The sequence below is a fragment of the Hippopotamus amphibius genome, chromosome 5 (assembly GCF_030028045.1).
Source record: "Hippopotamus amphibius kiboko isolate mHipAmp2 chromosome 5, mHipAmp2.hap2, whole genome shotgun sequence".
Classification (NCBI taxonomy): Eukaryota; Metazoa; Chordata; class Mammalia; order Artiodactyla; family Hippopotamidae; genus Hippopotamus; species Hippopotamus amphibius.
This window is the reverse complement of record NC_080190.1, coordinates 102,082,436-102,154,524: the sequence shown is the minus strand read 5'-3', so window position 1 is coordinate 102,154,524 and position 72,089 is coordinate 102,082,436. Positions and strand designations below refer to the sequence as shown.

The 72,089-nt window shown below is 36.7% G+C and overlaps 2 protein-coding genes across 2 annotated transcripts; both read left to right on the top strand.

Moving 5' to 3' along the window:
* The first annotated feature begins 32,162 nt into the window (after positions 1–32,162).
* LOC130854270 (solute carrier family 7 member 13-like) lies at positions 32,163–48,857 on the top strand. The gene is given in 5 exon segments (XM_057736985.1): positions 32,163–32,841; positions 34,633–34,764; positions 44,300–44,326; positions 44,329–44,660; positions 48,366–48,857. Coding segments are annotated over 5 exon segments (1,464 nt in total). The 3' UTR covers positions 48,660–48,857.
* A 6,453-nt stretch (positions 48,858–55,310) lies between these two features.
* LOC130854023 (solute carrier family 7 member 13-like) lies at positions 55,311–69,225 on the top strand. Its single transcript, XM_057736596.1, has 4 exons — positions 55,311–56,110; positions 62,947–63,078; positions 65,725–66,086; positions 68,906–69,225. Exons 1-4 carry the CDS (start codon positions 55,444–55,446, stop codon positions 69,179–69,181), a joined length of 1,437 nt encoding a protein of 478 aa, XP_057592579.1. The 5' UTR covers positions 55,311–55,443; the 3' UTR covers positions 69,182–69,225.
* Positions 69,226–72,089: the final 2,864 nt, after the last annotated feature.

Below are 72,089 nucleotides of genomic sequence, written 5' to 3'. Positions count from 1 at the left end.
AAAAAAAAAGGAAGGAGGAGGAGAAGATGAAGAAAAGGAGGAGAAAGAAAGAAAGAGAGAGAGGGAGGGAGAAAGAGGAAAGAAGGAAGGGAGGAAGGGAGGAAGGAAGGAAGGAAGGAAGGAAGGAAGGAAGGGAAAGAAACTATACGACTATCTTATACCATACACAAAAATCAATTCAAAATGGATTGAAGACTTGAATATAAGGCGTGAAACCATAAAACCTCTAGAAAAAACATAGGCAATAGACTCTCTGACATCAGTTTTAGCAATATCTTTCTGGATCTGTCTCCTCAGGTAAGGGAAACAAAGGCAAAAATAAACATATGACACTGCATCTAACTAAAAAGTTCCTGCACAGCACAGGAAACCATGAACAAAATAAAATAATCTACCAAAAGGTAGAAAATATTTGCAAATCGTATCCAATAAGAGGTTAATACCCAAAATACATAAAGAGCTCACGCACTCAACAACAATAAAAAAAAAACAAACAACCATTTAAAAAATGGGCAGAAGTTTTGAATAGACATTTTTCCAAAGAAGACATACAGATGGCCAACACACACATGAAAAAATATTCAGCATCACTAATTATTAGGGAAATGAAAAAGCCACAATGAGTTGTCACCTCACAACCATTAGAATAGCTACTATCAAAAAGGCAAGATATAACGTGTTGAAGAAGAGATAAAAGGGAACACTTGTGCACTGTTGGTGGGAAGGCAAATTGATGTAACTACTATAGAAAATAGTATGAAGATTCCTCAAAAAATTACGAATGGAATTACCATGTGATCCAACTATTCCATTTTTGGGTATTTATCCAAAAGTTACAAAAACACTAATTTGGATATAGATATAGATGATATAGATATAAATGATATAGATATACACACCCCGATGTTCACTGAAGCATTATTTACAATAGCCAAGATATGGAAACAACCTAAGTGCCCATCAATGGATGAATGGATAAAGATGATGTGTGATATGTTTATCACTAATCACCTTGCCATTTGCAACAACATGGATGGAACTTGAGGTTATTACACTAAGTGAAATAAGTCAGATGGAGAAAGGCAAATGCCATATGATTTTGCTCATATGTGGAATATAAAAACAAACAAACAAAAAATTAAAGAAAAAGAAACACATAGATACAGAGAACAAGGGAGGGGAAAGGCTAAATGGGTGAAGGGGGACAACTGTATGGTGATAGGTGGGAAACTAAACTTTCAGTGGTGAGCCAAATGTAGTAGGTACAGAAGTCAAAATACAGTGTTGTACACATGAAATTTATCTAATGCTGTAAACCAATTTTACCTCCAAAAATTTTTTAAGAAAATGGAAATAACAACACATGCACATTTGTGACATTTAAAATACACTATGCAGATAAAATTTCTTGTGACTCCTGGCTTTCAGACCCTCCCTACTTAAGACCATTCCCAAAATGATCTCTCTAATATAAATCCAATCAAGTTATTACTCTGCCTAAGAGAGAGAAAGCTAAACATCTAAACATAGTATACAAAGCTCTTTACAACCTTGACTTAATCTTCTTTGTAATCTCATCTCCAATCACTCCCCATAATATTCTATGCCCCACGGACGTTGAACTACTAACTCATATTCCCCAAATATCCCATGCTGTCTACATCTCTGTTTTGCATGTGCATTTCCACTCCCTGGTAAATCCTATTCCTTGTAGATTCACCTCCTATTCATGGATTTGTCTACCCACCCCCAATTCATCCTCAAAAACCTTGCTTCAATGTTTGACATTTTTACAACTATAATGCTTTTATGTACTACTTTTGTAATTAAGATTAAATATGCTATTCCAGAGAAAAAATTATGATCATATTTAAATATCAAATTTTCTGTTATAATAAAAGACTAAGCAACATGGAATCACAGTTGCATCAGTTACTCTTGGGAAAGTCAGATCAAAGCACATATTAGAGCTTTTCCTTCCAGAGCAGGAAACGGAGGCAAATGTCAGAGGCCCCACTTCAGATATCATACAGTAACTTAACAGTAATCCTCCTGTTCTGAAAATTGTCATGCCCCTGGTTGTCCAATATAGTGGAGAAAATCACCAGACTAGCCTTGCCCCAAGAAACTATTTATTCAATTCTTAAAATTTGTAATACTCAACATGATTTTAAAAGGCAAGCTCTAGGGTAGTTGATTAATTTCAAATATACTCTCTGGGTACATGATAACTGTGGAAAAGCAATATTTAAAACACTGATGGCTTGGTTCTTGTTCTTCTCAGGGGGATAAAAAGATGTGGATAGCATACTGCTCATTGATAATTTTTAAAAGAGGGTATAATTATGAGTGTCATATAGATATTACATGAACATACCTCAAAGATACTATTTGACTCTTTACTTGTTACAACCCTTTTGAATGACAATCCAGAGAATAGAGATGTTAGATAGTTGAGTGATAGATTGATTGACAGATAATAGATAGATGATGATGATGATGAGAGATAGATAGATAGATAGATAGATAGATAGATAGATAGATGATAGATAATAGAGACAGACAGATATGTTGAAATAATAGCTTGCTTAAAATATGAAAAATTAGCCAATATCAATAGGAAAATAACCTCTCATGGGGCACAATTTGCCTTTCTAATAGAGAAGAATCATTTACAGCATTACAAGTATTCTACTACTTATAAAGTTGTAGGCAGACACTGGGAAGGGCACCTATATGAGCAGGCTTGCCTGGCCCTCAAGCCAAGATCTTTTCTGCCTATGTAGGCTCCAGGGTCCTGAACACCACCCATCTCAAAGCCTCCTTGGGAATCAGCCCGGGTCAACCCTTCCTGAGATGGGAATCTGCTGATGAGGACAGTGGCTGAGTACTAAAGCTTGGGGTTAAGAGAGCAGATTCAGGAAGAGGACCACTGTTGGCTGTGCAGATACAACAAAAGGAGCAGAAGTAAGGAACTTTGTGGCGGGGAATGCCCCAAGAGGAAGCACAGTCTACCAAGGAAATGAGACGCCATTGTTGAGTGGTACTCAAGGTCATTGAAAACATAATGACCCAAAACCTATGGGAAGTAAGCAAAAGCATTTCTAAGAGGGAAGATTATAGCAATACAATCCTAACTAAAGAAACAAGAAAAATCTCAAATAAACAACCTAACCTTACACCTAAAGCAACTGGAGAAAGAAGAACAAAACAAAATAGAAAAAAATCATAATAATCAGAGCAAAAATAAATGAAATAGAAATGAAGGAAATAATAGTAGAGATCAATGAAACTAAATCTAGTTCTTTGAGATGATAAGCAAAATTGATAAACCTTTAGCCAGACTCATTAAGAAAAAAAGAGGGAGAACTTAAATCAATAAAATGAAAAAGGAGAAGGAGAAGTTACAACTGACACCACAGAAATACAAAGGATTGTAAAAGACTACCATAAGCAAATATGAGGGTAAGTCAAAAATTATCTGCACTCTGGCTGTAGAATTTATTTTAATGAACTTTTAGAAAAGACAAATACATCATTTTTCAACACAATCTTCTTGCTTTTCAATACACTTTGTCCATCTGTCAACAAGCTTTCATATTCCCTCATTAAAAAATGTTTTAGGCTGAGCTTCGAGCCATGAGTGCATCACTGTCTTCATTTCTTCATCAGAAGTGAAACTTTGTCCTTGTAGGGCTGCTTTTAGGGGACCAAACAGGTGAAAGTCTGATGAAGCAAGATCAGGACTATAGGGAGGATGCTTTAACACATAAAAAGGAAGTTTTTGCAGAGTGTCAGCAGTTTGAGCAGAAGTGTGTTGATGTGCATTGTCATGCACGATCACAACGCCCTTGGACAGTAGTCCTCTGTGTTTAATCAAAGTTTAGGCTTCAGCTCTTTAATAAGCATCTCACTGCAATGAGCACTGTTGATTGTAGAACATTTTTCCTGATACTGTTCCAATACCAGCCCTTGAGGATCCCAGAAAACTATAATCATCAATTTTCCAGCTGATGATTGAATTTGAACTTTTTCTTGGTCAGCGATTGAGGATGTTTCCATTCCATACCCTGCCATTTACTTTCAGGCTCATAGTGATGAATCCATGTCTCATCACCAGCAATGATTCTCTTTAAGAAACTCACCTTCCTTAGAGTATCAGTCCAAATATTGTTTGCGGATATCTAAAAGCTTCTGTTTATGTTCTTCCATGAGTTGTTTCAGTACCCACCTCACACAAGCTTTTCAAAACCTAAGTCTGTCATGGATTACTTTGTTTTGAGATATTAAAACAGCGTAAAACATTTTTTAATGAGGGAATATGAAAGCTTGTTGACAAGTGGACAAAGTGTTTTGAAAAGCAAGGAGACTGTGTGAAAAAATGATGTATTTGTCTTTTCTAAAAAATAATTAAAATAAATTCTACAGCCAGAGTGCAGATAATTTTTGACTCACCCTTGTATATGCCAATAAAATGCACAACATGGAAGAAATGGACAAATCCTTAGAAAAGTACAACCTTCCAAGACTGAACCAGGAAGAAATAGAAAATATGAACAGATCAATCACAAGTAATGAAATTGAAACTGTGATTTAAAAATCTTCCAACAAAGTCCAGGACCAGATGGCTTCACAAGCAAATTCTATCAAATATTCAGAGAAGAATGTTTGATATAAAGAACCTATCATTCTGAAACTCTTCCAAAAAAATTGCAGAGGGAGGAGCACTCCCAAACTCATCCTACAAGCAAAGATATCACAAAAAAAGAAAATTACAGACAAATATCACTGATAAATATATACACAAAAATACCAAACAAAATGCTAGCAAACCAAATCAAAAACACATTAAAAGGATCATATTCAAAGATCAAGTGGGATTTATCCCAGGGATACAAAGGTTCCTCAATATATGCAAATCAATCAATGGGAAACATCATATTAACAAATTAAAGAATGAAAAACTATATGATCATCTCAATAGATGCAGAAAAAGATTTTGACAAAATTCTACACCGATTTATATTTAAAAACTCCAGAACGTGGACATGGAGGGAACCTACCTCAACACAATAAACACCATGCATGACAAACTCACAGCAAACATCATTCTCAATGGTGAAAAACTGAAAGCATTTCCTCTAAGATCAGGAACAAGACAAGGGTGGCCACTCTTACCACTATTATTCAACATAGTTTTGGAAGTTTTAGCCACAGAAATCAGAAAAGAAAAAGAAATAAAAGGAATCCAAATAGGAAAAGAAATAAAACTGTCACTGTTTGCAGGTGACAAGATACTAGACATAGAAAATCCTGAAGATGCCACCAGAAAATTACTAGAGCTAATCAATAAATTTGGTAAAGCTGGAGGATACAAAATTAATGCACAGAAATCTCTTGTATTTCTATATACTAACAATGAAAGATCAGAAAGAGAAATTAAGGAAACAATCCCATATACCATTGTAACAAAAAGAATAAAATACCTAGGAATAAACCTACCTAAGGAAGCAAAAGACCTATATGTAGAAAATTATAAGACACCAATGAAAGAAATCAAAAATGACACAAGCAGATGGAAAGATATACCATGTTCTTGGATTGGAGGAATCAACATTCTGAAAATGACTATACTACCCAAAGCAATTTACAGATTCAGTGCAATCCCTATCAAATTAACAATGGCATTTTTCAAAGAATATGAGCAAAAAATTTTACAATTTTCATGGAAGCACAAAAGAACCCAAATAACCAAAGCAAACTTGAGAAAGAATAACAAAGCTGCAGGAATCAGACTCCCTGCCTTCCGACTATATGACAAAGCTACATTAATCAAGACAGTATGGGAGGATTTGGAGAAAGATGGCAGAGGAGTAGGATGTGGCAATCACCTTCCTCCACACAAATACATCAAAAACACAGCCACTTGGGGGAGTGGCTCCTGGAGGACACCTCCCGGACACCAGCAGGAGACCTCAGACCACCAAAAAGGCAAGAGAAATTCCACGTAATAGGCGAATGCAAAGGAAAGAAGGGGAAAAAAAAGAGACAAAGAATTCTGAGAAGACTGGCCCCTCTGGGAGGGAACTGTGGTGGGGAAGGCTCCCACACATGGGGGAGCCCTCTCACTGGCGGGGAAGGAGAGAAGGAGCCATGGAGCACCCAGAAGAGAGAGCAATGGCAGGTCTGCTGAGGGCATAGTGGAGAGATCCCCTCACGGAGGAGTCAGTTAGCTCTCCCCAGCCAGAGAAGCTAATCTGCTCACCCAGAGAGGAGGTGAGGGTTGGGCACTGAGGCTTTGGCTTCAGAGAACAGTCCCCAGGGAAAGAGCAGGGGCTGGCTGCATGAGAAAAGCCTGGCAGGCTGGTGCACCAGCAAGACAGGGAGTTTGTGGAAAAACCTGGGACAGATGGAGAGGCAGGGGACTTTTGTTTCAGAGTGTTTGGGAGGAAAATCCCTCTTTGCAAATCCACAGGTGGCAGTGAAGTGATGCAACTCTTGGCTGCTGGCTCGAAAAGCCCACAGTCTTGTGCCCCCACCAGACCCACATGCTGCTGGGTGCCGCCAAACAGCCGCTCACCTGTCTTCCATCCCTCTCCCCCATCCCCACTGCTGCATTGCCGCATGTGGCCCATCCACCCACAGCCACCACAGGTCCTGTGTGTAAGGCAAGTTATTGGCCACACACTCCCAGCAGCAGGGGAAGTCTGCCAACACCAAGGGTCCTGCAATCAAATCCAGCTTCACTGGGAGAATGCACAGCAAATCTCAGGCTCACACTGGACTCTGCTGCTGCAAGCAGTCCTGGAGATTTCAGTTAGGTTGTCCTCCCTACCTCCAACCTAAAGTTGCAAGTGAGCCCCAATCATCCTCTTTCACCCCCTCTTGCCTGGGTGGGAAACTGATTCCTGAGATCAACCCACATGCAAAGTAGGGACCAAAACTAAAACTGATACCCGAGGTCTGCAGAACCAAAGAAGAGAAAGAGAAACAGCCACAGGAGGAGCAGATTAAATGCCCACAATAGGCTTGAAAGAACCTGCATCTGTGGATCACCTGATTAGACGAGTGTTTCTACAATAGAGGATGCAGATATAGGGAACTACTGGGGACTGTGGGGGCAAATACACACAAGACTAATACCAGATCACAGTCTGAACTCTCCACAGTCCTCTCCACAGCAGGGCCAGAGCCATACCCAGAAGTATAGTAGGACTTTTTGGTATGTTTATCTTGTTTCTGGTTATAGGTATGTGTCAGTTAAACTTTTAATGTATGTATGTGTATGTAAATTTCTTACAGTTGGTATGAGTACTTTCTTCTTCCTTTTCTTTGCTCTCCCCTTTTCTCTTCTCATTGGTTTCTTTTCCTCCTCCCTTTCTGCAAGTGCAAGTGTGCACGTCTCCTTGAGTGATTTTGACTGATTAAGGTTGCCTTTAGCACCAATCTTGGGGATCTGTCTGCCCTTTCCCTTTCTTCCCTTTTTTTTTTTTTTCCTTTTTTTCTTTGCTCTCCTTCTACCTCCATTTTCTCCATGCCATGCAGCTTCCAAGGTCTTGGTGCCCCAGCCAGGGGCCAAACCTGGACCTCTGAGACAGCAGAGCAGAGTCTAGGACATTGGACCACCAGAGAACTCCTGATTCCATGAAATATTAATCAGCAAGTGCTCCCCCAGAGTTCTCATTCTAAAAAAAGATCCAAACCCAATCAAAGGCCAGCAAGCTAGAGTGCTTGACACCTCAAGCCAAACAGAACAAAGACAAGAGGAATTTCTACTAAGCAGAATAGGGAAAGAAGACAGCAAATACAATAAATTAGACAAAATGAGAAAACAAAGAAATATATTGCAGGGAAAGGAGCAAGATAAAAATCCACAAGACCAAAAAAATCCCCCCTGAATAAATTGGAAAATTGCCTGAAAAAAAAAATTTAGAGTAATGATAGTAAAAATGATTCAAAATCTCAAAAACAAAATAGAGAAAATACAAGAAACATTTAAGACCTAGAAAAACTAAAGAGCAAACAAACAGTAATAAACAACACAACTGAAATTAAAAATACTCTAGATGGTATAAACAGCAGAATAACTGAGGCAGAAGAACGAGTAAGTGATTTGGAAGATAGAATGGAGAAATAACTGCCACAGAGCAGGAAAGAGAAAAGAGAATAAAAAGAATGGAAAACAGTCTCAGAGACCTCGGGGACAATATTAAGCATACCAATATTCGAATCATAGGTGACCCAGAAGAAGAAGAAAAAAAGAAAGATTCTAAGAAAATATTTGAGGAGATTATGGTGGAAAACTTCCCCCACATGGGAAAGCAAATAGTAAACCAAGTCCAAGAAGTGCAAAAAGTCCCATACAGAATAAACCCAAGGAGAAATACACTGAGGCACATATTAATCAAATTAACAAAAATTAAACACAAAGAAAAAATATTAAAAGCAGCAAGAGAAAAGCAACAAAAATAACATATAAGGGAAAACCCATAATGATAACAGCTGATCTTTCTGCAGAAACTCTGCAGGCCAGAAGGGAGTGGCAGGATATACTGAAAGTCTTGCAAGAGAAAAACCTACAGCCAAAAATACTCTAACCAGCAAGAATCTCTTCAGATTTGATGGAGAAATCAAAAGCTTTACAGGCAAGCAGAAGTTAAGAGAATTCAGCACCACAAAACCAGCCCTAAAACAACTGCTAAAGGAACGCCTCTAGGCAGTAACACAAGACAAGAAAAAGATCTACAAAAACACAGCCAAAACAATTAAGAAAATGGTAATAGGAACATACATGTCAATACTTACATTAAATTTTAATTGATTAAACGCTCCAACCAAAAGACACAGACTGGTTGAATGGATACAAAAACAAGAACCTTATATATGCTGTCTATAAGAAACCCACTTCAGACCTAGGGACACATACAGACTAAAAGAAAGGGGATGGAAAAAGATATTCCCTGCAAATGGAAGTCAAAAGAGAGCTGCAGTAGCAATACTCCTATCAGACAGATTAGACCTTAAAGTAAAGACTATTACAAGAGACAAAGAAGGACACTACATAATGATCAAGGGATCCATCCAAGAAGAAGATATACCAAATGTAAATATCTATGCACCCAACATAGGAATACCTCAATACATAAAGCAAATGCTAACAGCAATAAAAAGGGAAATTGATAGTAACACAATAATAGTAGGAGACTTTAACACCCCACTTTCACCAATGGACAGATCATCCAAACAGAAAATAAAGAAACACAAGCTCTAAATGAGACATTAGACCATCTTGACTTAATTGATATTTTTAAGACATTCCATCCAAAAACTGCAGAATACACTTTCTTTTCAAGTGCAAATGGAACATTCTCCATGATAGAGCACATCTTGGGGCATAAATCAAGCTGCAGTACATTCAAGAAAATTGAAATCATATCAAGCATCTTCTCTGGCAACAATGCCATGAGACTAGACATCAATTACAGGTAAAAAAAAAAAAATGTAAAAAATACAAACACATGGAGGCTAAATAATATGCTATTAAGCAACTAGAAGTCACTGCAGAAATCAAAGAGGAAATCAAAAAATACCTAGGAAAAAATGACAATGAAAACACAATGACCCAAAATGTATGGGACACAGCAAAGGCAGTTCTAAGAGGGAAGTTTATAGAAATATAATCCTACCTCAAGGAACAAGAAAAATATCAAATAAACAACCTAATCTCACACTTAAACCAATTAGAGAAAGAAGAACAAAAAAAAAAACCCCAAAGTGAGCAGAAGGCAGGAAATCATAAAGATCAGATCAGAAATAAATGAAAAAGAAATGAGGAAAACAAGAGCAAAGATCAATAAAACAAAAAACTGGTTCTTTGATAAGATAAATAAAATTGATAAACCATTAGTCAGACTCATCAGGAAAAAAAGGGAGAAGATGCAAATCAACATAATTAGAAAGGAAAAATGAGAAGTAACAAGGGACACTGCAGAAATACAAAAGATCATGAGAGACTACTAAAAGCAACTATTTGCCAATAAATTGGATAACCTGGAAGAAATGGATAAATTCTTAGAAAGATACAATCTTTCAAGACTGAACCAGGAAGAAATAGAAATTTTGAACAGACCAATCACAAGCACTGAAATTCAGACTGTGTTTAAAAATCACCAAACACGCAAAAGCCCAGGGCCAGATGGCTTCACAGGCAAATTCTATCAAACATTTAGAGAAGAGCTAACACCTATCCTTCTCAAACTCTTCCAAAGTATAGCAGAAGGAGGAACACTCCCAAACTCATTCTATGAGGCCACCATCACCCTGGTACCAAAACCAGGCAACAATGTCACAAGAAAAGAAAATTACAGGCCGATATCACTGATGAATATAGATGCAAAAATCCTCAATAAAATATTAGCAAACAGAATCCAACAGCATGTTAAAAAGATCATACACCATGATCAGGTGGGGTTTCTCCCTGGAATGCAAGGATTCTTCAACATACACAAATCAATCAATGTGACACATCATATTAACAAATTGAAGGATAAAAACCATATGATCATTTCAATAGATGCAGAAAAAGCATTTGATAAAATTCAGCATCGATTTATGATAAAAACTCTCCAGAAAGTGGGCATAGAGGAAGTTACCTCAACATAATAAAAGCCATATATGACAGACCAAAAGCCAACATCACTCTAAATGGTGAAAAACTGAAAGAATTCTCTCTAAGGACAGGGACAAGACAAGGGTGCCCACTCTCATCACTATTATTCAACATAGTTTGGGAAGTTTTAGCCACATCAATCAGAGAAGAAAATGAAATAAAATGAATCCAAATTGGAAAAGAAGAAGTAAAATTTTCACTCTTTGCAGATGACATGATATTATACATAGAAAACCCTAAAGTTCCTACCAGAAAACTGCTAGCACTAATCGATGAATTTAGTAAAGTAGCAGGATACAATATTAGTGCAGAGAAATCTCTCACATTCCTATATGCTGACAATGAAAGAGCAGAAAGAGAAGTTAAGGAAAACCTCCCATTCACCATTGCAACAAAAAGAATAAAATACCTAGGAATAAACCTGCCTAAGGAGGCAAAAGACATGTATACAGAAAACTATAAGACACTGATGCAAGAAATCAAAGATGACACAAACAGATGGAGGGACATACCATGTTCTTGGATGGGAAGAATTAACAATGTGAAAATGACTATCCTACCCAAAGCAATTTACAGATTCAACACAATTCTTATCAAATTACCAATGGCATTTTTCACAGAACTAGAACAAGAAATTTTACAATCTGTATGGAAACACAAAAGACCCCAAATAGCCAAAGCAATCTTGAGAAGGAAAGACGGAATTGGTGGAATTAGTCTTCCTGACTTCAAACTATACTACAAGGCTACAGTGATCAAGACAGTATGGTGCTAGCACAAAAGTATAAAGGAAGATCAATGGAACAGAATAGAGAACCCAGAGGTAAACCCATGCACATATAGGCACCTTATCTTTGACAAAGGAGGTAAGAATATACAATGGAGATAAGACAGCCTCTTCAATAAGTGGTGCTGGGAAAATTGGACACTACATGTCAAAGAATGAAATTAGAACACTTCCTAACACCATACACAAAAATAAACTCCAAATGGATTAAAGACCTAAATGCAAGGCCAGACACTGTAAACTCCTAGAGGAAAACATAGGCAGAACACTCTGTGATATACATCAAAGCAAGATCCTTTTTGACCCACCTCCTAGAATCATGGAAATAAAATCAAAAATAAACAAATGGGACCTAATGAAACTTGAAAGCTTTTGCACAGCAAAAGAAACCATAAACAAGACAAGAAGACAGCCCTCAGAGAAACTTGGGGACAACTCTTGGAGAAAATATTTTTCAATGAAGCAACAGACAAAGGATTAATCTCCAAAATATACAAGCAGTGCATGCAGCTTAATACCAAAAAATCAAATAACCCAATCCACAAATAGGCAAAAGACCTAAGTAGACATTTCTCCAAAGAAGACATGCAGATGGCTAACAAACACATGAAAAGATGCTCAACATCACTCATCATTAGAGAAATGCATGTCAAAGCCACAATGAGATATCACCTCACACCGGTCAGAATGGCCACCATCAAAAAATCTAGAAACAATAAATGCTGGAGAGGGTATGGAGAAAGGGGAACCTTCCTGCACTGTTGGTGAGAATGCAAGTTGGTACAGCCACTATGGAAAACAGTTTGGAGGTTCCCTAAAAAACTAAAAATGGAACTACCACATGATGCAGCAATCCCACTGCTGGACATATACCCTGAGAAAACCATAATCCAAAAAGAAACATGTACCACAATGTTCATTGCAGCACTCTTTACAATAGCCAGGACATGGAAGCAACCTAAATGCCCATCAACAGATGAATGGATAAAGAAGATGTGGCACATATATACAATGGAATATTACTCAGCCATAAAAAAGAATGAAATTGAGTTATTTGTAATGAGGTGGATAGACCTGGAGTCTGTCATACAGAGCAAAGTAAGCCAGAAAGAGAAAAATGAATACCATATGCTAACTCATATATATGGAATCTAAAAAAAAAAAAAATGGTACTGATGAAGCCAGTGACAAGGCAAGAATAAAAATGCAAATGTAGAGAACGGACTTGAGGAAGGGGATGAGGGGCAGAGGGAAAGCTGGGACGAAGTGAGAGAGTAACACTGACATATGTACATCACCAAATGTAAAATAGGTAGCTCGTGGGAAGTTCCTGCATAACATAAGGAGATAAAGTAGATGATGGGTGATGACTTAGAGGGCCAGGATAGGAAGAGTGAGAGGGAGTTGCAGGAGTGTGGGGATATGTGCATAAATACAGCTGATTCACTTTGGTGTATCTCAAAAATTGGCACAGCAGTGTAAAGCAATTATATTCCAATAAAGAGCTTTAAAAAAAAAAAAAAGACAGTATGGTACTGGCACAAAACCAGAAATATAGATCAGTGGAACAGGATAGAAAGCCCAGAGATAAACCCATGCACCTATGCTCACCTAATCTATGACAAAGTAGGCAAGAATATACAATGGAGAAATGACAGCCTCTTCAATAAGTGTTGCTGGGAAAATTGGATAGCTACGTGTAAAAGAAAGAAATTAGAACACTTCCTAACCCCATACACAAAAATAAACTCAAAATGGATTAAAGACCTAAATGTAAGGCCAGACACTATAAAACTCTTAGAAGAAAACAGGCAAAACACTATTTGATATAAATTACAGCAAGATCTTTTTTACCCACCTTCTAGAGCAGCAAAAATAAAAAAATAAAAAATAAACAAATGAGACCTAATTAAACTTAAAAGCTTTTGTGCAGCAAAGGAAACCATAAACAAGACAAAAAGAAAACACTCAGAATGGGAGAAAATATTTGCAAACAAAGCAACTGACAAAGGAATAATCGCCAGTATATATAAACAGCTCATGTAGCTCAATATCAAAAAAACAAATAACCCAATCCAAAAATGGGCAGAAAACCTAAATAGGCATGTTTCCAAAGAAGACATGCAGATGGCTAACAAACACATGAAAAGATGCTAAACATCACTAATTATTAGAAAAATGCAAATCAAAACTACAATGAGGTATCACCTCACACTGGTCAGAATGGGCATCATCAAAAAATCTCCAAACAATAAATGCTGGAGAGGGTGTGGAGAAAAGGGAACCCCCTTACATGGTCAGTGGGAATGTAAATTGATACCACCACTATGGAGAACAGTATGGAGGTTCCTTTAAAACTAAAAATAGAACTACCACATGACCCAGCAATCCCACTACTGGTTATATACCCTGAGAAAACCATAATCCAAAAAGAAACATGTACCACAATGTTCATTGCAGCACTATTTACAATAGCCAGGACATGGAAGTAAGCTAAATGTCCATCAACAGATGAGTGGATAAAGAAGATGTGGTACGTAACTACAAATGGAATATTCTTCAGCCATAAAAAGGAATGCAACTGGATCATTTGCAGAGACATGGATGGACCTAGAGAGTGTCATACATAGTGAAGTCAGAAGGAGAAAAACAAATATTGTATGTTAATACATATACATGGAATCTAGAAAAATGGTATAGATGATCTTATTTTCAAAGCAGAAATAGAGACACAGACATAGAGAACAAATGTATGGATACCAAGGGGAGAAGGAGTGGGGTATGAATTGGGAGACTGGGATTGACATATATACACTATTGATACTATGAATAAAATAGGTAACTAACGGGAACATACTGTATAGCACCAGGAACTCCACTCAGTGCTCTGCGGTGACCTAAATGAGAAGGAAATCCAAAAAAGAGGAGATATAGGTATAGCTGATGCACTTTGCTGTACAGCAAAAACTAACACAATATTGTAAAGCAACTATACTCCGATAAAAAGCAATACAAAAATAATAAAAATGAAATTGTAAAATAGTTTTAGATCTGCAATATAAAACCAGAAAGAGTGTGTTTTAGAAAATGCCTAATTTTACACTTAGGACATTCAGCAACATTTTTTGTCCATTTCTAAGTTTTTACATTTTTTCTTATAATATCATTCTAATACAGTGATATATTAAAGCACTGATGTATTTTCTATAAAAATATTATTTCTATAAACTTGGCAGAAAGTGTTTTTTCTGGGTATCCTCTTAAATATTTATTGTTCTTCAACATTGTCTTATAAGAGGATATTTAAATTAGAATGTCTTCAAAATTATTTGTTCATAAGATTTAATCAGGGAGTGCTTCCTAACGTTTACATATCCAGTTTCCTCCCTGGAAATTCTCATTCAGTAAGTAATGGAAAGGTACCTGGATATAATTTTTTAATAAGCATCATACATGATTTCTATGATCAGACAAGTTGGGAAGTGTTCAAACAATCAAGGCTGAAAATAGTATAAATGACTAAATATAATTTTGAGTTCTTGTTTATTAAGCCATCATTAATGAAACTTTTATTTAACCCAGGAGGCTTACCAAGTCTTTTTTTGATCATCTCCAGAGTATTTAAGTATTTTACCAGAGTATAAACATTAATTACATCTGAAGCACCTCCCATTTAACTTTCAAAATTCCCTACACTATCTCTATATTTCCTCCCCTAACATTGTATAGTGTGATAGCATCCTTTGAGCCTCCACTGATCTTTCATGGTGCTCTTAATCAGACTCTTGAAACTACCAAAAAGAAATTTATTTTCTCCTAGAAGAAAATGAATATTTGTCCCATTATTCCAGCATTGGAATCTTTACGTCTTATTAAACTGAAATGTCAGCCATGTCCTTGTATTTACATTGTGACTTTAAAATGAACAGTACATTTGTTGTACACCTGAAACATAGTTTTGTAAATCAACTATATCTCAATTTTTTAAAATGTTGAACACAAATCAAAAATATTAGATAGTGCATTAAATAGGTGCTGTAGCTAATTATCTTGCCAATTGTTAACTGAAAAATATTTTGCTATGTCTTTTCTACTACCTCCTATGTGGCTTCCTTCTAAATTCTTCTAGAAAAGAGCCAGGAAAAAAATTAGTAGACATCGATTTACCTGTAAGGGACTATGGTGAGTGTTATTATATTTAAATGTAGATGTAAACAAAGCAGTACAATTTAAACAAGAAAACTATTTTATCACACACAATTTTTTTTTTCTTTCATGGGCCTATTGTGTAACTCAATTCTATTTTTCTCCGGAAATTCTGTTTTTTATTGAAATGGTTAGGCTTTCTCTTTAAAACAACTCATACAAATTCATTTACACATCAGCATATCTGTATAATGAATGGAATTAGCAAGCTGCTTAGACTAGATGTCGAGGGGAAAGATATTTATTTCTTTCATTAGGCCTTGGAAAAATCCTTCCACAACTGTTGTCCTCAGTGCCTCCCACAAAAATACATATATGAATAAAATCAGAGTTCTATCACCCTTGCAGCAGCATAAAACTCTCTTCACAGAAAATGTTGCACAAAAGCTCAACAGATAAGCAGTGATTCTCCCATTAAGGGGAAAGGGGAGAGGCAGAGTGTTACCAGCTTGAACCCTCTTCTTGTTGGAAGAGGTTGGAAGCTACATAATCTAATCCATACTGCACAGGGTGATGAGAGTTATCTGTTAAAAAAGTAAATTCAGTTACATACTTAGTGTGCTTCAAACACTCTGTGTCTTTCCACCTTGACTAGACTCAATATGAAAACTAAGACCTTTCATAACTTGGCCACTGTGGACTTCACCAGCCTCATCTTGTCCCACTACCCACCTCCCCCCGCCCCACTCCTGTTCCTGAGGAGGCAGCTTGGCCTTCTCTCAGTTCCATGTTCTCTCCCATGTCTTTAGGACCTTAATTATGCCATCCCTCAGCCTGGAAAACAAGTCTTTTCATTCACCTGTTTTAGCAGTCTATTCATCCTGCAGACTTCAACTTTGGCCTCACTTCCTCAGAGGAGCCTTCCTTGACCCAGTCTATGTTAGGTATCCTTATATATATTCCAGTAGCATCTTATACCTATTCACAAAACTTTGAATATTTGAAACTGTTCAATTCATCATTTGTAATTATTCATTTTGTTTCTGAATTCTTGTTGCCAGTAAATTCCATGGGAAAAGGACCACGTCTATCTTGCTTATCCCCATAGCCCTGGCACTTATAGTAACTGGCATTTGGCTGGTATGCAGTAAATATTTATTGACAACAAAGTGAATTTGGAAAATTTACAAATTTCTGAATTCATTCCTTAATGGCTCATAGTGGTTTTTAACTCATTCTCATAAATTTAAAAAAAAATTACTTTTTAATTTTCTTTTGTTATGAAAGTTTATATGATGCTTTCAAATTCTTGAACTAAATGGAATGCTCTGAATATACATGCTTTTATAGAGCCATCTAGTGTCCATTTTGTTTAGTGAAGCTAAAAATAAAATAAGGCCAAAAAAATAACAATAATGTGTTTAACAGTAAGGAATGCATAATCTCCATCTGGCAGTAGCAATTTAACACATCAGTTGGCCACCTGAATAACTTTTTTTCCTGAGCTTCCTCTGCCTTTCACCATATTGTATTAGTCATTCTAGAATTCTGGTAACTAAAAATTTGATGAGAGATCTTCGGCTAATGTGTTATGTTGAAAAAATATGCTGCTAACTGCTCCCTCCTGAAACCTAAAGCATTAGGAAATGAATAAAATATGCATAAACATATAAGGATAAATAGAATAAGTAAGGAAACAGCAGCAGACAAGAGATGTAATGAAATATTGAAGCCTAGGAAAAAGAAGAATGGATGGTAATTGACATTGCCATTAGAAAAAGCTAAAAACTATGGAAAACAGTGGGAGAAGCCAGTAAGAAGGTGAACCTCAGAAAAATCTCAGAAATTAAAGGTACTAGTAAACCCTTCTCAAGAAAGTCCTGCAGAGTATAAACCAAGAGAAAAGTGAAAATATGGTATCCAGGACACAGAATATCCAAGAAAGGAAGAGGTAAAGGGAATTTTCAGGATGGTCAACAAGGGAAGTCTCAGAACTCTAGCTATGAAGTAGAATAGAAAACAACCAGTACAAACTAGAGCAGAAGGACTGGGATCTCTAAGAAATATCTAAAAAATAAAACAAAAACAAAATAATCTGCTGCTTGAGTATTTGGAGAGGATATTACAGTTCTTCCAGAATATTTGGGAATGAATTAGGTACACGAAAAATTTAGAAAAATTTCTGAATTACAGGAAAGAATATTAAAACAATAAATTGCCCAGCTGAGAATCATATTTAAAAAGTAATAATAAAAAGCCATATATGAGAAACCAAAAGCCAAAATTGTTCTAAATGGGGAAAAACTGAAAGAATTCCCTCTTAGAACAGGAACAAGACAAGGGTGTCCCCTCTCACCATTATTATTCAACATAGTTTTGGAAGTTTTAGCCACAGCAATCAGAGAAGAAAAAGAAACAAAAGGAATCCAAATTGGAAAAGAAGAAGTAAAGTTGTCACTCTTCACAAATGACATGATATTATACATAGAAAACCCTAAAGACTCTACCAGAAAACTGCTAGCACTAATTGATGAGTTTAGCAAAGTAGCAGGATACAAAATTAATGCTCAGAAATCTCTTGCATTCCTATACACCAACAACGGAAGAGCAGAAAGAGAAATTAAGGAAACTCTCCCATTCACCATTGCAACAAAAACAATAAAATACCTAGGAATAAACCTGCCTAAGGAGGCAAAAGATCTGTATGCAGAAAACTTTAAGACACTGATGAAAGAAATCAAAGATGACACAAACAGATGGAGGGACATACCACGTTCCTGGATTGGAAGAATCAACATAGTGAAAATGACTGTACTACCCAAAGCAATTTACAGATTCAATGCAATCCCGATCAAATTACCAAAGGCATTTTTCACAGAACTAGAGCAAGAAATCTTATGATTTGTATGGCAACGCAAAAGACCCCAAATAGCCAAAGCAATCTTGAGAAGGAAAAATGGAGTAAGTGGAATCAGGCTTCCTGACTTCAAACTATACTACAAGGCTACAGTGATCAAGACAGTATGGTACTGGCCCAAAAATAGAAAGGAAGATCAATGGAATAGAATAGAGAACCCAGAGGTAAGCCCAAACACATATGGGCACATTATCTTTGACAAAGGAGGCACGATTACACAATGCAAAAAACACAGCCTCTTCAATAAATGGTGCTGGGAAAATTGGACACTACATGTCAAAGAATGAAATTAGAACACTTCCTAACACCATACACAAAAATAAACTCCAAATGGATTAAAGACCTACATGTAAGGCCAGACACTATAAAACTCCTAGAGGAAAACCTAGGCAGAACACTCTATGACATACATCAAAGCAACATCCTTTTTGATCCACCTCCTAGAATCATGGAAATAAAATCAAGAATAAACACATGGGACCTCATGAAACTTAAAAGCTTTTGCACAGCAAAAGAAACCATAAACAAGACAAGAAGGCAACCCTCAGAACGGGAAAAAATAGTTGCCTATGAAACAACGGACAAAGGATTAACCTTCAAAATATACAAACAGCTCATGCATCTTAATACCAAAAAAATAAATAACCCAACCCACAAATGGGTGGAAGATCTAAATAGACATTTCTCCAAAGAAGACATACAGATGGCCAACTAACACATGAAAAGATGTTCAACATCACTAATTATCAGAGAAATGCAAGTGAAAGCCACAATGAGATATCACCTCACACAGATCAGAATGGCCATCATCACAAAATCTGGAAACAACAAATGTTGGAGAGGGTGTGGAGAAAAGGGAACTCTCCTGCACTGTTGGTGGGATTGTAAGTTGGTACAGCCACTATGGAAAACAGTTTGGAGGTGCCTTAAAAAACTACAAATAGAACCAGCAGATGATCCAGTAATCCCACTCCTGGGCATATACCCAAAGAAAACCATAATCCCAAAAGAAACTTGTACCATAATGTTTATTGCAGCACTATTTACAATAGCCAGGACATGGAAGCAACCTAAATGCCCATCAGCAGATGAATGGATAGGGAAGATGTGGCATATATATACAATGGAATATTACTCAGCTGTAAAAAGGGATGAGATGGAGCTATATGTAATGAGGTGGATAGACCTACAGTCTGTCATACAGAGTGAAGTAAGTCAGAAAGAGAAAGACAAATATTGCATGCTAACTCACATATAGGGAATCTAAAAATGGTACTGATGAACTCAGTGACAAGACAAGAACAAGGACGCAGATGCAGAGAATGGACTGGAGAACTCGATGTTTGGGGGGGCGGGGGGTGAAGGGGAAGCTGAGATGAAGTGAGCTAGTAGCATAGACATAGATATACTACCATCTGTAAAATAGATATCCAGTGGGAAGTTGCTGTATAACAAAGGGAATTCAACTCGAGGATGGATGATGCCTTAGAGGACTGGGACGGGGAGGGTGGGGGGGAGTCAAGGGAGGGAGGGAATATGGGGATATGTGTATAAATACAGATGATTGACCTTGGTGTACCTCAAAAACTGGTACAAAAGTGTAATGCAATTATATTCCAATTAAAAAAGTAATAATAATGTAAAAACTAAATATTAATTTAATCAATTTTGATATAACTACATCAAGAAGATGGGAAGAGGGAAAATAGTGGGGGTGGTGGGTGCATATAAGAGAGCTAAATTTCTTTAGCTAAATATTTTAATATCTGAATTAAAAAAAAATTTAAACAATCAATTACATCATTTAGAAATATGGAGATGAACTCAGAAAAAAACAGGAAGCAGCTCTGAGGAGTTCAAAATGGCAGAATAGGAGGACCCTGAGGTCACATCACCTTATGAACTCATTAAAAATAAGTCTGCATGTGTAGCTTTCACTGAAAGCAAACTGGAGGCTGGCAGAAAGACTCTTCTGCAACCAAGACTGTAAAGAAAGATCCACATGGAGTCAGGAAGGAAGGGAGGAGAAGTCAGGACCCACACCCCTACCAGGGGACAGAGAAGAAGAAGGGGATATAACAGGCTCAAGGATCTTCCCTGGGGCATGAGGAGTCAAGCTGCATATTGGGCACCCCATCCCTGGGGTCTGACATGAGGAAGATGAGTCTCCTTAACTGGTTTGAAAACCAGCAGGACATAATAGAGGGCTATAGGAAACCAAGACTCCACCAGTGGAGAACACACACACACAGAGGCTGCTTTATCCCAGGAACAGCACTGAGGAAGCAGATTGAAAACTGGCTGGGGCACTGGCCAGATTTTCTGTGACTGCCAGAGCACTCACCACAGCACACACTGGCACCTGCCTGGCCCCTCTTGCTCTAGCGCTGTTCTCCACTAGAGAAAATTGCCATTGCCAAGGAGAGTGCACAATTTAGAGGGAATGAAACCAACTCAGACCTGACCCTCAGGGCTTATGGTCCAGAATTATGGGTCCCATCTCCACCTCCAAGAGAGCAATGATGGCCACTGAACAGAGGAGAAGCCCCAACTCACACCTGGCTCTGGCTCAAGCCCCTCCATCTCCAGCCCCACCTCCCAACAAGGTGGTAGATTCCAGCACACCCTGGGGGAAGAAGAAATGCATGCCAGCTTTAGATCCAGCTTTCCCATTCAAAGCCACTGGGCACCTACAGACTGTATAGGGATACTCCCACACAAGGATATCCCTAGAAGACTGGGGTAGGTAACCTTTTCATCTGATTTTGTAGAGACAGAGAAAGAGAAACAAAATGAAAAACAGAAGAGTAATTTCAAAGAAGAAAAAAAAAAGGAAGAAAACCCTGAAAAAACACTAAAGAAATAGAAACACATATTTTACTAGATAAACAGTTCAAAGCAATAGTGATAAGACTACTAACAGCTTGGGAAAGACTAGATGAACACAATGAAAACATTAACAAGGAACTAGAAAAACCAGAGCTGAAAAATACAATAATTAAAAAAAAAAACACTAGAAGGAATTAAAAGCAGACTAGGTGGTGCAGAGAATGCATAAGCAATCTGGAATATAGAATAATGGAAATCACCCAATCAGAACAGCAAAAAAAAAATTTTTTTAATGAGAACAGTTTGAGTCCTATGGTGTACCATCGAGTGTACTAACATTTGCATGGTAGAAGTCCCAGAAGGAGAAAAGAGAGAGAAAATGGTCAAAATGTATTTGATGAAATTATGACTGAAAACTTCCCAAAGCTGAAGGAGGAAATAGATTTCCAGGGACAGGAATCAAAGAGAGTCCCAACAAGATGAACTCAAAGAGACCCACAAGAAGACACATCAGAATTAAAATGGCAAAAATAAAAGACAAAGAGAGAATTTTAAAGGCTGCAAAAGAAAACAAAGGGCCACATACAAAGAAACCCCCATAAGGTGATCAGCTGATTCTTCTGCTGAAACTTTGCAGGCCAGAAGGGAGTGGCATGATATATTTAAGTGCTGAAATGAAAAAACCTAATACCTACAATACTCTACCCACACGATTATCACTCAGAAGTGAAGGAGAGATAAAGATAGCTTCTCAAACAAGCAAAAACTAAAAGAGCTCATCAATACTATACCAACATTACAAGAAGTGTCAAAGGATCCTCATTAAGTGGAAAAGAAAAGGCTACAAAAAGAAGTAAGAATTTATAGGAAAGGAAAAAAAAATCTCACTAGTAAAGGCAAATATATAGTAAAGGCTATGGATCAACCACTAAAATAGGCTAGTACAGAGACTGAAAGATTAGAAATTGTAAAATCAACTATAGCTACAATGAGTGGTTAAGGGATAGACATGAAGATATAAAATGTAAAAACAAAAATACAAAACATTGGGGGATGGGGAGTAAAAATTTAAATCTTTAGAATATGTTTGAATTTAAATGACTACCAGTTTAAAACAAGTAGATACAGTCATAGGTCAAAATATATAACCCACATGGTAACCATATCAAAAACTTACAATAGATACATAAAAACTGTAGAGAAAAGAACACAAGCATACCACTAAAGCAGATCATCAAACCACAAGGGAAGAAACTAAAAGAAGAAAAGAACAGAGAAAAACTACAAAATAACCATAAAACAAGTAACAAAATGGCAATAAGTACAAACCTGTCAATAATCACTTTAAGTGTCAATTGACTAAATGCTCCAAGGAAAAATCAGAGGGTGGCTGATTAGATAAAAAAAAATAAGACCCATCTATATGCTGCCTACAAGACTCACTTCAAAGCTAGACACACACAAATTGAAAGTGAGAGGATAGAAAAATATACACCATGCAAATGGAAACTAAAAGAAAGTTGGGGTAGCAATGTCATATCAGACAAAGTAGACTTTAAAACAAAGACTACCTGGGACTTCCCTCATAGTCCAGTGGCTAAGACTCTGCGCTCCCAATTCAGGGGACCCAGTTTCAATTCCTGGTCAGGGAAATAGGTCCCACATGCCACAATTAAGACCTAGCATAGCCAAATAAATAAATAAAATATATTTTAATTTAAAAAAAAACTAATAAAACAAAGACTACAACAAAAAAAAAAAAACAAAGAAGGGCATTAAATAATAATGAAAGGATCAATACAAGAAGAGGATATAACATTTGTTAACATATATGCACCTAATAGAGGAGCACCTAAATAAATAAAGCAAATATAAACAGACATAAAGAAAGAAATTGACAATAATACAATAATAGTAGGGGACTTTAACACTCCACTTACATCAATGGACAAATCATCCATACAGAAAATCAGTAAGGAAATAGTACTCTTAAGTGACATATTAAACCAGTTGTACTTAATAATTACAGTACATTCCATCCAAAAACAGTAGAACACACATTCTTTTCAAGTGCACATGTCATGTTCTCCAGCATAGATCACGTGCTAGGCCACAAAACATGTCTCATCAAGTTTAAAAGGCTGGAAATTATATCAAGCATTTTTTTCCAACCACAATGGCATGAAAATAGAAATCATTTACAGGAAGAAAAATGGAAAAACACAAGCACATGCTATTGAAAAACCAATTAGTCAATGAAGAAGTCAAAGAGGAAATCAGAAAATACCTTAAGACAAATGAAAACCTACCAAAAACTAGGGGACACAGCAAAAGAAGTTCTAGAGGGAAGGTTTCAGAGATACAAGACTACTTCAAGAAACAAGAAAAATCTCAAACAACCTAATGTACCATCCAGTAGAGTTAGAAAAAGTACAAAGCCCAAAGTCAGAAGAAGGAAGGAAATAATAAAGACCAGATAGGAAATAAATAAAATAGAGACTAAAAAAGAATAGAAAAGATCAATGCAAAGACCAATTTAAAAAAATTTTTTTAATTGATAAGCCATTAGCCATGCTCATTAATAAAAAAGAGAGGACCAAAATAAAGTAAGAAATGAAAGAGGAGAAATTACAACCATATCACAGAGATACTAAAAATCATAAGAGAATACTACTTATAGCTATATGCCAAAAAATTGGACAACCTAAAAGAAATGGATACATTTCTAGAAACATACAATCTTCTAAGACTGAATCAGGAAGAAACAGACAATCTTCAGAGACCAATCACTAGTTATGAAATTGAATTAGTAATCAAAAAACTCCCAGCAAACAAAAGTCCAAGACTGGAAGGCTTCAAGCGGGAATTCTACCAAACATATTAGGAAGATTTAATACCTTCCTTTCTCAAACTATTCTCAAAGAATTGAAGGGGAGGGAACACTCCCAAATTCATTATACAAGGCCACATTATCCTGACACTAAAACCAGACAAAGACACTACAAAGAAAAGAAAATTGCAAGTTGATATCTCTGATGAATATAGATGCAAAAAAATATGTTTCCTCTATACCAACTTTGATGAGAGTTTTAATCAAGTGGATGTTGATTCTTTTTTTACATCTGTTGAGGTAATCATGTGATTTTTATCCTTTGTTTTGTTAATATGGAGTATCACATTGATTGCTTTGCAGATACTGAAACATCTTTGCATTCCTGGAATAAAGCCCAGTTGATCTTGGTGTATGATCTTTTAATATTATTGAATTCACTTTGCTAATATTTTATTGAGTATTTTATCACACTGGCATGTTTTACTGTCTCTTAATTTGGATTTCCCTGAAGTTTCTTTGTGGTTAGATTCAGTGTATGCATTTTGGCAGGAATAACCACCAGCTGTCCATTGTTCCATTACTGGTTAGGTTAGTTTTAAAAACTCGTCTAAGATGGAATTCTTTCATTTTCTCCAATGTGGCTACTATTTTTTCCTTTGATATTAGCAGATAATTTCTAGGGAAAAGCTTTGCAAGTGTTTAAATATTTTGTTATCAAGTTTTCACTCAAATTTTAGCAGCTATTGAGCATTATTGTCTGATGATTGTAGCAAAATAATTTTTTAACTTCATTATTTCTCTAGTTTTACTAATTAACATTCTATTGTGCACAGTTTTAAAATCTCTGGTGTAGAACTGTATCTTCATAATCAACCTCTCTCTGAAATTTGAAAGAAAACAAACAAAAAAATTTAGTGTTACTTAGCCTAAAATCTGATTTTATAGTATTTTCTTTTAAAATATAAAAAGTTCTTCCAAGATAAAGGTGAAGTCTACCAAGCATAATGTTGGTAAAGTATAAATCCAATACTTGTTTAATGTTAAACATTAAATACCAGCACTGTCCCTTTTTAACTCAGTTATATTACTTGTGTTCACCAATTAACATGGCCTACAATTTTTGAAACATATTAACCACTGAAAAACAGAAAAACCTGAGTAAAATTATATGTTTTGTAAGATGAGTGCTTGTTAAAGCTCAGACGGACTTACAGCTGCTTAATTCCCACATTTTACACATGAGGAAACAAAGTCCCCTAGTAGACAAGTTTGTTTATACAAGATCACATCAATAATTAATTAAAAAAAAAAGGCCCAGAGCAGAGATCCCGTTTTTATATATTAAATTATCTAAAAATCATGTTAATTAACAAAAATAAAATTTTATAACACAAAATGGTTAAAAACAAGCTTCCTTATTTCTCTTCAGATAGTTTTGTGAGGCTTTTGAGGGTCAAATAAGAAAAAATTATCATGGCTAATGACCTTTTGAAAACTGTTAAAATTGCAAAATGAAGATCACCAACCTCACAAAAGCAATGGGATTTTTTTCCAGGGAGCAGGGCTTTCAGAAAAATAGGTGTGGGGACCTTTCTGTATCCCAAAGAGGTGCTGAAATACTCCTCACTAAGCAAGGGAATCATTCCAGCTGTTCAGGCTGCATGTTCAGTAGTATCCATGTCTGCTCTTAGTCATGCAGAGACAAAGATAGTTTTCCTGGAAGTAGTGCACAGTACTTTGATCTCTATCTTCTGATCCATATACTGTCTCAGCAGCATGAGGTGCCTACAGAACTTTACTGCCAGCGGAATTATTACCCAGCCTTTCTATCCCTAGTATTCCAAAGTAGACCTCCTAAGAAAAGATTTTGTTTGGTGGTTTTGCAGTCTTGAGAAATTTTGATTTTTTGATGTTTCAGGATGTGATTTCAGTCTATATGGGATTACAGTCATCCACTTTATTTCCTTAACTGGAATTGTGCTTAGTTACAGGAAGAAAGGCGTTTGGGGCAGACTTGTGAGTACTCTGTGATAGCCTTCTGAAGACACTGATGAAGAAAACTGAAGACAGCACAAGTAAATGGAAATATGTTCCATGCTCATGGTTTGCAAAAATTAATATTGTTAAAATGTCCATACTACCCAAAGCAATCCACAGATTCAATTGAATCCCTATCAAAATTCCAATGGCATTTGACAGAAATAGAAAAATCAATCCTAAAATTTGCATGGAACCAAAAAGACCCCAAATGGCCAAAGCAATCTTGAGAAAGAAGAGCAAAGCTGGAGGAATCATGGTTCCTGATTTATGCCAATACAATACAGTATTGGAACAGAATAGAGAGCTCAGAAGTAAACCCACACATATATGGGGAATTAATTTGTATATTAAGATATCATTCAGCCACGAAAAAGCATGAAATCTTGCCATTTGCCATGACATGGATGGACTTTGAGGACATTATGCTAAGTGAAATGAGTCATACAGAGAAAGACAAATATCATATGATGTCACTTCTATGTAGAATCTAAAAAACAAGTAAACAAACTCATAAATACAGAGAACAGATTGATGTTTGCCAGCAAATAGATTGGTGGGGGCTGGGTGAAATAGGTGAAGGCGGCCAAAACATACAAACTTCCACCTCTAAGTGAATCCTGGGGACAGACTGTAGTTCACAAACATTGTATTGTATATTTGAAAGTTGCTAAGAGAATAGATCTTGAAAGTTTTCACCACAAGAAAAACATTTGTAACTATATGTGGTGATGGATGTGAACTAAACTTACTGTGGTGATCATTTCACAACAAAAATGCTATACTCCCAAAACTAGTATAACCTTTCGTTTCAATTACATGTCAATTTAAAAAAGAACAAAAGGGCTTTGGCATATTTCTTAGTTTCCTTTTCCCCTCCCCCTGCTGGAAGCATAAGGCGATTTTCCTCTGATACTCATTGTGGGGACCTGGTAAATTTCTTGGAAGTAAAGCTCACAAAACTGTGATGGCCCTCCTACCACTGGGCCCCCTGGTGTTTTCTCTCTCAGACTTGTCCACACAGAAGCCCTAGCAACTCATCAGCTACATTTTAGGTTTTCCTACCCAATACTGGTCCTTGCAGAGGTTTCTGCTCATGCATTTCTGCTTGGGTAAATTGTGATTCTCTGTATCTGCCTGTCTGTCTCTCCTATTTTGGGTGCAACAGTTTTCCCTGTGACCTCACTTCTCTGACAGATTTAAAAAGAGTTGTCAGTTTTTCAGTTTGTTTAGCTATAAAAAGCCATTGCTAGGACAAAGTGAAGACTTCTGTGCTCTTTACATGCCGCACTAGAAACCAGAATTCTTGAGGCAATATTTTAATTACCTTCCTGAGCTCTTCGTCTGAGTGTTCATTTATAGTCCAGAATCTCTTTCTGCTCTATTGAGCTGTTCAAATGGCTCAAGATTAGCATCCTCTCCCTCCTGCGAGCAGTAATGTTTTACACAGATTTTCTGTACAAATCCAGTCCCTGACAGGATAAAGGCACATAGGAAACTTCAGCCTAAGCTAACTGCTTCCTTTTTGCCCCAAAAGCTTCCAGTCCCTGAGACCAGAATGTATATCATCCGGATCCAAATAAACTGGATAGTATGCTTCCTGGCTCTCCTAACAGCCCCACACATACCCCTGTCCAGACCCCTCTACTCCCTAATTTTTAATCACTATCTCTGGTTTAGGTATCAACAATACAGAGAAAATAGAAAAAGGGCCCACAATTCCTCCCCACCGCCATCTCCAGCTACAGATGCTTCCACATGCAAATTTTATTGTGAAAATAAGATGATTTAGAAAAAGGAGAAGGATAGGGTCTGTGTAACTCTAAACTTTGTTTTATTTCTACCATCGCATGCTTTAGGAAGGAAATATGCCAACAGACCAGACTAAGAACAAGGGCCTTGAAACACATGCCCTCTTAAAGTTCAGTATAAGTTCCTCATCCGTTTATGAAATAACATTAACAACAGAATTTACTCTTGTGTCATCAACTGTGCCATTCCCTTTCTCACAGATGGGATATAGGTACTGGCAAAAAGGTCACAGACATAGGCAGTCTGTTAGAACAGTGTGCATTCTTTCTGCATGAACTGATCCCAAGTGAGGATAAAAATTTCCTCACCATCTTCTCCACCCTCAAGCCATGGATTTTAAAAAATGCCCAAAGAATTTAAGTTCCACTGTGTCTAGGATCTTCTGCCTATTTTGTATACTGATATATACAGAGCACCTAAAACGGTGTACATTTTAGGTGCTTCACAAATATTTGTAGAATAGCAAAAAAGTCATTGGTTTGATACACCAAAACTTGGAGGCAGGGTTCTGGAGATATACCTCAAAGAAGCACTCTAATAATGAAAAAAAAATCATATAAATAAAGAGTCTGACTCCATTTTGATGTTTGACTGTTGACAGTTGTTAAGTCCCACCATTCTCCTTTCCTTTTCTACCCCACATCTGGACAAGCTGATAAGAAAGCCTGCTGTTCCCTCCATTGGCACCAATAGGAACTAGAAATCACACAAGCCCCATCCCATTCAAATGGGAACTCTCACCTCAGCCCTACTTCCTTGCCAGCATAGAACACCAAGTTAATAGCTCCTGCCTGCCCTCTCAAGACATTTTTGGACCTGCTTGGGATCCTGCCCTGCCTTCTTATGAGGTCTTGTTATGAGAATAATGAACCCTTCCATATTCTCATGGTGCGTGTATGTCATCATTAGTCTTGGTATCTGAACCAGATTTTGGATGGCAGGGGTAGTGGGTCCATCCCATATCAGTGGGATGACTACATCTTTGAAGGTTAGTTTTTTATTTTAAAAAAGCATGCTAATTTTATATTCTATTCCATAATATCTGCATGTTTAAAATAAATGCTTCACTGCTGCCTAGCACAGGGAGATAAACTCGATGACTGGTGATGACCTAGAGGAGTGGGATACGGAGGGTGGGAGGGAGGCTCAAGAGGGAAGGGATATGGGGATATATGTATAAATACAGCTGATTCACTTTGTTGTACAGTGGAAACTGGCACAACAGTGTAAAGCAATTATACTCCAATAAAGATCTGAAGAATAAATAAATAAATAAATAAATAATCACTGTAAAAAATAAAATAAAATAAAATAAGTGCTTCAAAATAAAATTTTGAATGCTTAAATAAATGCTTCAAAAGTTTTGCCCCAAAAAAGTATTTGAGTGAAATTGATACCTCAGGAAAATGAATAACATTTATCCCATGGCTTCATCTATTCCCTGGCATAAAGTTATTTGAGCAATGAGTATTTCAATTTGAGAGGTATAGATTCAGTCCCATTCCATTAATTTATAAACGACAGAAACTAATACTAAGAAAACAAATTCCTAAGGTTACACAGTCAACCAGAACAAAGATCCTTTGACTGCAATATGTCAAGTATTTCCAAAATATAGTTTATTATTTTTATTTTGATATATATCTAACACAGCTAATGCAATCAGGGAGCTTGTATAAGTTATTTAGAAGCACAAACATAAACGCCAATTGCAAAATACTATCTTAGGAGTTAAAAGTATAGGGACAAAGGGAGAGTTACAAGTCAATGCCACAAAAAAAGCAGTCATATCTTTTCATGTACCTGTTAGCCATTTGTATGACTTCTTTCAGAAAATGTCTATTCAAGTCCTCTGACCATTTTCAATTCGATTGTTTGATTTTTTCTCTATTGAGTTGTATGAGTTCCTTACATATTTTGGATATTAACCCTTATCATATAGATGGTTTGCCAATATTTTCTCCCATTCCGTAAGTTGCCTTCTCTTTTTGCTGGTGTTTCTCTCGCTATGCCGAAAGTTTTTAGTTTGATGTAGTCCCACTTGTTTATTTTTGCTTTTGTTGCTTACACTTTGGTATGATAGCCAAAAAATCACTGGTAAGACTAATTCAAGGAGCTTGTTTTCTTTTAGTTTTACAATATCAGGTCTTATGTTTAAGTCTTTGATCCCGTTTCGAGTTAATTTTTGTCAATGGTATAAAATAGGAGTCTAATTTTGCATGTTAATACCCTATTTTCCCAAAACCATTTATTGAAGAGACTATCCTTTCCCCATTGAGTATTCTTAGCTTGTCAAATACTATTTTACTGTATATGCATGCATTTATTTCTAAGCTCTCAATACTGTTCCGTTGGTCTATGTCTGTTTTTATACTAGAAAAAGTATAGACTATTCCCAATGAGTTTTGCTTGTAACTGTAGTATATGTCTAGAGGTCTTCAGAATACTGTTCTCACAGCCAAGACTTAAAGTCTATTTACCGAGTTGCAATAGCCTGCGCTACAGACCATTATAATTGTGCCGCTTGTGAGAGAGCGGAGACTGAGGTTAACGACACACTCATGGCTGTGAGACAGACTTGAGTGCTCCATCAGTCCTAACCTAGTCCCTGCACAAGAGGAGGCATGGCTGAGATTGGATAAACACAGGGCCCATGAAAAAGTCACCAAGAAAAAAAACAAGCCAACTCTTATGGTTTACATTGTCACTGGGTTGTTTCTCGGTTTCTTGTGGCTTTATGGGTTTATTTATTTATAACTAAAATCATAAATATATATAAAAACATATATGTAAAACAAATTAAAATTAATTAAAGTGAATAGCTGGGTGACCTTGGCAAATTACTTACTTTCTTATTCCTTAATTTCCTCATCTATCGGTATGTAGGTGGTTGATTTGATTTAAAGAGTTAATATGTGTTAAACACAGTTCCTGGCACATGGTAGATGCCATGTAAATATTAGCTATTATTAGTATTACCTCGTTGAAGCTCATGAACAGTATATAAAAAGTCTTGGTTTATATACGCCAACTTCTCTAAACAGGAACTCCTGGAGGGTAAAATCATTAATTCAACAGATTTACTGAGACACTGTGTACCCTGGACAGGGGCAAGGGTAGAACGGTGAACAAGACGCAGACCGTGTCTTGGTCTATCCTGCACATGCACTGATTCACACAGTACCAGGCAAAAAGCAGATGCTCAAAAGAGTGTGCCTTAAGTCAATACATAGCTGAAAGTTAAGAAAAAAATAAATAATGCTGAAAAGTTGAATCATGCCCCTACTAGAGAATTAACCAAGGAAATGTAAAACCCTAAATATGTGTACTCTTTAAGTGACCTGTTTGTCAAAAGTTAAGTTTAATTTGCAACTAACTACAAAATATTTTTAAAGGACATTAGAGAAGCTGAAGCACTCTGTATATAATGCAGATCGTGATAATTAAAATAACCAAATTATGAAACTAACGTTTATGGATTCCCTAAGATATGTCGGGTACACTACTAGGAGCTTTGTATTAGTATTTGCTTCATCAACAAATTACCTTATTTAATTCTATTAAAGAAAAAGTAAGATAAGGATTATCAGTCCCATTTTTCAAAATAAAATCTAAGGTCAGTAAGTGACATAGATTTGCTGGTAAGTGGCAGATGTGTGTGTGTGATTCAAACCAAGATCTGCTAACAAGTGGCAAACATGGGATTCAAACCTTGTATTTTTTGCCTTTCTTTATAAACTTCCTTATGGTACAAACTTAAAGAATTTCTCGTTTAAGGATCAAAATTAATGAGATTACGTATCCATAGAAGAAACCTGACTTGGAATTTTTCATGTCTCATTCCCAATTAGCTGTGTCTAACTTGTTTAATTGTGCATAACTTTCAAAATGCTTAACATGTAAAATATTTTAACTCTAATATTAAGATCCCAGAAACTTTAGTTTGATTAACTTGTAAGTTAATTTTTTTTTTATGTTAAGTGCTGTGTGACAAAATCTGAGTACGAGAGGAGGAGGAAAGTAAAGCACTTCACTATAAGAAGATTGGCTGAAGCCTTTCACAAGTATAAAAGAGTAAAAACTGTGAATTTATTTTAGCTTTTAAAATTGTTTCAGACTTAAGAAAATGAAAATGGGAGAAAGTACTCAGTTTCAACGGGTGATAGGATATTTCCATGGAACAGTTTTTTTATTCAGTATCATAATAGGTGCGGGAATATTTGTTGCTCCTAAAGGGGTGTTAAAATACTCTTCACTCAATGTGGGGGTCACCCTAAGTATTTGGGTGGCTTGCGCCATCGTGTCTATGATGGCTGCCCTTAGCCACGCAGAGCTGGGGACCACCTTTCCTAGAAGTGGAGCACAGTATTATTTCCTCAAGAGATCTCTTGGACCTTTTATTGCTTTCTTTTATCTCTGGATCAGTCTATTTAGTACCCCAGCAGGAATTGCTGCACGTGGCTTGTTACTAGCAGGGTATATTACGCAGCCTTTCTATCCTGGATGTTTTGTTCCGGAGATGCCAAAGAAATGTTTAGCACTAGCCATTTTATGGTGCTTGGGAATTCTGAATGCTCGAGGAGTTAAAGAGGTGACTTGGTTTCAGACTGTCAGTACAGTTGTGAAAATGACAGTTCTCTGCTTCATATCTCTAACTGGAATCATGTTGTTGGTGAGAGGAAGAAAAGAGAACCTAGCCAGGTTTGAGAAAGCTTTCGATGCTGAAGTCCCAGATGCCTCACAGATTGCCGAAGCCTTCTTACAAGGATTATATGCATATTCTGGCTGGGGAGTCCTTGTTCGAATAGCAGGTAAGGTTATTATTTTTAAATTATAAAAAACACCACCAGGCTATAAACATACAATGGTTAATCAGCTTAATTCTAAGAAAGAAATACTACATCATTTTGCTATAATGTGTTTCTCTCTTGCTTTTATCAGGCGGGTGGAAATGCATTAAACTCTCTAAAAATGTGGCTTTCCAACTTTGGAAAGCTAAATATTTTCCAGGTGTTTACAAAGTAAAACAAGTAAACACAGAATTGACACAGTTAAGGACTCCAAATTACATTTTTTCTGAACAAATATTTTAATAGTTTACACTTCATAGTTATAACAGACCGTCATTAAAGAAAAATTTTAAATACAGAAAATATAAATTAAAATAAAGATTAGCTGTAACAATTCTCTTATATATACACACATGTGGGTGTCACACTGCACAAATACTCATAACTTTATTTTACATATTATGTAAAGATACTCATTTACGTATCTCATGTAGTGAGAATTCATAAATATTATTAAACATAAATGCTTTTAAGTGAGTATACAATATTCTATCATGTGTAATTTGACCATTTTTCAAACATTTTCCCATTGTTGGACCCCAGAGTTGTTTCTAGTTTTTCACTTTAAAATTTTATACTTATTGTTCCAACCAGCATCCTTTTATGTAAATCTTTGTGGATTTCTCATTGCTTTATTAGAAAAAAAATCTTGAAATAAAATTACTAAGTGGAGCATACAAATATTTAGTAATGTCTTGAGAAATATTGCCCAAATTGCCTTCCAGAAGGCTCTGCAAATATATCTTTTAGTGTGAATTAAAAGGCCTACACTTGGCATCATCAAACGTTTTTCATTCTTTAGTCACTTAGAGCGTGAAAGTCAAATTTCAGTGTTATAACTTATTTTTTTCTTCAGTTTCTAATGGAAGGGAAGAGTTTTGCAAGTGTTCATGATCATTTATATTTCTTGCTATAAGCTTATAAAGACAAATAAGTGGTTTTCCCAGTTTGTTGTTTGTTTTTAATTTTGTTCATAAGATTTTTAAAATTTCAGTCTTAAAGGCTAGAATTCTAATACCTATAGTATCAAACTACCATCTTTTAATTTTTCATTGTTTTCATATTTGAGAAGTCATTCTCCTTCTCAAGGTGTAGATAAATATGTACCTGTGCTTCTTTCTCTAAATCTTTATGGTCTTACTTTACATTTTACTTTTGAATACATATGAATTATTTTGAGGGAGTTGCATACCGTGAGTTAATAATGTAATTTTGTATTTTCCAAATAGTTAAACGTCTGTGTCAATTTTGTTGTTGGCAATATACACTCAAGTTTAATCCAAGATTTAACTATTCTAGGAACAATCCAAGGAGTGAAAAGAGCAGAAGAGTCTACCCTAATGTCCTAGAATATTGTGATTATTCACAAAATTAATTAATAGTTCATCAGATTAACAGATGAGCTCTTTCAACCCTTCATTAACATGTAGTTGTAGTTCTACAACATTGGTTGTAAAGTAAGGCAAGATTTATGCCAATCCTCCTGGCCTAGAAACCAGGTTTTCTGAGTTGTTTTCTTATCCAAAAGGCTCATGTTGGGTATATCAGATACACCATATTGAAACACAGAATTTAGCAAAATTCTGTTGCTACTAGAATCAATAATTTGCCCAAGACATGGTAAATAAACGTTCAACAAAAGTGAACTCTCGGTGTATGCAGTCATTTCTTTTTCTTATTAAATGTTATATTGAAGTCACTTTCAAATTTTATATTAGTCATTTTTTATGAGTAGCACTTTTTTTTTTGCAGGCGAGTTGAAAAACCCTAGTAAGAATATCCCCAAATGTGTGGTCACTGCACTCACCCTTGTGGCACTGATCTACTTATTGGTTAACATTTCCTACCTAGCCGTCCTGACTCCGAAGGAAATCATGTCCTCAGGTATGGCTACACAGAACCAGAGTTTCATTCTCCTGAATAAAGGATGTTTCTGATACACAATGGGTCTTTCTGCATACTTTAAAAGAATTATGATAAATTGATTCATGTATGGGTTACTTATTTGTTTATTCATTTAAATATAAAAGTTCAAAAGGTGAAGCAATCTCTTTTGAGCATAAAGGGTAAAGTCTAGCAGCAAAAGTTATGGAAAACACCAAGAATTGTAAAAGGAAGAAAGACAGTCCACAGGGAATAGAATAGAATAAAATATAGGATAGGATAGGATAGGATAGGATAGGATAGGATAGGATAGGATAGGATAGAATAGAATAGAATAGAATAGAATAGAATAGAATAGAATAGAATAGAATAGAATAGAATAGAATGGAATAGCATAGATAGACTACTTATCAGAATCCCTTGGGATATACTTCCTAAAAACATCAGGGGTACTCTGGGTTAACATCTGCCTTCAGGAAATATAACTCATACACTTCACTTCCAGGCATATTCCCAGTATCTGTACAAAGCTTGAGAACTTAACTTTTCCTATTACTGAAACAGAAATGAATCCTTCCACAATATCTCTCTATATACATATAGATAGATAAAGATGTAAATATAGATATATAATTTCAGTTTACCAAAAAATTATTCAGATTTTCAGAATATTTAAAAATTAGTACCTTATAGCAAAGAAACTGAGTTTTTGCCCTAAAAATAGACAAAATGAAAGGGCCTCAATTCTCAATTGAACTTAATATATCTAAACAAACATATTAATAAAGTATATTTTTTTTAATTTTACATTTCCAGTTATCATAGGGCCCTAAAGATAAAGGAAAATCAATATTAGGTTCTCCGTAAAAAGGAAAAGAGTAAAAAGTAAGGCTTATACTACATCCAAGCTTGAGGCTCCTCAGTTATCTTAGCTCTAAAATGATACTATTTACAATAGCCGAGACATGGAAGCAGCCTGTGTCCATCAACAAATGAATGGATAAAGAAGATATTGTATATAGTGTATATGTATATGTATACACTATATACATATACAATGAAATTTTACTCAACCATTAAAAAAGAATGAAATATTGCAATTTGCAGAAACACGGATGAACCTAGAGATTATCATACTGAGTAAAGTATGTCAGACAGAGAAAGCCAAATATTATATGATATCACTTATATGTGGAATCTAGAAAAATAGTGCAAATGAGTTTATTTACAAGACAGAAACATACTCACAGACAGAAAACAAACTTATGATGACCAAAAGGGGAAAGAGGGAGGGATAAATTAGGAGTATGGGATTAACAGATATACACTAGTATAGCTAAAACAGGTAAACAACAAGGATTTACTGTATAGCACAGGGAACTATACTCATTATCTAGTAATAACCTACAATGGAGAACAATCTAAAATATATATGTGTATATATAAAAACAAATCACTTTTCTGTACACCAGAAACTAACACAATATTCTAAATCAACTATACTTCATTTTTTAAAAATATAAAAATAAAGTGAGATGAGAGTATATTATTTGTTCATCTCATACGTTAGTAGTGATAACAAATGTGAAAATATATGTGAAGGTACTCTGGAATTCCTACAGCACAATAATATTCCACTTCAGAAAGATCACAGATTAATGAAAACAGCCATATATTTGAAATAAAATGAGCTAATTGCAAAAATCGCCTTTCAGGCATCACAGCATTATTCACTTGGTAAGAATTCAATAACTCTTGGTTTCAATTCTCATGTTGGTAAAATAGGGAGAAAAATTGTTGCCCTTCATATTGCATGGCATAATTAAATGAGTAAGAAAAATCACTTTACAGAATTTACAAAGTCAAGTTATATGAGTTATAGTGATTGAAACACAAGGAACAAAAATACTCTGTAGTGATCTTAAACATCCAAAGGAGAGTAATATTTTTCACTGAAATTAACCCTTTGATGTTAGAAGATAAGGCTTGTGACTTGACAAAGTTTATAGAGTAGAAAGATAGTAAATAGTTTCATTCATAAAAATTTTAGACAAGATGTGTTTACATTAACAGACAGTTTAAATCGGAGGGTGAAAGCCCACAGAACTATCTACTTAATGTGGTGAGTTCAGCAGGAAACATACAGATAAAGCCTATATCTTTGCTAGCCTGAATTTGTGGTCCATTTTGGGGCTATCATCAAACCAGTCAACTTTCAACAAGTATGCCCTTGAAATAAGAGTGTCGTAGAGGAGGTAGGTAAACTCTTCACACATTCCTGGCTGACTTGGGAACTGCAGGGGAAGAGCACAAGAGTCAGGCAGTAAGAAAAGCCAACGTGACTTAAAACTGGCTGAACTTTGAATGTGCTTCCCAACACGCACATTAATTATGAAACTATGGAAGCTTGATGGATTTGAGATGTTTGAGCATTAATTCTGCTTAAACCATTAACTGACCACTAAGCTATGCAGCCAACAGTAACAACCTCTGGGAATCCAAACGTGAAAATTAAAATTAAGAATTAAAATATGGGCAGATGCAGTAGCTTCATACCATGAAGGAAATAGGATTTTTCAGTTTAAGTCCAGGCAAGTTACAAAAAAAACAACAACACAGGAAAATGTATGAAGAAATAATGGCTTGGAAATTCTGAAAATTGATGAAAAGCATTAATAAATAGATCCAAGAACTTTAATGTACCCACAATAAATAGAAAGAGGATTAAACCTAGACCTATCAAAGCCAAATTGTGAGAGCCAAAGCAAAGCAAAAGAGAAAGCAGCAAGAGAAAAACTACTCATTATATACAGGGAAGAGATAATACAATTAACAACTGACATTTTTTTTTAATGGAGACCACATAGTGGTGGAATGACACAGTTAAAGTGCTGAAAGGAAAAAAAAAATCTGTCAACAAAGAATATGACATCAAGTGAAAATATCTTTCAGGAATCCCATATTTAATATTTAATATTTGGAAATGAAACAACACACTTCTAAATAACCCATGGATCAGGGAAGAAATCACAAGACTCAACAACTATGAAGAGTCTGAGATTTAACCAGAATTGCAATTGCAAGCTTACAAGTTAGCCTGGCACAGTTTCATGAATGCTGGCAATGGAGACAAAGACAATTTATTATTCATAGCAATAGCAGTAGCTAGGATGTCAATTTTATGCTGGTTCCCCAAACCTCAGTTCCCACAAGTCAAAACAAAGAAGGCCAGGTGATACTTCCACATGACATTAGAAGATCCCAAAGCTTAGGGAATCCCAATCATTCTGTATCTTTTATAAGTCTTCCTTCAGAAGGTAGGTCCCAGGAATGGCTCTAAAAAACAAAAGATCATTATTCTCATTCCATTTCCGTATTTCCCAGAGTCTAAATGTTCTCTCCTCCCCACAATTGCCACTGTAAGAGGACTTAGCAAAGAGTGTACTCAACCTAGTGGTCATCACCTTTATAATCTAGGACCATGTCAATCCAACAAGAGATTCCAGGCGTCTGAACCAAAATAAATCTTTAATCCTCTTGCCTTCCTTATGGCCAGGCTGCTGCCCAGAGGCTATACCAGCCAGGTGAGACTGGGGTTGCTGTGTGAGGAAAAGAAAAGGCATAAAACCCAGCAGTGATCAAGAAAGTCTCCTGAGTTTTCAAAATAGGTCTATAAAACTTCCTATCCTATTCTCCCTGGTCATCACCCAGGAAGCAGCCAAGAGTGGATGATCACTTTCTAGGGATGGTTATATTCAGTGACCAAACTACCTGACCAAGGTGTGTGGACCAGAAGAATGTGAGGGAGGTAGAGTCAGAAATATTTTTGTGTTGATTTTTGAGGAAGCCATCCAAACACTAAATAATATCAGATGTATTCAAATGGTATATATGAAACATGCATTGAATATCTTTGCCTTCAGCACATGGATGTGTTCTTGTGATATACACAATTTTCAGATTTTGGGTGGTCAAACACATGACACAGACTGGTTTCAAGAGTCACAGTGGTGTGGCCAGAGTGGGCTAATCAAATTGCAGCAGCAACACTGTAACCTGAAAAAGTGCCAACAGCTATAAGTTGTCACTCCCAAGAGAGGGTCAAAGGTGCAATGTAGTCAGTTTGCCAGGAGTGAGCAGGGGCAATATCATGACCAAATCGTCACTGTGAGCAAATGGTCAAATCTTGGCAGAAGTCACAGTGTGATATTCAGTGTTAGCCTCTGTAGCAAAAATATGGACTCCTTTTCCTTATGTGCAGTATATGATGGAAAATGTGTTGCCGAGTCTAGAAAGATGATGGATTGAGACATCAGTCATGGCAATCTGGATAGTTCAGTATCAATCAACAGCTTTATTCCAATTATTCTCATCAGGGAAGTGACTCAGTGGACAAAACTTAAGGCTATTCTCATAGTCCTGGTCAATTCCACCCTTGATGAACCTTGCTATATTTCTTTTTTTTTTTTTATAGTTTTTTTTTTTTTTTGGGGGGGGGTACACCAGGTTCAATCATCTGTTTTTATACACATATCCCCGTATTCCCTCCCTTCCTTGACTCCCCCGCCTCGAGTCCCCCCCACCCTCCCCGCCCCAGTCCTCTAAGGCATCTTCCATCCTCGAGTTGGACTCCCTTTGTTATACAACAACTTCCCACTGACTATCTATTTTACAGTTGGTAGTATATATATGTCTGGGCTACTCTCTCGCTTCATCTCAGTTTCCCCTTCACCCCCTGCCCCCTCCCATACCTCGAGTTCTCCAGGCCATTCTCTGTATCTGCATCCTTGTTCTTGTCACTGAGTTCATCAGTACCATTTTTAGATTCCGTATATGTGAGTTAGCATACAATATTTGTCCTTCTCTTTCTGACTTACTTCACTCTGTATGACAGATTGTAGTTCTATCCACCTCATTACATATAGCTCCATCTCATCCCTTTTTATAGCTGAGTAATATTCCATTGTATATATATGCCACATCTTCTTTATCCATTCATTTGTTGATGGGCATCTAGGTTGCTTCCATGTCCTGGCTATTGTAAAGAGTGCTGCAATAAACATTATGGTACAAGTTTCTTTTGGGATTATGGTTTTCTTTGGGTATATGCCCAGGAGTGGGATTACTGGATCATATGGTAGTTCTATTTGTAGTTTTTGAAGGAACCTCCAAATTGTTTTCCATAGTGGCTGTACCAACTTACATTCCCACCAACAGTGCAGGAGAGTTCCCTTTTCTCCACACCCTCTCCAACATTTGTGGTTTCCAGATTTTGTGATGATGGCCATTCTGATCGGTGTGAGGTGATACCTCATGGTGGCTTTGACTTGCATTTCTCTGATGATTAGTGATGTTGAGCATCTTTTCATGTGTTTGTTGGCCATCTGTATGTCTTCTTTAGAGAAATGTCTATTTAGGTCTTCCACTCATTTGTGGATTGGGTTATTTGTTTTTTTAGTATTAAGATGCATGAGCTGCTTGGATATTTTGGAGGTTAATCCTTTGTCCGTTGTTTCATAGGCAACTATTTTTTCCCATTCTGAGGGTTGCCTTCTTGTCTTGTTTATGGTTTCTTTCGCTGTGCAAAAGCTTTTAAGTTTCATGAGGTCCCATGTGTTTATTCTTGATTTTATTTCCATGATTCTAGGAGGTGGGTCAAAAAGGATCTTGCTTTGATGGATGTCATAGAGTGTTCTGCCTATGTTTTCCTCTAGGAGTTTTATAGTGTCTGGCCTTCCATGTAGGTCTTTAATCCCTTTGGAGTTTATTTTTGTGTATGGTGTTAGGCAGTGTTCTAATTTCATTCTTTGACATGTTGCTGTCCAATTTTCCCAGCACCCCTTATTGAAGAGGCTGTCTTTTTTCCATTGTATACTCGTGCCTCCTTTGTCAAAGATAAGGTGCCCATATGTGTTTGGGCTTACTTCTGAGTTCTCGATTCTATTCCATTGATCTTCCTTTCTATTTTTGGGCCAGTACCATACTGTCTTGATCACTATGGCCTTGTAGTATAGTTTGAAGTCAGGAAGCCTGATTCCACCAACTCCATTTTTCCTTCTCAAGATTGCTTTGGCTATTCGGGGTCTTTTGCGTTTCCATACAAATCGTAAGATTTCTTGCTCTAGTTCTGTGAAAAATGCCTTTGGTAATTTGATCGGGATTGCATTGAATCTGTAAATTGCTTTGGGTAGTACAGTCATTTTCACTATGTTGATTCTTCCAATCCAGGAACATGGTATGTCTCTCCATCTGTTTGTGTCGTCTTTGATTTCTTTCATCAATGTCTTAAAGTTTTCTGCATACAGATCTTTTGCCTCCTTAGGCAGGTTTATTCCTAGGTATTTTATTGTTTTTGTTGCAATGGTGAATGGGAGAGTTTCCTTAATTTCTCTTTCTGCTCTTCCGTTGTTGGTGTATAGGAATGCAAGAGATTTCTGTGCATTAATTTTGTATCCTGCTACTTTACTAAACTCATCAATGAGTGCTAGCAGTTTTCTGGTAGAGTCTTTAGGGTTTTCTATATATAATATCATGTCGTCTGCAAAGAGTGACAATTTTACTTCTTCTTTTCCAATTTGTATTCCTTTGATTTCTTTTTCTTCTCTGATTGCTGTGGCTAAAACTTCCAAAACTATGTTGAATAATAGTGGTGAGAGTGGACACCCTTGTCTTGTTCCTGTTCTTAGAGGGAATTCTTCCAGTTTTTCCCCGCTTGCTATGTTTCTAATGACTTGAGCTGTTGTCAATGGCCTGGGTGTTTGGTCTGTCACTTGGAAAGCTATAGACTGGCAGATTTAAGACACCCCTCTCTGGGACCATAAACTATAGAAAGAAATCATGGCTGCTGATTGAATAACCTGATGATTGGTCACCCATTACTGAGTAGAATATGCTTGTCTATTTTCCATTCTGCATAGCTGGTGCAGAGGCTAACATCTGTGGCAGCCTAGCGGACACCACAGTGTTTCACCTTAGCTAACCCATCAGTGGACCATGCCCAGACATTTACAGGAACCCTTGTGAATAGAGGGTCCTTTTGAACCAGCAACGCTGCTTGTCATCAAAATGGGATGTAGCTTACACTTTTTTATGCAAAACCAAGATGCCACTGGGCCAGGCTAGGTATGTTCTTGAATATGCGATTTCCATTTGATAAGAGAGATTTGTTGGGCTCTTCACACCTTTTAAGTAACTGAATCCAACTCGATTCATCCCAAAAGGAGAATATCAGGCTGGAACGTCACAAGGCCTCCATGAGTCTGGTGTTCAGTTTTACAACATCCCAATAGCAAGCCAATTTTTTTTTCAAAAGGAGTTTTTCTGGTAGTTGCATGAAGGAGGAACAAGTCAAAAACCTCAAGCTGTAAGGTGCCTCTCTTTGCCAGGAAATGCTATAGAAAAAAATCATCAATCATGGAGACTTCTAGGTCAAAGGAGTAATTATGGTTGTGGATTCCCAAAGGTAGAAAGTGTGCCACAGCTTACCGGACAGCTTTCAATACAGCCTGTTGATTTGTTCCTCCATTCAAAGGATATTGATCTCTGAATTAGCTGATACGGAAGACCAAGTAGAGTGCCCAGGTGAGACACATACTATCTATAACACACAAAGGTGCTGGGTCTCCTTTTAGTAGTAGTGAACCAGAGACAATTTTTTTCATGACTACCAGAGGGACTGAGTGTCGTGAATTTACCTACATGTTCCCAAGAAACCTTACTTGGCAAGAAGTACCCTGAATTTTGTTGGGGTTCATCAGCCTGCTGGGAGTATAACACCAACTGAGGTCTGTTTAGATTGAGACTTCTGACTTGCCAACGAACTGGACAAGAACAATATATAATAAACTTTGGATATCAGAGGGCAGAAGCACTTTGCAAAATCTTGAACTCCAATTGGAGGGAAGTATCAGGGGAATTTAGGCATCCCTAGGGGAATACTATGAAAGTATGTTGAAAGCCTTACCACATGGATGGGAATTAGTCTTGGTCTTCAGGAGCAACTGAGATAGAAAAGAAGTGCTGGCAATGTTTGAGATAGAATACCAACTGGCATCAGTCTGTACGGTGGTTTCCATTAGTCACAATGTCTGAAACAACCACAACTAGGGCTCTAGGAGCAACAATCAGTCAGTTACTAATTACCCACTGTAAAGCTCCAACTCCAGTACCTTTTGTCATATAATAGTTATATTCAGATACTGCATCTTTTACCTACCTTCTGCTGCCTTTAAGTTTCAATTAAGTCCGTGATCATTCTCCTACTGAGATTATATATTGTTTTGTTGAACCACACAAAGAGGGAGAAGGAGAGGGGTTTGGAAAGAATTTACATGCCACACTAGTACTCTCTACATGTATCTCTACCTGGACAGGAGAATCATCTCTGGCCTCTTTGATTATTTATAGTATAAGCATCTATAATATAAATACTTATATTCAACAGTGGAAGCCATGAAAACATAATACTTTGAATTGGCCCAAAAGGCTTTATTCTCAAAGGAACTGCTGTGGGTAGAAGACTTCCCTTCTGCACTGTGAATTCTACCCAGATCCCCTTAGCTGAATCTAGCCCTCACTCCACAGTCCTGGGTTCACTGATGACTTGGGAACCCATATCTAAAAGCCTACGTAAAGTTTTCCAGCACGCTTGGATGTGTATAGCCTTCAGGGCAGGGAGACTTCAGTCACACCCCTAAACATTATTTCTCTTCAGGATACCTGAAGTTGAGGAAGAGAAGGGAACAGACCATGGAAAAAGAGAGAGTGCCTTTGTGTCACTGAGTAGGATACATTTTTTAATCTCGAATTAACAAAACTACCTCCAAAAGACGTAGAATATCTGAATAGATCTATATTAAGAAAACAAATCAAATTAATAATTTTAAAATCTTCCCACAAATCAAATCCCAGGCCCCAGTAGCTTCACTGATGAATCGTATCAAACATTTAAGAAAGAAATAATGCCTCTCCTAAACAAACTCTTTCAGAAAATAGAAGAGGGAACACTTTCCAACTTATTTTATGGAACCAGTATTTCTGTGACACCAAGCCAGAATAATTCTTTTCACAAAGAAAGAAAATTACATCCAAATGTTATATAGAATATGTATTGTTCTATGAACTACAATGCAACAATTCTTAAAAACATTGGTAAATTGAGTCCAGCAATTTATAAAAAGGATATACACCATGAACAAGTGAGGTTTATCATTGATTAGTTTAACATCCCAAAATCAATTAATGTCTTACTATATTAATATGGTAACAGACAAAAATCACATTATAATATTAAGAGATTCATAAAAAACATTTGACAAAATCAGCACTCATTCGTGATTTTTAGAAAACTTTGGGAAAAAACAGGGATAGAAGGGAACTTCCTCATTTAGATAAAGGGTAGCCTACTACTACCAGTCCTTTGTCTTTGCTACAATTACAATATAATATATGCTAAGTTAATTAATTTAAAATACTATACAGTATATTACATAGATTATATAATTAGTGGCTTCTCTCTTTTTTTTTTTTAATACAGATGCTGTTGCTGTCACCTGGATGGATAGAGTATCCCTTCCATGCAATGGGCCATTTCAATTGGTGTTTCTTCCTCAATAGTTAGCTCCCTTAATTGTACTGTATTTTCAACATCAAGGTTATGGTATATGGCAAGCCAGGAGGGTCAGCTACCTTTGATCCTCTCAACTCTGAATATCCACTCCTGTCCAGTTGTAGCTGTGATTCAGATGCTCATCTTTGCCTCCATTTTAATTATTCCCTCAGACTTAATCCTTTTAATAAACTACGTGGGATTCACAGACTGGATTCAACTTGGGCTAATGATGACAGGCTTGCTTAAACTGAGATTCCAGGAACCAAACTTACCTAGACCTTATAAGGTAAATCAAACCTGAAAAAAAAAAATTCCCTTCATCTTTCTGAAGAGCATTTTGTACTTTTACTTTTTTCTTATATCTGCATGTAAAATCTTTCTAGGCCATTGTGAGCCCATTTAAGGAATATTTGATCTAGAGAATAGATTTTATTTTTATTGGCTCATAAGCTTCTTGGACTATTTTCAATCTGAAATCTCAAGAGAGAGAACAGGACTGATCCTTGTTAGAAAAGGCAGAGGATCCTTAGGCTTTTTTATATTATAATACAACTAGTGAAATTTGAGTCGAAGGGACCATATGTGGGTTGTATAATATTTGTACTAGATCTCAGGGGATGACCAATGTCCAGGGCCAATGATTATTTGAGTGTCCTCTTAATAACACTACTTTAGATAACCTTGTAGGCTTGCCTAGGACTTTTCAGGCTTCTCAACTCAAATGTCTATCAGTGTATAAGATTCCAGCTTCAATGACCAATAGAGAAGAGCTACACTGTAGATATTTGTGAAGGAATATAATTACAAACTCATTCATCTTTCAAAAGCTTACCTCAGAGGCAGAATATCTATGAAGGATTGACTGAAGGATAAGTATTCTGTCGATTCCTCAAACCACCAAAACCTCTCTCTACATTAACTACATCTGAAATGCTTCACATTAGCCTATGGAAGAATTTCGTTCTTCTAATTGTCTACTATAGCCCATCCGTCTATATTGTGGATTTAACTAATTTAATCAAACGACCTCTGGCAATTCATTCCTATACTTTCTGCAAGGGGATTAAGTGATATATTTTTACATTATGCAACTGTCTCTCTAAATGTAGACCCATGAAGAAAATTCTTTCTAAAATTCATATCAGAAATAATTGTATTTCTAGGCAGATTATTTAGTTTTCTTTATGGATACTAATACTGAAAATCAGCCTCTATTCACTGACACCAATTTGGATCTCGGAAATAGAGTTTGGTTGAAGTAGAAAAGAATAGCTTTATTGCTTTGCCAGGCAAAAGGGGCCACAGCAGGCTAATCCCTCAAAGCTGTGTGTCCCAACCCAGGGGGGTTTGTGAGAAGTCTTCTAGCCAAGGGGTAGGGTTGCTGATAAGGATCAGGGTGCCTGCAGGGCCTACATTCCTTCCATCCAGAGACCCTCTGGTATCAGGTGGTTTCGTGGTTCTCAAGGTTATGGAACTGTGACCTTCTCTCTGGAATGAAGAATTCTTCATCAAATCGTTAAGATCTTTCATTTGATGGGGGTTTTTAGTTCTGCAGAAGCTCAAAGATATTGAGGAACCAGGACCCTGCCCCAAGGCTGCACTATTGTTACTTTTTTTAATTTTTTACTGACGTATAGTTGAATTACAATGTTGTGTTATTTACTGCTGTACAGCAAAGTGACTCACTTATACATATATACATTCTTTTTCATATTCTTTTCCATATGGTTTATCACAAGATATGGAATATAGTTCCCTGTGCTATACAGTAGGACCTTGTTGCTTATCCATTCTATATATACCAGTTTGCTTCTTCTAACCCCAGACTCTCACTCCCACCCTCTCCCACCCTCCTCCCCTTTGGCAAACATCAATCTATTCTTTATGTCCCTGATTTTGTTTCTGTTTCATAGATAGGTTCATTTGTGTCATATTTTAGATTCCACATATAAATTATACCATATGGTATTTGTCTTTCTGACTTACTTTACTTAGTATGATAACCTCTGGTTGCATCCATGTTGCTGCAAATGGCATTATTTCGTTCTTTTTATGGCTGAGTAATATTCCATTGTATATATGTACCACATCTTCTTTATGCATTCATCTGTCAATGGACATTTTGGTTGCTTCCATGTCTTGGCTATTGTGAATAGTGCTGCTATGAACATAGGGGTGCATATATCTTTTTGAATTATAGTTTTGTCTGGATATATGCCCAGGAGTGGGATTGCTAGATCATTCTATTTTTAGTTTTCTGAGAACCTCCATACTGTTTTCCACAGTGGCTGTACCATCTTACATTCTCATCAACAGTGTGGGAGGGCTTCCTTTTCTCCAAACTCTCTCCAGCATTTGTTATTTGTAGACTTTTTAATGATGGCCATTCTGACCAGCGTGAGGTTACCTCATTGTAGTTTTGATGTGCATTTCTCTAATAATTAACAATGTTAAACATCTTTTCATGTGCCTATTGGCCATCTGTATTTCTTCTTTGGAGAAATGTCTCTTTAGGTCTTCTTGAACTATTATTTCTTGACTGCTCCTCCCTTGCCTCTGCATCCCCTCCCTTCCCTGATTAGCAACTGTTTGAACTTGCTCTTTGGAACTCAGGGAAGGTCATGGAGGCTGAGTGAAGACTATTTCCTACAAACAAGAAATGGGAGACACAGAAGAGCTTTTGTGCCCAGGAGCCCCACAGGGTCCTGCTTGGTTTCAATACTTAGACTTTGTAAGATCACCTTCTCTTTTCATATAGGCTGCTAGAAAGCTTAAAGCTGAATTAGTGGTTAGTCACTAACTTGTAAAATGCTTATGGCATGCATATCTTGCTATATAGCATTAACTATTGCTAGGCCTATAAGTTATTTTTAATGAGGTAGGTTCCAAACAATCCTTGTTTTATCAGTGAACCATATTCTGAAAGCAATCAAGGGGCCCCTTTTATGGTGTTCCTTATACAAGGTAAAAAGAGGTAACAGAATACCCACAGGAATATCTCAACAGTATACTAAAGTACAGGGGTGGACTAGAAAGTTAAAAAAGAAAATCAAGACAGTTTATAGCCAAGATTTTCAAACTCTACTGTGAAAAAGAATAACTTTGGGATTTCTTGTATAAATTCAGATTCCTGGACATCACCCCTTGGGATTCTAATGTTTAGGGTAAGGACCAGCAATCCACATTTCAAAACTGAAAAAAATGAAAGATAATGATAATCTTGCATCTGACTCATTTAATGACTCAATAAACACTTTAAAGATATATAGATAAATTGTCCATTAATAATTCCATCAATAACTTAATAGTCTAATAAGAGAGTTACGCAAAATACAGTAATAGGCAATAATCAACAGCATTTAAGTATTTTACTATTTGCAGATATTATTCTTTAATTACATATATAATTGTGTGTGTTTGTGTATTCTTTAATTGTCCAAATTAAGATGTACAAATTTGAAAGGTATACATTGTTAAGACCCATTTTAAGGGAAAAGTGAGGATCAGAGAAAGTGAATCCAAACCCTGAAGTCCTTTTACAATAAAAATGTGCCCAAAAGGAAGTATATAGATTATATATTAGGTTATATATGGATAATACATTAGGATGAGATGCAGAAAATATTAATTTCAATATTGCTTGAAAATAGAAAAGCTAGAAACATAGTGAAAAAATGCTTTATGGTAATAGTATGGAATGTTTCATAATATCTTCATTCAAGAGATCTGAATGGGCAAGTGGCAAGGACTTATGAAAAAAATCAGAAGGTCAGCAAAATGGTGAAATTATTAAGTAAAAGCTTCCAGTTATGCTATTTCATACCCCAAGGAGATTCCCAGCAGATTATTTTCTCTTATATAAAACTGAGGAAGACCTGGTAAATATTTTTAATTGATGAAACCAACTTCCTCAGTATCAAACAAATGTTTGTGGATAAAATGTTTTACGTTTTCCAAGTCCACTCTAACACAAATTTATGTTTGTTCCCAGGTACGTTTGCCGTTTGTATTTGGAACCATGGCCATGTCTTTGTTCTTGGTTTTGACACCCATAATCAAGTCTCCTAAGATGCACCATATCTATGTTCTTCTTTTTATCCTCAGTGGACTTTTGTTTTATTTGCCTTTAGTTCACTTTAATTTGGGTTCTACATATTTCAACAAGATAAGTTGTTTTTTACAGTTACTATTAAATGTTTCACCTGCTGATGACATTGATGAATATATTTCAACCGGAGGAAATATACAGAAAAATCCACCTGCAACTGCAACCAAAAAAGAATAAATTATGCATATTTGGCAAATGATTGATTTATTAAAAGCATCTTTCTCTTTCAACCAGAATAATACCTCTTATGTGCATTTATACACATGCAACATATGTAAAACACAACCAGCACAAGTTACCTAATGCCCAGAACTTTCACACTTTAACTCTCCTTGTTTGTAACAGAAGCCTTACTTTGCCAATAAAGCATGCTGATCCCAGTCTCCCAAGACCATAGCAGATGTCCATCTTTGTGCACTGATGCTTCTGAGCTTATGTCATAGTCCATACTCTTTTTTTAATTGTCTACTTACTTTTTATCCTAACGACAGTGAGCTCCTCTAAGGGAGGGATTGTTCTTTAGTCTTCTATTAAAATTTTTTAAATTTCATTAATTTATTTAAATTTGTATACTCACCCCCTAAGACAGTGTGTGGATAAGAACAGATGCCTTATAAAATAAATATCTGAATGCACAGACAAATGAGTGGATAGCTAAATAGACTGTAGGGGCACATCCCTTTTGGGGGCATCTCCTTTGATATTCTACCCCAGCTTGGGTTCTTGGCAGCACCTCAGAGGTATTCCACTATTGATTTTAGATCTATGTTATGGCATGACTAAGGCTGGAATGCTATATAGAGATGGTACCAAAGAAGAGTCTACACTAGTTCTTACCAAATCTTTATTCTCTTTCACTGCTTGACTGACTTCTCTGAAACTGCTTTTGTCAGTATGACCCTACCAGTGTCAATATAAATGTACCCACTGGTATTTATCACAATGGTCACTGGTGACCCGACATCACTATTCTAAACATAATTGCGAACCACTTTTAGTGATAGTATTGAAAGGATTAATACAAAATAAAAATTAAATCCTAGAGAAAGCAAATGGTTATCAGAGAACCTAGGCTGAAAAAAAAAAGTTATGGACAATTGAGGATAAAATTGGATGTAGCCTACATGCAAGCTTACTACAGGAATAATACATGGAAAGTCTTGTGATGACTTACTGAACAATGAATAAACCAGAGCCCATCTCTTCCTTTCAAATGTCGTCTCAGTGAGGTTTTTGACAAAATGTGTCTGGCAAAGAAATTAAAAAATAGCAGGTATCTGAAGGGCATGTAATCTATATTCCATTTGAAAATTGATTCAAATGCTCTAGACTACAGGTCTTTGAGTTAAAAATTAAATATTTTCTAATGATAACTAAGGAGTCTGGTTTGTAGAACACAAATCAAAAGAAAATACAACATATGACACCTTTCGCAGACTCAGAATAACTTACCGGCACAAGGCTGGTAGACCACAGATGGTCCTGCAGATTTTGGACAGTCCAGGAACATACATTTGGCTATGCAGAGGACAAGTGAGCTGGGTACTCCAACGGTGCCACTCTAGGAGAGAGATCTGATGGCCTGCCACCTCACATTTCTATAGAGAGGTTGGAAAAGGGTAGAGATCATTCAACTGTGTAGAAAGACTCTGAGCTTGGCAGCTAAGGTGTCAGTCCAGCAGGCATGAGCAAAAACAACTTAGTCCCAAATACAGCTAGTCTATTGCTCCTCACCCCCAGATCTCATTGCTTGTTATAATGAAAAAGAGATGTTTAGGACTGGCATGGAATTAAATATTCTAAAAAGCGATTTTTACCTTCAAATTTCCCTTTAAACTGCCTTTAAGGAGGCACTTCTCAGGTTTGTGAAATGCCCTTCACTGATCAAAGCCTTTCATCCTAACCACAAAGAGCCAGCCCACCCTTTCCATGGAGTAGTACCCCTAGTCAACCTCAGCCGGGACAAGTGAAGCCCAGCCAAAGGGTAGGTATGAAAACAATGGCAAAACAGTAATCATGACCTGAATCACTCATTCACAGGTAACATCCATAGTCCCACAGCACAAAGGAAAAACTCACTTACTGTGACCTTTCTGGAATTTCTAGATATCTATTCCTAGGGATAATAGTCACTAAGGATCCCATCCTCACTAACACTTGTTATTTCTTATCTTTTTGATGATAGCCATTCTGACGGATATGAGGGGATATCTCATTGTGATTTTGATTTTCAAACAAACCACTTTCAAGTGCAGGAGCCCAACAGTAATGGACTGCTCTGGATGCTCCACAAGCTACAAGCAGCTTCAAAATTCCCAGGTTTCCTTTTCATGGAAGACTTGCTGTTCCAGAGATTCAGTTCTGAAGTTCTAAAACCACCATGTCACTGACCAGCCCTGCTTATCAAGTATTCTGCCTTTGACTCTAAGGGGAATGATTCCCAAACCCTATATATCACAGTTGGCCATGGTGCTACTTCTGAAAGGCCATTTTGGTCCACACGTAAGCACCTCAAGGTGCACAAGTCAAAGCCACTAATAAACAAGCTACAGTGCAGGGTCAAAGAACTCTCGGTACACGAGGGCCCCCAGACTCTTGACATCCTATGAATAGATGTCCTTATACCTGACATGGCACCAGGATTCTACTCTAGAGAAGGGGACCTCAATACTCTGAATATGTATACATTTATAGAGGGAAAAGTGGGAACAGGAACCATCTATACAAGTCCAAACCTCTGAGGATTCTAGTATTCCCTTCACAATCATCCACATCGAAGCAAACACAAAATCTCTTCAGCAGAAATTTAAAATTAGTGATTGAAAGCAAACATTTATTATCTCATATTTTCCATCAGCTAGGAATTTGAAAGAGCATTAGCTGGGTGGGTCTGAATCAGAGTATATCATGATCTCAGGCAATATATGGGCCGGGACTACAGCCACCTGAAGACTTGACTGAGGCTGGAAGATCCTCTTCCAAATGACTCTCTCACATGTTTTGACAAGAGGCTTAAGTTACTCACCGGCTGGGTCTCCCCATAAAGACCCCCACCAGGTGGGTCTTTCTCCTGATATGGCCAATGGCTTCCCCAGAACAAGTAATCTGACAGAGAGAGAGAGAGAGAGAGAAAGTGGTTGTAAGGGTGAGAGAAGGGGAGGGGAGGGGGAACAGACCTTCACTGCCTTTCGTAACATAATCTTATAGTTGACCTACCATCTCTTCTGTATTCTACTGTCACACAGATTGTCACAGTAGTGCTAGCACAATATGGGAGGGAAGTACACAAGAGTGTATGGATCACTTTAGAGGTTGGCCACCCCAGAGAGGACCTACCTGAGTTACAGTTCAAATACAACACCCATTATTACACAACTTTGTAAGGTATAAACCGGAAGATCCTCCTTGATCATTCTTCTGTCATTTGCCTCTTCACTCACTACACTCCAGACACAATACCTATCTTTCAGCTCCTGAGTAGATAAAGTTGTTTTTTACCTACAAGGCTCTACATATCTCTTCCTTCTGCCTGGAATTCTCCCTCCCAATCTCTGCATCTTAAGTTCTTAGTTTAATATCACTTCCACTGAGTGGTCTTTCGTGATTAAATTATGTCATCAGTGATATTTATGATAACAATGATATTTGTTGATATTTACTGCATGTTTATTATATGCCAGGTACCATTCCAGGAACTTTTTATGTTCTAACACATTTAATCCTCACAGTAACCTAATGAAATAGGTACATTTTACAAATGAGCAAACAGACACAAAGAAGTAACTTTCTTAAGACAAGAAAGCTAGGAACTGGTGAAGGATTTGAGGAATAACGTGACTGACGTGTCCTGAACAAGAAGAGAGGGGAATTGAGAGTAGATTGGACAGAACAGTCAGGAAACTGATCTTGTAGAGTCTCCTAGATCATGCTATGTTGATATTTCATACTAAGGGCAATAGGAAACCACTGGATAGTTGTAAGCAGGGAATATAATCTGCTTATTAAAGTAATATTTAAACATTTTTTTAATATAAAGAACAATAAACACTCAACCTAAGAAATTAAACCCTACAAATATTGTTGAAGAGCCCTATGCAACTCTCCCTTCCCATTTCCCCACTTAACCTCAGAAGTAGCTCCTGTCCTGAAACATCATTATATTTTTATTACATATGTATATATTCATAAAAAATAGATGGCATTCTTTTTTAATATTAACACTATATACTCACATACTATATATATTATATATATATATACACAGTGCAACTTGCTCTTTTGTTCAATTTTGTGTATTTGAATATATACACATTTACACTATTATCTCTAGTTCTCATATTGACAACTTTGGGATATTGCATTATGTAAATGTAGTAAAATTTGTATTTTAATTTTCCTGTTTGATGGACACTAATATGGCTTTAAAATTTTTACAAAGAGAAACTATACTGTCGTAATCATTCCTGCTGTTCATCTCTGTAAGGTATGCCCTAAGTATAAAACGATTTTAAAAAAAGAAAAAGGAAAAAACACAAAAACTATCATTATCTACAGACTAAATGATTATCAACATAATAGAATGAATAAGAAAATAATTATTAAGCAATTAATATGAGTCTAAGGTCAATTACGAACTACATACCAGCATCAAAATGTTCAAAAGATAGAATTTACAAGTGAAAATAAATACAATGTACCTAATTCTAAATTTAATCGAGAAAATGAAAGGACATTAAAGTTTACTTTTAGAGCATTCTATCTTTTTCTATGGAGAATGGAATGGAAAAGACACGAGCTTAAGGAGAAAAATGAGTTCAGAGTTTTTCACCAACACCTGCGAGAAAAATGATAGTGGCTATGATCAAGACATTTGTAGTAGAATTGGAGACACATGATCAAAAAGGATGCAATTTAGAAATAGAACCAAGAGGACTTAGTAATGGATTGGATGTAGGGGATGAAGAAAAGTATCAAAGATATTTAAATATAGTTTTGATCAACTGAGTGATAATGAAATCTACTGAGGCTTGAGATAAATTAGAATAGTAACAAGAGTTCCACCTTAACATAACAGTGATGAAGTTGCCTGTTACATACAAGTACATACAAGTAGAGGCTTCTGTTTCCAATTGTGTGGACTAGCTTGTATCAAAACAACTCTCCCACCAAAAACAATTAAAAATGTATAAAATATTAAAATGTCTATTTGAAAAAAATAAAAAATATATCAAAGCAGCAGAGGTTTAAGGAGTCAAAATCCTAAAGATTAAAAAAAAAACTGGAGAAGGCTTCCTAGGTGGCACAGTGGTTAAGAATCCGCCTGCCAATGCAGGGGACATGGGTTTGATCCCTGCTCCAGGAAGATCCCACATGCCACAGAGCAACTAAGCCTGTGCACCACAACTATTGAGCCTGTGCTTTAGAGCCCATGAGCCACATCTATTGAGCCCATGTGCTGCAACTACTGAAGCCCATGCTCCTAGAGCCCGTGCTACACAACAAGAGAAGCTACGGCAATGAGGAGCCCGCGCACCACAACGAAGAGTAGCCCCCACTCACCGCAACCAAAACAAAGCCCACGCACAGCAAAAAAGACCCAGCACAGCCAATAAAATAAATACATAAATTAAAAAAAAAACGAAAAACAGAAAACAAACAAAAAAACTGGAGAAATGAGCCTGACATTTATCATCACTTCTCCCCTAGAAGCATTTGACAATATGTAACTAGTGAACTAGAAAATACATCAAAATAAAATATCTAGACAGAAACATGGAGAGAGAAATAAAAGACTGAAATACAGAAAGCAGAATAAACATGTATAATGGGCACAAGTGTAATATACCTCTGGAATATAATTTCACATCCAACAGATGAGCAAAAACTGTAAGTCTGACAATAGTAAATGTTGGCAAAGCTGTGAAATTTGGAATCATCTAATAAAACAGCAGAACTCTGTGAACCAGCAATTCCATTCCTATGAACATCCTAAATAAACTCAAATATGTATTAAAGAAGAAATTGTAAAGAATGTCCATGTTGCATTGAATTTTATAGTGAAAAAAAGTCATCAAAAGGCAGATAGATACATCCACAAATAGAAAACTGTAAAGGCACCTTCATTCTTCCAGTTGCCAGGCCCACATACCTTGGTCAATCTTATTCTTTTCAATCAATAACCCCACATCTAAATCATCAGCAAATTCTGTAGGGTCTACTTTAAAAATATATCCAGTCCAATCACTTCATTCTTGTCCCTAAGCTTAAATACACTTGATAGTTCTATGTCCTTGGAGTGGCCCATTCCCAGCTCCTTGTCTTGTGTGAAGCTCTAATTCCAAAACTGCAAGTTATATGATAAATAATCCAGACAGCCAGCTACTGCACGCTTAGGAACATCCTTGGATCAGGAATCAGTAAATAGAAACCCAGGCAACTTCATTTATCTCCAATAGCAATAAACTCAATTCAGAGTAAAATTTTCCTCAGGAGTACCTATGGTAGAGATATAATTCACATACCATATACGACTCACCCACTTAGAGTGGGTTTTTGTATATTACAACTTTTTAAAACTTGTGGCAAAATGCATATAACACAAAATTTGTGACTTTGACCTTTTTAAGTGTACAATTCAGTGGCATTAATCATGTTCACAATGTTCTGCAACCATCACCTGGCATATTTGAATTTTTAAATAATTAACATGAGAAACATTTTAACTCTGGCCTTACAAGAGTTCACAAAATCTTAGAACAACTCACAAGTTAATCATTTTTAAAGCCAAGTTAACTGCAGTAATAAAATGCTTATGTAAGGACAATGGCTAAATCAAGAAAGCATGTTGCAGAAGAATCATTGGGGGAATGTATGAGTTAGCAATCTACATGAAATTTTAAAATTATTTTTCAGGATTTAAAAAAAAAAAAAAAAAAAAAAAAACAGGAAAAAAGGCAAAAGCATGCAACTCCTGAGGGCAATAGGATTCTTCCGTGGAAACATTTTAATATTTAGTGCCACAATAGGGGCAGGAATCTTTGTGTCTCCTAAAGGGGTATTAAAGTATTCCTCCCTGAACGTAGCCGTCTCCCTGAGTATCTGGGCTGCTTGTGCGGTGCTGGCTCTGATCTCCGCTCTCAGTCACGCAGAGCTGGGGACGACCTTCCCTAGAAGTGGAGCACAGTATTATTTCCTCAAAAGATCTCTTGGATCCTCTGTTGCTTTCCTCAGTCTTTGGATCAAACTGTTTACTCATCCCTTAAGACTAGCTACCGAAACCTTGTTATTATCTACCTATACCATTCAGCCTTTCTACGCAGGGTGCCCAGCTCCAGAGCTGCCAAAGAGGTGCCTAGCTTTGGCGATTCTGTGGTCTTTGGGACTTCTGAATACTCGAGGGGTGCAGACAGTGGCTTGGCTTCAAACTATCAGTACTTTGGCAAAGATGACTGTCCTCTGCTTCATTTCCCTCACTGGGATTGTGCTGTTAGGTATTGGGAAAAAGGAGAACGTTGCCAGGTTTGAGAACGCTTTCGACGCGGAACTTCCTAACGTCTCACAGATTGCAGAAGCCTTCCTGCAGGGATTGTTTGCCTATTCTGGCACGTCAATCCTCAACAGCATAGCAGGTAAATCTTTGTCTGAAATGCTTTTGTCGCAGGCATAAAATTTTGTCTACAACTCTCTGGAGAAAGATATATCTGATTTGTTGATTTGTGGGGAGCTGAATTGAATCTGCATGCTCTACGTGCATGTGGTTAATCATCATTAAGCCTTGGTAGATAATTATCTCTATAAAATACATAGAATTTAGTGTTTTTCAGGTCATTCCCCTATAACAAACTTGGGAATTTAATAAGATTTTCAACAGAAAATTAAGATAACTCTCAGGTTTTACTGTATTTTATTCTAGCAATTTTTCAAGACATTTTGAGTTAAATATTAATTACATAAGAAATATGTTAACATAATTGGTTTGTAAAAAAATAGAACAATCACAGATTTTATATATCCCCTACCACTTTGGTAAAATGTCACATCCTAATTTTGATTCCACAATATGTCTTAGAGAACTTTCCATATTAGTTCTTAAGCATGTAACACATTCTTTTAACTGCTGCATAATATTCCTTAGAATGGCTTTACCGCACTTTCACATTAGTGGATATTTGAAATGCTTACCATTTTTTACAGTTACAATGACTTGTGTAATATCCATGCTTCCCTGTTTATATGCACTGTTGTGTGTTCCCCCTCTGATGTCATGATACCTAAAGAATTTGGTAACAGTTGCATAGCTCTCTAGAGTAAACAAAAGAACTAAATAGAAAACAATTCACTATATTTGTTTCACATTTTAAAATTATAGGAGTATTAAATATTAAGGAATGTATTAAATATTGAAGTTGTATAAAACTTCCAAACAAAATCTTTGCAAAAATTTTAATAAGAAACTGGAGTTTAAAAAAAAAAAAGAAACTGGAGTTTGTTCCCCTAAATATAACAGTGCTATAGATTTTATGCTACAGATTTTGATAATACCTTATCAAAACTTTTAATGATTTCTTCAAATTCTCAATTCTGGAATTATCAAATTTTTTTATGTTCCCCAATCAATGAGACACATTGCTCACTCATGTAGATTACTAAAAATTTAATAGTTGATATGATTTTTGAGTATGTTATCATTTTCCCTTTTTATTGAGAAATGTAACTGAAATTTCTTGCAGTAAAATTAATGAATGTTTAAATATCAAGGCTTTTCAAATAATGATAAGACTTTAATTTACCTAGCACATATTAAGTATGACAGCAGTCACCTTGCTGCTAGTTTGGCCATTAAAAGGCACATGAGTCAAAATTAAAAATATTGGATATGCATGGAGGCAGAGTTTCCCAGGTCACTGCTCTTGGAACTACATTCTCCAGGGGTCACCTAGTCAGTGGGCAGTGGTGGGTTCTGCAAAAGTGAATAGTCAGATGTTGGTGCATCCCTTGGCTAAAGTAAAGCAGCCCACTAGAGCAAGCACAGGTGTTCCTGATAGTGGTCATTACCTAAAGATACAGCACAATGCAGCTTTAGACCTAATTCTGTGTGAAGGACTCATCTCATTCTCCTCCTACTCCTTGGTTTGATTTGGTATCAAACAAGTTAAACCTTGAATTAAGGACAAGAATCCCGTAACTGGAACTGATAGAGAAATATGAGTAACTTCAGATCAATATGGTTGTGTTTGAAAGGTCTCGTGAAATTTTCAGGATCTGCAGACTATTAGAGCAGAAAGTTGAATGCTGTGAGTGCAATAACATGGTCAGATCTTGTGGCTAACTGAATAGGCCTGGTTATCAGAACCAGCACTTCATTAACTTACCAAATTTAGAGATCTGGCTTCTCCTGTGTCAAAACAGGGTGATCCTGGCTAGAAAGAAATATCTCCTTCGTTTGGTTCTCAGAGTTTCTGAGCTGTCATATTCCTGACCAAGTGTAAATAGAATAGAGAGCTTGTGTCTAGATTCTTATATCAGGGCCTCCTAAAGGGATAACGCTGAATGCTAAGCACCACTAGACTACCTTTGAAATAAGGAATTATGTTAGATCTCAAAGCCATCAGTTCATTGTTCTCAGTAGCAGGTCTGACAATATTCAAAGGAGTCTCTAGTGACATAGAGAACTGTTGGGACTCTAGTGTTCTATCCACTCAACTACAAAAAGAACAAAGGCCACTGCTTCCATAACATGACCTGTGTGACTTTTGCAAGGGACAATCAGACAAGATACCATGGTATGCTGTTTAGAAAATCAGGATCACATGAAGCACATTAATTTTTGGAGCAATTTAAAGAGAGCCTCAGATTTAATAATCTGCCCAGAATTCCCATTGTTAGCAAAGGGGATTTAGGTGGAGAAATAGAGAGATGCATTATTGGCTGACCCTTAGAGAAAGTTGCATTTATAATGGCCCCATCAGCTTAGATTTGCATCCACTCCTCTGCCAAAGCCCTGAAAGCAGGCTTGAAAAGGCTCATTCCCCAGCTCTGTGCACAAAGTTGCCCAGAACAAGTGGTGACTTATGGCTGGAGCGACACCCTAATTGGCTTCCTATTAGACGAACTTTTCAGAGACAGAATACACATGAATACTTGCAAGCTCTCCTCCTGACACCTAGCATGTTGCAATATACAGTAGTCCCCCCTTATCCACAGGGGATATGTTCCAAGACCCCCAGTGGATGCCTGAAACCATGGATAGGACTGAACCCTGTATATACTATGTTTTCTCCTATGCTAAGGGATCAGGCCAGTGCATAAACAGTGTGCATCCTAGAAAAAGGGATGATTCTCGTCTTGGGCAGGACAAGCAGGATGGAATGAGATTTCATCATGATACTCAGAACAGCATGCAATTTAAAATTTACAAATTGTTTATTTCTGGAATGTTCCATATAATATTTTCAGACCATGGTTAATGGTAGATAAATGAAACCATGGAAAGTGAAACTGCAGATGTGTGGGTGGGAGGGGTACTGTATGTCGTTTCAGGGAGGAAAAATGACTTCTTGAGGATTGGTAAACCTGAAGCACCCATTCTCTTAAATTGCTGTAAGATGTAAATCTATGACAGATTTCAATCACCCTCAAGAAATCCACCTTAATCCTCCAGAAACTAAAGTTGTGAACACATGGGAGAAAAAAAAGGTTCATTACACAAAACTTTCCCCTCCCTTTATGGGAGACCAAGCAGGAGAGTTTAAGCAGGCAGGGCCACCACCGTAGGCTGCTCCTCCGCTCCTGTGGTTGGAGATCAGAGGCCCTGATCTTAGTTTACACTGAAGGTAGGAATATGGCAGGAAACACAATCCACTGCTTTCCTGGATACACTCATAATTTGGTAATATTCCCAGGTCCTAAAGATTTGACCAAAGCTGGGATCTGTTAGGGAGAATAAGGAATTTTCCACATTAAAAACATCCAGGCTAAACCAAGAGACAGCATTCCCAAGGGACTCTTTATAAAGGATGTTGTTTATTTGAACAGTGGTGGGAGAAGGGTAGGATGAGGAAGAAAGCATTCAGTTGGCACAGGTTAAATTTTTCTTATCTTTTACTCTTCCCTTCTTAAAGAAAAAAAATCCATGTTAGATATTAATGTGAGTTTTATAACGTCCCAAAGTTGGAGTTAAATTTTTAGTCAATTTTCTTATGGTGTAAATTCAAAACCATGTTTTCATAAACCATTAAGATTAACTTATAAATAATGATGTGCATGTATAAAACTAAAATTTTACATAAAATTTACTTTTTCTTGGTTTTAATAAGTGGTTGGTTAATAAATTGAACATATTAAATTTCACTAAAGAATATAACCTCATTCACAATTTATAATTCCCTTAAATTCTTTTAATTGCATGTTAAAATGTATTTAATTTTTAAGCACTTTGAATGTCTGACTTGCAAAGCCTTTCTAATCACTTATGTCCTCTAACGCTAAAATATTGTCTCAAATATGATGAATTTTAAATTCTCTTAAACACTTAAATACTGTTTATAAACTTAATATCTCTTATAATTTGAAATCACACATCTGAAAATCCATTTACATTTCAAATTTAAGTAACCAGGCTGCTCTTTCAGATTATCTAACATGCCAGATTCTCATAAAAATTGGACACTGGCACAAATTGTATAATTTAGCAGAAAATAAAAGGTGTCAAGGGTTTTCATTTACCTGATCATTGTTGTATTTAATTTGAAACATTCCCATCTTATATCGGGTTCCCAGAAGCAGAGCCTGAGATGGGGATCCTTGTGCAAGCACTTTATTGAGGGCTTGCTTCCCAGAGACAGCTGTGAAGAGTGAAGGAGGCAGGACAGCGTAGCATGGGGAGCTGAGCAAACATGTGGTTTCAGTTGAAGTCTAGCCTCAGCCAGATCCCGCAGAGCCACACTGCCCAACCTGGTAACCACCAGCCACGTATGGCTAGTGAGCATCTGAAGTGTAGTTAGTCAAGGTGAGGTGCTCCACAGTGTAAAATACACACCAAAGATCAAAATCTTGAATGAACCAAACAATGTCCAATAGCTCATTAATAATTTTTAATAAATGTTACATACTGCAATGATAACATTTTGGATGTTTGGGGATAAATATATATTATTAATTCAATTTCATCAATTTTTCTTTTACGTAGATACTAGAAAATTTTTAAGTACATAAACAGCTCACAGTATATTTTTATTAGGCAGTACTGCTAGGGTAGGAATGCTACAAAATGTTCCCAACTAGAGGCATTAGGGATGGGCTTTTGTACCTTTTATCAATTAATCAATGGCTGTGGGCTGCCTCTGAGGGGAGAATGTAAACCTCCAGATTTTCTAAGCAAGGCAGCTCCCCGCCCCCCCCCCACCCCGTCCCTGCCAAACCACCCAAGGACAAAGGGCAATTCTCAGGAGAAGGGTTCAGCTGTAGGGAACTAGTAGCCATTATTCACAGAAGCTGGAGGAGGGGAGAACCTGCCGGTCAAGTTGTAAAGTCATTTACTCACTCAGGGGATCAGAGTCTCTATCTAAGGTGATTGAAGCTGCTGGGTGGAAGATCCCAGCTTACACAGTCACTTACACTTTCCAGGTTCAAGATACGACCTGCGATCTGAGTACTTCATGCTCCAAGTTACATATAAACAGACTTGTTCTGTCACACTATTGCTATAGTAATAGGGAACCCCAAGACCTCGCAATTCAGCTGACATTGATTTTATATTGATATCTCCTGATTCCTTTCCTGTCAGAATTTGGGTGGACAGAATGTCTTGCTTCTACATGGCTTACAATAAATTTCTATCACTGCTTGAGCAGATTCAAAGAATCTCTTGACTGCCTGATGGACTCTAAAGTGTTTTCCTCTTATTATTTTATAACATCCTGAATTCCATTCACACTTTTCTCACTTATGATGACCTTGTGGTCATTTAAATACACTAAATTTGCCTAGGTAAGAAAAGTTTGCTTGAGAGAGTAAGGATGAGAGAAAGGAACTTCCTCAGAGGTCAAATTGCTTGGGGGAAAGAGATGGTGAGAGAACCACTACTTCTGAAAAAAGGAAGAAACTTACATGAGTAGGATGAAGAGACATACTACATACCAAACAGTATTTTTTTAAACAATTGTACATTTTTTATTTGTACACATCTATGGGCTGGCAATCTTTGTTGCTAACTGCAAAACCTGTTTCCCAGAAGGTCAGAGCCAGGTTAGAACCCCAGACCCTTTAGCTCCAGAGCCTATGCTCTTAACCACTCCTTTGAAGTTTCTTTTTAAGAAAAACAGCATGATGTTTAGGAATTTTGAGATAATATGTCAATTTTCAGAATTTGCTGTTGATGCAATGTCTCCTCCCCTGAGGTAAGGCCCCCTGCAATTGACGGAAACTGACCGAAACATTGTTAGGTGACTTGAGTTCATCCCTGCTGTTGGTTTAAAAATGTTATTATGTATTGGAGCACAAAGATTTTCCTAACTGAAGACCTCTATCCAAGAGGGTGGGAGTGTCAAAAAGGACTCCCTACCTTCTGTACAAGAAATCCATCACCTTGAGGTCCAAGAGATCTAACTAGTTACATTCATGCTGGAGGGTGCAGTGGTTACTCTCTGGTGTCAAACCAAACTTGGCTAAAATCCTGCCCTCACCATTTATTTGCTGTGTAACCTTGGGCAAGTCTCTTAACCTCTCTGAGTCCTTGTAGTTTCCTCTGTATTTGAAAGGTAGACAAAGCACAGTATATCCTTGGCGCTATCATGGGTATTCAGTACTACACTGTGGAAGCCTCTGTGGCAGGGCAAGACATAGATGAGCTCACAAAAGGTTGCCATGGCAGGGGCGGGGAGTTGGTTTTCCTTTTGCACCAACTGTTTCCTTTACATAGAAGGCTCCCCACTGAGATGGTCACATAGCTCCCTCCCTCACTTCCTTTAGGCCTTCCCTCAAATGTCATTTCTCCACTACCTTATTTAATGCAAACTCCCTCCCCAACTCTGCTCTTATCCCTGTTTCATTTTTCTCTTTTGTTATTGAGGTATAGTTGATTTGCAACATTATATAAGTTTCAGGTGTACAACATAGTGATTCTCAGGTGTTAAAGGCTATAGTCTATTTATAGTTATGAAATATTGGCTATAGTCCATGTGCTGTACAATATCTCCTTGTAGCTTATCATTTCATACATAATAGCTTGTCTTTTTCATCACTGTAAACCCATAATTGTGAAATGCATGGAATAATTGGATTTTTAGTATGATGGTGAGAAATGCAAGTTTTCAGGCAAAACTTGCATAAGACCAACGCAAAATCAGGCAGATGAGGAAACAGCAGACACATGAATAATACTTTCTCAACCTTTTTATTACAAAGAAGTCTTCAAAGGTCTCATAATAATATGTCCTTTTCTGATGAGTTATTTGTGTTTTTTTAGGAGAGATAAAAAATCCTGGTGAGAATATTCCCAAATCTCTGATTACTGTCCTTCCCATGGTGGCGGTGATTTACTTGCTGGCTAATGTATCCTACCTGGCAGTTTTGACTCCCAAGGAAATCATCTCTGCAGGTATGAATGTGTCCGGACAAGAGGAAATGGTCACTACCACCTCCCCTGAATAAGCAGGGACTCCTATATACTGCTATTTTTTCGATACACCCATAAGAGTATAAATGTGATGTGCTCCTGCTTTGGTTTTCATAAGGAAAGGAAAAATAATCATCTAAACAATCTATCTATAAAAAATGAGCACATGCTAAAGACTAAGGTCAAAGGGTAGGAGAATGTGAAAAAGCAAGAACCGACAAGGGAAAGAGAAGGAGGAGGAAGAGGAGAAGAGAGACATGAAGGAGAAAGAGGAAGGAGATGGAGAGAAACAGGAGGGAGCAAGGCAAGAAGGCAAAGAAGAAACACTTTGTTAGAAGATGCTCCACCCTTTAAGGTGCACCCTGATACCTACCCTCAAAATAGTTGTTTGGAACAAGCAGTACCATCTTCATTTTTCAGATGAGGAAACTGTAGTGCAGGGAAGTTAGTAATGAACAGGGTTAATAAGATTCAAAAATAGGTCTCAGTTATGCTCTTCCAATGATAAGAGATTGCTTCTTCTTCAAGTTATTGCTAGTAATGGGTTGTAAGTGCAGACAGCAACTTGCAATATCTGACCTTCAAAAATATGTTCTTCCCAATTCCACTAAGCGTGGTGCTCAACGCTACACAGCTACTACCTGAAAAAGACAGACTCAAATCCAGGTTGTTTGACTCCAAAACCTATGTTCTCAACCACCATACTAAAATGCCTCAATGCAAGCACACCAAATCAAAGCATAACTACCACTAGTAGGGCTTATTAGCAAAGCAATCAATAGTATGAATATATATTAATATATATCAGATGATGAATTTTATTAATACATGTAATCATATAACACACACATGACTAAATGGAGATATCACAAGAAGTTAATGGTAAATGGCACCATCAGAATGATAAGATTACAAGAAATTTTTATTTCCTTTTTTATACTGTTCATATTTTCCCCAATTACCATGTTGTACTTATGATCAGAAAAAAAATCATTTTTCTAATACCAAGTAATTATATTTCCTCAGAATCAAGCGATGAATTTTTATGACAGCACTGGGTCTTTTTTTAAAAAATGTTAAATTATGTTCACTTTACTTTAAAAAGGCAGAGTAGTATTTGAAATATATTAGAACAGTTCTTCTATCAAATTTTAATTTTTAAAACATAGTTACTCCTGAAAGAAGAGAAGTTTGGTTATCTAGGCAATTCATTTATTGAGAATGACTAACTCTTCAGATATTCTAGATAAAGGTCAAATAATACCTCAACAAAAACACAGACTACAAAAATATTGTAAATATAGATGCGCACAGGGGTCTATGACCACGTATAGTGTGTGTGGTTTTGGAGGGGCTGACTGTGTCACTCCAGTAACTAGAACTCCCTTGTAATGGATGTATTCTCAAGGCCAGAGGTCACAAAGAGGATCAGTCTGATGTGTGACACCAGTGAACTGGAGTTCTGCTCTATCATCTGCATTCAAAGCCTTTACAAAAATAAGAAGCTTTGAAATTCATTTTTTTAAAAAACCTATATTTTACATGGTTCTAAAAGTCAGAAGTTGTATTTATGCATCTTCTCTGAGACTAGTATAAAAATGTTATGTTGATTCTAAAAGAAAAAAGAGAAATACGAATTTTTAAAAGTAAACAAAAACACATTACTTCCCAGAATTTGATCTCACGGGAATAGAGTAACACACTAGAGGAGATTTTTTTTTAACTATTAAAATGAGGGAGAGAACTATAATTTACCTTTCACCCCACTTCCAAACCAGGCAGCATGTTCTGTAAAGACCCACCCCACTAATGTATCTTCTTTCCCACCCTCAGTGCCCAGGCCCTTATTTTTCTCACTTCGTTTACAGAAACAACCTCCTAATTTATACACTCACCTATAACTTCCTCCTTCCAATCCAGCCTCCATTCCGTCTCTAGAGATAACTCTATAAAACACAAATCTACTCCTGTCACCTCTCTGCCTAAATATTCCGTCATCTTGTTTTCTTGCATTCCTCCCAGTCTCACTGTCACAACTGCTGCAACCACCACCCCAGCACCCCAGCACCACCTTCCTTCAGACCAAATATCAGCTCCTAAGCTGACCATGGCAGGTTCTCCAAGATCTGGTTAAAGCTTAACTTTCCATATTCATCTCTTACCTCCTTGGGCACACACGTACCCTCACCACACGTCAGCCTTTCTAAACAATTTACTGTACTGTTTCCAGGATAGATACTATCTCTCTGCCTCCCCTACAATGCCATCTCACTGCCCCTAGTCTGATTCAGATGCCTATCTCATGCTTGATGTCCCACTTACAAGACCTATTCTAAGTTTAATACAATTTGAGCCCTGAAAAGTGCCTCTTAAATCCCATGCACAAGCTAGTCTTAGAAAGTTTGAAATGCAGTGGCAAATCACCCCTTCTAATGCATTCTACTGGCCAAAACAGACCACAAGGCCAGACCATATTCAAGAATAAGTAAAGAGATTCCCTTTCTTGGAAGGAGCTGCAAAATCATATTACAAAGTATATGGTTGCAGGAGGAAGTGAAAAATTAATGCCATATTTTCAATCAAGCAAAGAGACTGATTTTTTTTTGAAAATTTCTAAAATTTTTGTAGATGCTGTTGCTGTCACCTGGGCGGACAAAATAATCCCTTCCATGCAATGGGTCATTTCTTTTGGAATTTCAACTTCAATATTTAGCAACATGTGTTGTACAGTGCTTTCGGCATCGAGGATGATCTACACAGCAAGCCAAGAAGGACAACTGCCTTTGATCTTCTCGATGCTCAATAGCCACTCCTGTCCAACCATGGCTGTCAGCCAGATAATCATCTTAACTTCTGTTGTTATTATAACCTCAGATTTGATCAATTTAATAAAATATTCAGGATTAGCATTATGGTTTTTAAGAGGGTTACATATGATAGGTTTATTGAAACTAAGGTACCAGGAACCCAATCTACCTAGACCTTACAAGGTAAATCAAGATTAAAATGTTAATATTAAACTTCTATTCTCTTTTTAGGAATATAATTTTTTATTCTATATGGGATGCTTCTAACCAATCACGAGTCAAATTTATGAAACATCTGAACAAGACCTCCGTTTCCCAGGTTACTGATGTATAATTGATTGTATGGGCTACAGTTGGTTTGATTTTTCTAGAGTAAAAGGTCAAAACTGATTCTCCACAAGGAAGACAGATGTTATCCTTTTCGTCATCTTTCAGGATAACATTTTTTGAGGGGATAACATTGGCCCTGCTCAAAGCATTTCCTCAGTTCTTACCCAATGAGGGTGACATGGCATTCTCTTCTTGCTCATGTCCTTGATAAGGTCTTTGTTTTATACAATAAGATGTTAATCTAAGCCTTAGTTTAGGTGAATACAAAAATTTTGAACCTGAAAACTATAAAGATAGAATCACTATCCTCTAGGTAATGTCAGTAGGGCTACTGTAGGTTCCTAGAGTGTCTTTGTGCAAAATATAATAAAGCACTCCTTTTTCTAAATAGACACAGCCCCTTGCGCAGGCACAGCGTCTGGTGAGCAGAGCACAAGCTAGATATCAGCTCCCTTTTCCCCCCCTCAGATGGATATACTTGTAAAAGTAATGAACTACCTAAGCAACTATATGCAAAAGAAATAAAATCAGACTCTCATCTGAAAAGACCATTCTGACGATAGTATAGAAAGCGAATTAGGAGACATGAGCAGGTTCAGGTCAAACAGCTGGCAGAAATTTTCTTAGTTTTATCCCATTTAACTCAGGAGAATTCTAGAGCCCAGAGACTAAGTAAATTACCCTAGCTAAAATGATCAGGGCTGGAATTTAAACCACACGTTTTGATTCCAGAGACCAAATTTTTGTTATATTTACTGAAAAGATAGTGATGAAATTTTTATTCTATAAAGGACCCACTGAGGAAATTTTCTCTGATCTTAGCATCAGGAATACTTGGGCCTCTTCTAAACAACTGATTTGCTTGTTGTTGGCCTGCTTGGTGGCCTGCTTTCAGAATCTATATGGGGCTTTGTGGCATGCATTTTGTGAACCAAATTTATTCTTTACCTGTGTTTCTTTATTTCCCTCATTTCTTTTTCTTATTTTCACTTATTTTGTCTTGATATGAAATAAGCCATACCTTGCTATGATGTAAATCCCAAAAGGTTCCAAATGGTGTTTGTTTTGTTCTTTAATCATGTTATAAATATAATCCAGTAGCCCGTATAATTAAGATACTTTCTGGTCTTAGAGATTGTGTGGAAAATAAAATGAATGTCCCACATTTCATGCCAGCGACCATAAAACCACTTGAGTGCGCTTGTTAAAATCTGAATTCCCAGACTCACCCCTGGGGGTTCTAATTTAGTAGGTCTTTGATGGGCCCTAGGAATCTGTGTATTTATCAATTATATTGGGGATTCTTATGCAGTGAGGTCTATTGACCATATTTTAAGAAATACTAGCTTAGACAATTTTGACTTTCTTCCCTTCAAAAAGGCTTCCTCTTGACCCTGTCCTGTGTTGGAAAAAAGTGAACCATGATATCTTGGATTTCAGTCATCCATTTATTCAGCAAATATGCAGGGACTACCTACTATGTTTCAGGCACTCTACTAGGCAGTCCAGAGAAATAAAGACAAATCTTTCCATCAAGAATCTTCTTAGCCTCATAGAGGAGTAAGAAATGTATACAAATCTCTGTTATAAAGTTACCTAAGAAACGCCATTTTGTTGAGCACATTCTACTGAAGTATACTGAATGCAATTCTCACAAAGAAGACCAGCATTAGATTAAAAAAAAAAACAAAACATTTTGCAAATGGGTCTAAGAGGGTCTGACACTCAGACTTTCTATTTAAATGGTAATGACACACAAAACACACGTATTTCAGGAATATTTGATTAAAAGCCTCTGAATATATTTATCCCTTAGCTCCCACCAACCCACCACGTCCTTCCTTCAGTTGTGATGGGAGTGCGGGGCCCTGAGGGTCTCACTGTGCACTGTTTGGGGCCCCCGTGGGACAGGCACTTGGGGAGCCACCTTCTGATTCCTCTCTGCAAATGATCCTGAAGACCAATTAATTAGGTAGACCAAAGTTATACTGCTAGACAGTGACACTAAACCTTCTTTGTCTGTCCTAAATACCTCTGTATCCCTAGCATAGCACACGCCACGTAGGAATTCAGTGAATATTTCTTGAAAGAATGAGCAATTAAAATAACAGAGGTTGCATTTCTAACCAGACTTTTCTGATTCCAGCATTTCTGTTCTTTCTATTACTTGATGGTGCTGCCCTAAGAAAGATGGGCACAGGCTCCATTAAAGAAGCATCACAAACAAATATTACAGTTATGACATGACTAGGTTTCCAAATTCCCAAAACTAAGAATGCTGCAATGATTAATACTACAATGACATAGTTAATTTTTGATTTATGATGATCATGTTTAAAGGTCTTTTTTCTGTGCTTGGAAATGAAGCACTAATTATAGTAAACAAATAATAATATCTGGTAACTAGAGTAGGCATTCATGAAAACTATAGAATGAATAAAATTAAATAAATACAGTTCAACTTTTTTACAATCATTCAGTCTGCCACTGATTTACTTTCTATCATGTAAAACTGACACCGTCCTTCTAAGTATATTTGAAAATATATTTGTAGTTTTCTCTCTGGTGTTTGGAAACATTTGTTCTAAAAGAGTGTTCTTATGTTGTTTATAGAAACTTTTGAGGACAATGTCATTACTAATCTTAATCTTTTTTCTTTTTTTAACTTTCAGGCGCCTTTGCTGTTTATATTTGGATGCTTAGCTATATCTTTGTTTCTGATTTTGACGCCATTGATTCAGGCTCCTAAAATAGAGCATGTCTATGGGCTTATCTTTATATTCTGCGGACTCCTGTGTTACTGGATTCACGTTCGCCTTAATCAACATTCTGTCTGTTCTGTCAAAATCACATGTTATTTACAATTACTTTTTAATGTTTCACCATCTGAAGACCATGATGAAGATATTTCAACAGGAAAAAAAGACCTTAAAGAAATTTTTTCGTAAATGAGAAACTTTAAAATCTAAAATGTTTAGTGAATGAATATATTCTTGAAGGTAGACTTTGCTTTAAAACATACGCTCATGAACACAAAGCCTCCCACCTCCTGCCCAATCCCCAGTTACATGTATCAAATTTACCCCCCTCCCCGCTACATATTAAAATTCTTTACAATTCAAATTATTTTCCTTATAATGGAAACCTTAGTTCCATAGTTCCCAACATATTTCACACCACTTTCTTTCTGGTCAAAAAGCATGCGCGTGCACACACACACACACACACATGCACACACACCAAGTTTAAAGGACACAATATGTCCTAGTCATTTAATTACTGCCTACTTCTGTGTATAGACAATACTGTAATGTTGTAAACCTGAAGCTAATATAATGTTGTATGTCGATTATATATCATTAAAATGAATAAGTAAACAAAAAACACAAAAAGTCATTGCCAGGAAGATAAGTTCATAGGGGAACAGTGCCTAGTGTATAGCAGATACTTAATATTTGTTGAATGAATGAATAGAAGATGCATCAAAAAAAATAAAGAAAATATTGTAAATGTGAAATTTATATTAATAAATACTGTGCCTTACTTCCTACTTACTTGGTCTAAACTCTTCACAGTGATACCAATTAAAAGAACATATTTTACTTTCAAGCCTCTGTATTTAGCCTTTATAAAGTGTGATACACTAAATCATGGCCCTCAAAAATACATTCAGGTCAATTAAGTTCCTATCTAGTAAGAGAAGTTCATCAAAATGTTTCCAAAATTTTGTGGGACCCTAAAATCAAGGCATTAGAACATAAAGACACTAAAGTTTCTAAAATTCGATAATACTTAATTGATAATGACTTTATCTTATTTTGTTTCAATAAAATAAAAATAAACAAGGCATTGTTTAAAAAAAAAGGGGGGGTGAGTGTCATGAAAATTTGCTTAAAGACTTTGAAATGGGGGGGGCAGAGGAGAGGCATTTCCTGGCTGTCCTGTCTAGTGTACCTTTCTGAATTACTTGTGCTTTCTAATGTCTTTAAACTATGTTACAACTCTGTAAGTTGTAAAATATTCATAAGAATGCAAATGATTTTTGACAATAGAAATATAAGTGAATTTTGTCTAGTGGAATGCACTGATTATCACCCCATGGATACTGACCACTTTTACAGCAATTTGTAAATTTATTTCGACGTTCTTGATTGCCTGTGTGTGCACGTTGTTTGAATTCTCTTTTAAACTGGTTACAACATCTCATTGGTTCCCTCATTAAATGAGTTAAATATATATAGGTATATATGTATATATATCCAAGTCCGAATCCCTGGGCCTTTTGAATCTTACTTTATATGGAAACAGAGTCTTTACAAATATGATTAAGGATCTTGAGATGAGGAGCATCTTACTGGATCATCTAGGTAGGCCCTAAATGTAATCACAGATGTCTTTATAAAAGGGAGATAGAGGGAGATTAGACACAGACAAGAGAGAAGGCAATGTGACCATGGAGGCCAAGATTGGAATAGTGGGGCCACAAGCCGAGGAATGCCAGCAGCCGTGGGAAGCAAGAAGTAGCAAAGAATGGATTTTCCCCTGGAGCATCTGGAGGGAGAATGGCCCTGCCAAAAACCCTGATTTCAGCCCAGTGAAACTGATTTTGTACTTCTGGCCTCCAGAATTGTGGAAGATTAAATTTATGTTGTTGTAAGCCACCAATTTTATGTTAATTTGTACAGCAGCTCCAAGAAACTTACATATAAAGTATTTTCCCAAAATACTCATGCAATTTCAGTGATAATATGAGAAATGCTATGAAGTAAAACTTGTTTTTTTAACTCACATCCAAGATATTTTTACATGTCCAAGTACACAGATGTATGACTATATTGAAATTGCTTACTGTATAGAGAAAACTAAAAACAGAAGCTCCCAACTAAGAAGATATTTCTACAGCTACTCCTCCCTAATATCATGCCAAAATGTCAAGATATGTTATCTAACCTCCAAGATGGCCCAAGTACTTTTTGTTTCTTGACATCCATACTCCTAGGTAGTCCCCTCCCACACTGAACCAGGGCTGCTCTTGAGTAACACAATATGGAGGAAGTAGTGGTGTGTGACTTCCAAGGCTGAGGAACAGCTTCGCTGCTGAGGCCTGGTTCTCTGGTCAAAGCCAAAGACCTTGTTGGAAGAACAATCAAATAGTCACACAGAGAGGACAAAATGCAGAAAAATCAACTTGCCCTCATCGACATGATAGGCATCTCAGGAAGATACCTTTGAACTGGATCCTCCAACACCTTCATATGATTGTAGCCAAGCCAAGACCTGACTGCAACTTCATGAGAGACCCAAAGCCAGAACTGCACAACCAAGATACTCCTGGATTCCTTTCTCCTTTCTTTCTTGTTAAAATGTTATTGTGTGAGAACATTTAACTAAAATCTACCCTGTTAGCATATTTTTAAATGTGCGATACAGTGTGGTTATCTGTGGCACCATGATGTGCAGTAGATCTCTAGAATGTATTCAACTTGCAAAACTGAAATTGTATACCACTGATTAGCAACTTTCTGTTTTACCCTGCCCCCAGCACCTGGCAACCATAATTCTATTCATTGCTTTCATGAGTTTGATTTCATGGCCTACTTTAGATACCTCATAAAAGTGGAATCATGCAGTATTTGTTTTTCTGTGACTGGCTTATTTCACATATCATGATTTCCTCCAGGTTCATTCATGTTGTTGAATATGGCAAGATTTCCCTCTTTTTTAAGACTGAATAATACCCCATTTTCTGTACATATCACTTTTTTTACCCATTCACACATCAGTGGGCATTTAGGTTGTTTCCACACTTTATACAATGAACATGGGAGTGATAATATCTCTTCAGGATCCTGATTT

What these genes read in the sequence shown, in the direction of transcription:
- LOC130854023 (XM_057736596.1), top strand. Translation starts at nt 55,444, where the DNA reads ATGCAACTCCTGAGGGCAATAGGATTCTTCCGTGGAAACATTTTAATA. An exon ending in AATCCTCAACAGCATAGCAG is followed by an intron (nt 56,111 to 62,946) that starts GTAAATCTTTGT and finishes GTGTTTTTTTAG; the next exon opens with GAGAGATAAAAAATCCTGGT. An exon ending in CAAGGAAATCATCTCTGCAG is followed by an intron (nt 63,079 to 65,724) that starts GTATGAATGTGT and finishes AAATTTTTGTAG; the next exon opens with ATGCTGTTGCTGTCACCTGG.